Source organism: Pelodiscus sinensis, chromosome 5 (assembly GCF_049634645.1).
Source record: "Pelodiscus sinensis isolate JC-2024 chromosome 5, ASM4963464v1, whole genome shotgun sequence".
Taxonomy (NCBI): domain Eukaryota; kingdom Metazoa; phylum Chordata; order Testudines; family Trionychidae; genus Pelodiscus; species Pelodiscus sinensis.
Window position 1 is genome coordinate 91019115 of NC_134715.1, and position 60948 is coordinate 91080062.

The 60948-nt window shown below is 39.8% G+C and overlaps 1 protein-coding gene across 2 annotated transcripts; it reads left to right on the top strand.

Moving 5' to 3' along the window:
* The first annotated feature begins 22349 nt into the window (after nucleotides 1-22349).
* Nucleotides 22350-58298, top strand: BEND4 (BEN domain containing 4). 2 transcript variants are annotated; one of them, XM_075930513.1, is made up of 5 exons: nucleotides 22350-22840; nucleotides 37183-37743; nucleotides 49797-49888; nucleotides 54599-54839; nucleotides 57254-58298. In XM_075930513.1, exons 1-5 carry the CDS (start codon nucleotides 22432-22434, stop codon nucleotides 57469-57471), a joined length of 1521 nt encoding a protein of 506 aa, XP_075786628.1. In that variant the 5' UTR covers nucleotides 22350-22431; the 3' UTR covers nucleotides 57472-58298. The 2 variants fall into 2 exon arrangements, with proteins under 2 accessions (XP_075786628.1, XP_075786627.1); XM_075930512.1 differs by having other exon boundaries at nucleotides 54599-54768; nucleotides 57254-57391.
* The last annotated feature ends 2650 nt before the right edge of the window (nucleotides 58299-60948 follow it).

A 60948-nucleotide genomic window follows, 5' to 3' on the forward strand; every position in this document is an offset into this window, starting at 1 on the left:
TTAATAAGAACTCTTTGCTGCATGAAATTGCAGATTTTGTAGTCTTCAGCTCATGCAAACTCCTGCTGTTAGGATTCTTACAATCAGGTCTTACAACTGATTTTTTCCTATAAAATGTAATGTTATGGGGGGAAATTGCTTGTAAATGTTTAATGGTTTTTATCAGTTTGTACAAATGTATCTCGGTGAGCTTCTGCCTCCTTAAATACTAGTTCAATTTCTGAGATCTAGCAATGCAAACTTTCTAGTATGATAGATATAGGCTCAAGATTTGGGGGGGTCTCTCTTTCCTTTATAGGACACTGAAATGCAGTAAAATAATAGACAGATAATCCAAATAAAAATAGACTTCATTCATCTTCTTGGAATACAGTTTTGGGTCCCTTGGATTGGGAACTTCTTTTCTTCTTTGATCCAAGAGTTAGATACTATTTTTCTTAGTACAGATAGATTGAAGATATATTGACTTCCTATACGCTACTTAATTCAGTAAAGAGGTTGTTTGGATAATTAGCTAGGTATGGATTGCAGTACCCAGTACACAAGAGGCTGCAATATGAAAAGGGCATTAGAATACAAGGAGCTTCAGGGGGTAGCCGAGTTAGTCTGTTATGGATAAAAACAGCAAGCAAATAGTCTGGTAGCACTTTATAGACTATCAAAACATGTAGATGGTATGATGAGCTTTCGTGGGCACAGCTCACTTCTTTCATGGTCTGTGCTCACTAAAGCTCATGTTTTGATAGACTATAAAGTGCTACTAGACCATTAGAAGACAAGATAGAATTGAGTGTTTTAAACTTGCATTTTACTTATAGAAATTACAAGCAGACCATGGCATTTCATTCAGAATTTCACTGATGAATGCATTAGTGGATCACAGTTTGGAATCTTGGAGTACCTGCTAGTTAATATTAGATCTTCTTAATTTCAATATAAGTCCACAGTGACTGGCAGCAGATTTCCAACATTTCCATTTATATTTATAATATTCAATACATACCCTTGTATCAGTAAAATATGAAACATAATAAATACTTTAAGTAAAAAGTACTAGAATTTATTTATATATATAAATAATATTTGTGTGTACTGTATAAATGAGGAGAGCATGTATCTTGTATCACCTCGCATGTCTGAAAATGACTTTGTAAGCTAATGAAAAACAGATGATCTGAATAATTAATCCTTAATTTATTAATAATAATTAGTATTACTATTAGTATCACAGTAGTACCGTTGTATTAACTTAGATGGAAAATAGGGGCCAAAAGCTGTTCATATAACACAGTCACTATCCAATATTAAACAGTGTTAAACCAAGATATGGAAATTGGTATACAGAGACCTCGGCCTGCTTAGCACCATGGCAAACACACCATCAAGCATCTTTTAAAACTTTTTAAAGATAAAGAAAAAAAGGAAAATGGATAAAGAATTTGAAATGTAAAGTACTAAATACAGCTTTCATATTCACAACATGCTTTGTTCCCTTTTCTTTTAGCTGGAGAGAGTATTTGAAGGAACCTCTCCCCGCCCACATGATAGTCTTTTATAAACATAGAATCATAGGGTTGGAAGAGACCTCAGGAGATCATCAAGTTTATGGCCTTATTGCACTTAGTAATCTATAACCCTTGTCCAAGAGAGCTTGCACAATCTAAACAAACTAGACAGGCACAGAGTGGGAGAAAGGAATTATTATCCTCACTTCACTGGTGGGGAACTCGGACTCATTGAGCCTAATTTACACATTGTCTAGTCCTTTACACCAGTGTAAAGTGGGTGTCAAACACTGTCACATCAGAGAGCAAGTGTTTTAAATTTTCACAATGTGGCACCATATGTCTGTGTAAAAACTGAGCCCTGGTCTCGTAATTCCAAGTAATGTCTCCTAATCACAAAGTTATCCCTCCTCTTTCATTTTCCCTTCTCTTCCTTTATTAAACATCACTGGAAACCTCACATATGGACAAGTAACATTTGGAGGTTGCAAACATCAGGTACTGGAAAGAGACTCTTCTTCCCAAATGTGCAAAAATAATGTAGCATTAATCTTCAGGTGATAAAAATCAGATAGACTTTGACAAGGTGCTTCATTCAATTGTGATCTTTAGATATTGGACAGATGTAAAGATTTTGTGAGTTTGATTTGGCCACAGTTCTCCTGGTGGTGAAGTCACAAGAGTGTTACGTAGGACATCCAAAGGAGCGCCAATGAAACATTTATAAAATCCATTTATTCAGCCCTTCACATATTCTGCATGCATTACATATTTTAAAAAAAATTAAAATAAAATATTAGTGCTATTTTTGTATCCTGCTATCTATAACACTAAACCTCATTGCTACCAAGAGTCCCACTGTACAGGCCTCAAAGCCAGACAAAATGATCAGTATGACATTTTATACTATATGACATTTTATACTATACTAGTTTAGCTAAAGTATCTTTTTGTATATAACATCTAAATTATAAAAGTCCATAACCCTGCTGTCGGTCAAAGTTTTCAACAAATCTTTATGTCATTAGGAGGAGATTTTTGGATGTCTAACAGTAAAAAACACTCTGTAGGATAACCGTGTTATTTCCACTCCAATTCATCTGATGAAATGTGTTTTACCCATGAATACTCATGTTCTATATATTTTTTTAGTCTCTAAGGTGCCAAAGGACCACTTAGTTTAAAATACTGGTTTCTAGCCATGATGAATAATAAAATATCAGACCTTAAAACTGTCTCTGAAACAGTACTGGACACTGTCTGTCCTAGACTTTGGGTTACTGTAATCTGAAAAGCATATTCCAGATTTTGGGGAAAGAAACAACATTTCTTTGACAATTTTAGTTTATTTTGTGGAAATTCTTTGAAGTTAAGATAAAATTATCCCACCTAAAATGAATTAGCTGGCAGAGTACAAGTGACACAGTAAAATATGTGCAAGCAGATGAAATGTATTAGAATTGAAATTCCTTTCATGGTTATCACCACCACATATTTTATATATCCACTGTACACAAAATATCTATGTGAAAAATTCCCTGCAAAAGCTATACCAAAAGAACATTAATTTTTCTCATGGCATTAAGGTTACATGTCCTTTAACTTTGCTCCCTTGCATGTATGTTGTATGATACAACCCTAACTACTTAATCACATGCTATTTCCCAAATAATACACCATCTTTCTAAATTTTGTTTATAAATTTAGGTCCCAATCCTGCACTAGGATTCTGTCAAGGCACAAACATTTCTCTATGTGGAGCAATTTTCAGAGATGACGGGAGTAATCCTGCAAATTATTTTGAGTTCAGTATCACTGGAATTATTTATGTGCATAAAGATTACTTTTGTAAGTAAATGTTTTCTGTATGAGATCTCAATTTGGTGGGTAGAAGCAGATTCCAAGGGGACATAAACACATTTCTTTTTCTATGGCTACATGGAGTGGAGGAAGGTAGGGTAGAAGTGGGAAGAATCCTGAAATGTTTTATTATTATAGTATGGAATCAGTGTACAGAAAATATTGGCTATTAGTAATGTTCATGATTTTCTTCTACAGGGTACATAGGACAGAGTCCATGAAAGTTGTTTGTATAAACAATGTGCATATATAGTTATATTAATCCTGCTATTCATTGTACACCTTGCAAGATGAATCTTACCAAACTATATAAAAACACTATATATTAGACTGTGTAATCTGAGAAATTATATTTGATAATGTAATTATAGGCTTTATCATTAGGTATATGCATGAGGGGGAAGAGTTAATGTTGCATTTATAGGCTTAATTTTGTAATTTCCTGACTTTTAAATTCTTAACTATCTAATTTTAATGTTTTCTTAATATAATTTGTATATACAATGTCATATAGTCTATTTAGATAGATAGATAAGATTTATATTTAAATATGGAATAAATTGGTACAAAGGTTTTAGTATAGCATGAACTGCCTTACTCTTTAATGGTGAAGGCACAAGAGAGGTTACACAAGTCATCCCATAGGAGATCCAGTAAAACTTTTATACAACATTTCCTCATTGTATATTCTCTGTATCTTCTATATTTTTCAGAGAAGCTATAAAGAAATATATTTAAACATTTTAAAACTGATTTTGCAATCCTCTGCTTATAAATCCAGGCAGACTTGATTACTGCAAATTCAAGCTTTCAGGCCCTCAACAGCTGAGACATTATTTCTAAAAATGGCTTAAATAACTTTTCCAAACATAACAATGTCAGTTTTAAAAGGTCTGATAGCTCAGGACCATACACCAGGTAAAGAAAGTACCTCTTGTTACATTTCAAACAAGCATCATCATATTTTTTTTCATGCTGCTCCTCACATTTGGAGGCACTCCCCCAAAATATTTTTTAAAAACCTCTAAATTCTTAACCTCGTGCAAAAGCCTCCTCAAAATGCTCATTTGTCATGATCCCTACAAAAACGTTTGACAACAGTTACATGACTGATGTGCTGAAACCGCCACTGTTATACTGACCAATATTGTCTCATTGATTCCTTGTGCCTCAGCCCCATCTGTCTGTCTGTATCCATCTGTTGTCTCTTGTCTTATGATTAAATTGTAGGTTCATTAGGGAGGGGACTGTCTTTTTGCTCTGTATTAGTACAGTACCTGGCACAATGAGGTCCTGGTCCATAAGTAGGACTCCTAGGAACTATGATAATATGACTAACAATAAATAAACAGCGATAATCATCATTGACAATTAGCAAATAGAACAGCTGGAATCTCCATTTTCCAGGGATATATTCTCAAATCCCTTTTCTAGCTATGAGGAGCTATTAGATCATTTACCTTAGCGCTGTCTTGTGTCAAAGTGACTATTCCTCGCTTTGCACTGCAGCCTAGTGTAAAGTAGGGATTGTTTTGCAGTTGCTTAGAGGTTTGAAGTGTTAGTTGTGCTCCTGACAGAGAAGGGCTGAGTGTTGCAAAGAGATTCAGAGGTGCTAGCATATCAGGTAAGTGCTTCTCTTTATTATTCTAAGTAAATCAATAAATAATTAAAGAGTGAATGCAAATATATCATATGGGTACTGTTGTTAAGGTGAGACACAACAGACTGCTGGTAAGAAACTGGTCTTTATTTCCTGGTCAAAGACACCTGACATGCTTCAGGATTATAAAATACCTGACTCAGAACAGAAGTCAGCATCCACTCATGTCAGTAGCTGGCTACGGTTGTAGATGGCAACAATTGGCACCACTGTCTATCCAATACACAATAGCTGATACAATCGTCCAAAAATGTATTCCTCTAACAAAGTATTTGACAATAAAATGGAAAAAAGAATCAAACAGTCTAGCTAGCTAAAAGTATTACACCTGCTAGAGATCTGTGGCTACATCTAGACTACATGGCTCCGTCGACGGAGCCATATAAAATAGTTTATTCGGCATTGTCAAAGAAGCGGGGATTTAAATAATGAGGCATACCGGAGCGATCGACAAAGGCTTCCTTTGTTGACCATGCCGCGTCTAGACTGCCGTGCTATGCCGGATCAGCTGATCGTCAGCACAGCACAGTGGCCATTTTTATTTTAATGAAGCGGGGATTATTTAAATCCCCGCTTCTTTGACTATGCTGAATAAACCATTTTACATGGCTCCATCGACGGAGCCATATCGTCTAGATGTAGCCCGTCTGACTACTAGAAAAATTGATCTAATGAATAAACTATTCAATGCAAAATGGCAAAATTAAGCAAATAAATTTGTGAAATAGTATTTGAACTGTTTAATACAGGGGTGGAGGAAACCTTTTTAGGTCGGGGGGGCGCTGACCCACAGAAAAATCAGATGGGGGCCTCACACAATTAAAAAGCAAAAAAACAAAAACAAAACCACACCAATCAAACCCTCACTGATGTGGAAAGAGAAAGACACTCCCTGTATTCCCCTTGCGCACCGGAACCTACGGGGGCCCAGGCTAGTAGCTCCAGCCCCGCAGTGGAGTGGCGAGGTGGAAGAAAGGCGAGGTGGAGCACCAGCAGAGGCTCCCCAATGTTAGGGGAAAGCCCTGAGTCTCGGGAGCCACATCCAATCCCTAGAGTTTAGGTTCCCCACGCCTGGTTTAATATATATAAGCACATATTAGCCATATATATCTACTTGTTCTTTTTACAGTTTTACTGACTTTTACCATCTTGTCTATTAGAGGTTCTCAAACTGGGGGAAGGGATTCAAACAATAATCATAGAATCATAGAATCATAGGACTGGAAGGGACCTCAAGAGGTCATCGAGTCCAGCCCCCCGCCCTCAAGGCAGGACCAAGCTCCACCTACACCATCCCTGACAGATGTCTATCTAACCTGTTCTTAAATATCTCCAGAGAGGGAGATTCCACCACCTCCCTTGGCAATTTATTCCAATATTTGACCACCCTGACAGTTAGGAATTTTTTCCTAATGTCCAATCTAAACCTCCCCTGCTGCACTTTAAGCCCATTACTCCTTGTCCTGTCCTCAGAAACCAAGAGGAACAAATTTTCTCCTTCCTCCTTGTGACACCCTTTTAGATATTTGAAAACCGCTATCATGTCCCCCCTTAATCTTCTTTTTTCCAAACTAAACAAGCCCAGTTCATGAAGCCTGGCTTCATAGGTCATGTTCTCTAGACCTTTAATCATTCTTGTCGCTCTTCTCTGTACCCTTTCCAATTTCTCCACATCTTTCTTGAAATGTGGCGCCCAGAACTGGACACAGTACTCCAGCTGAGGCCTAACTAGTGCAGAGTAGAGCGGCAGAATGACTTCACGAGTTTTGCTTACAACACACCTGTTGATACAACCTAGAATCATATTTGCTTTTTTGGCAACGGCATCACACTGTTGACTCATATTCAACTTGTGGTCCACTATGACCCCTAGATCCCTTTCTGCCATGCTCCTTCCTAGACAGTCGCTTCCCATCTTGTATGTATGGAACTGATTGTTCCTTCCTAAGTGGAGCACTTTGCATTTCTCTTTATTAAACCTCATCCTGTTTACCTCTGACCATTTCTCTAACTTGCTAAGGTCATTTTGAATTATGTCCCTATCCTCCAAAGAAGTCGCAACCCCACCCAGTTTGGTATCATCCGCAAACTTAATAAGCGTACTCTCTATCCCAATATCTACATCATTGATGAAGATATTGAAAGGTACGGGTCCCAAAACAGACCCTTGAGGAACTCCACTTGTTATCCCTTTCCAGCAGGATTTAGAACCGTTAACAACAACTCTCTGACTACGGTTATCCAGCCAATTATGCACCCACCTTATCGTGGCCCTATCTAAGTTATATTTGCCTAGTTTATCAATAAGAATATCATGCGAGACCGTATCAAATGCCTTACTAAAGTCTAGGTATATGACATCCACCGCTTCTCCCTTATCCACAAGGCTCGTTATCTTATCAAAGAAAGCTATCAGATTAGTTTGGCATGACTTGTTCTTCACAAACCCATGCTGGCTATTCCCTATCACTTTATTACCTTCCAAGTGTTTGCATAGGATTTCCTTAATTACCTGCTCCATTATCTTCCCTGGGACAGACGTTAAACTGACCGGTCTGTAGTTTCCTGGGTTGTTCTTATTCCCCTTTTTATAGATGGGCACAATATTTGCCCTTTTCCAGTCTTCTGGAATCTCCCCTGTCTGCCATGATTTTTCAAAGATCATAGCTAAAGGCTCAGATACCTCCTCTATCAGCTCCTTGAGTATCCTGGGATGCATTTCATCAGGACCTGGTGACTTGCTGACATCTAACTTTCCTAAGTGACTTTTAACATAAAATATCTCCTCATAACTCCGCATCACCATCTGAAAGATCCTAGAGAAAATTCTGATCTTTGTTATATGAGTATAAATTAGGAATAATTCTAATGAAATCATTATTAGTAGATCTGTTCAAAAATAGTAATAGAAATGTAGCCGTGTTAGTCTGGTGTAGCTGAAGCAAAATACAGGACTATGTAGCACTTTAAAGACTAACAAGATGGTTTATTAGATGATGAGCTTTCATGGGCCAGACCCACTTCCTCAGATCAAGTAGTGGAAGAAAATAGTCACAAACATATATACCAAAGGATACAATTAAAAATGACTTTTTTATCCCACAAAAATGTGATGAAAACCCAATTTTTTGTCAGAATTTTGAAGTTTTAATTTAAAAAAAGAAAATTAGTCTTAAACACTTTTTTTATGAAAATTAATGTTATGGGGAGGGTTAGGGTTACTTGAAAAAACATTTGTTCAAAAAATGTTTTGCTAGAAAAATTTTGATCAGCTTTAAATGTTACACCTGACTTACACCAATACAAGTCATCCAGATTCTGATATCTTTTGCTTTGAGTAAGGGTTGCAGATAGTGGACCGTGGATAGCAGATTCCTTGTGTCATCTTAATGGTGAAAAATAATACATAGTTTTCTTTTAAAATTAAAGATACTCTAGAGCAGTGTTTCTCAAACTGTGCTTCGCGGAGCCCCAGGGCTCCACGAGACATCTCTGGGGGCTCTTGCAAGGTTGACGAACTGGAAACATCAATAGGTACAACACATACAATCAGTGGACTGCTGGGGCTCTGCATAAATTTTTACGCATGTAAAGGGCTCCAGAGCCCAAAAAGTTTGAGAACCGCTGCTCTAGAGCAAAGAAATTGTCATAGCTTCATTGACTTTGATGAACAGTCCCTCCATTTTAAAGCTTAAACCAACTGCCTTCTAGCAAAGAAACAGGTGATATTAGCAAAGTAATCAAGATAATTCCAGAGATATCAAGAGATTTTAATGATAGTATAGTAACCACAAGAATGAACCCTAAATGTTTGATAGTGTTAGAATGCTGAGGCATCCAAAAAGACTTATTACATAATGTTCTGAGTCTGCTTTTTATTTTATTAATCAGTAAAATTCTAATAAATGTCATAGTGCATAATTATAATAGTGTTGTTTCAGCATAATAGTGCATTTCCCCAGATACATTTTCTTTCCCCTGTACAGAGGGCCCAGTCTCTTTTGCAAGACTATGTACTCATCAATGAACAAATATCATTTACAACTTTTTTTAAACTTGTGAAACTTGTGATGGACATATTTATAGGCCTCTCTTTGCAAGGTGTCAATTTTTTCAGGTTAACAGCATTTGTTCTGCATTTGGAACCAGAGTAGTCTTCATGTCCGATTCCTATGCAGGTTCACATTTTTGTATTGTCAGTTTATGTTTTTCATTTATGTTGTTCAGTTCTCATGTGTGCAACAGATTTTTAGCACCTCTCCTGACTGGTTCATTCTGTGCTGTACTTCCAAGTGTACAACTAAGGTCTACAGATATTTAACCGTTTTTTTGTCTAGTGCTTTTTCTTTTCTAATGTGAAGGTAATTACTATGCTCATGAGAGTTGTTCTCCACAGGATTACCCATATTACTTTGAAGGATTATAAGAAGTCCTTTATTTCATCTCTGTGAAATATACATCTAAGAATAAGGCATTGTCATGATTTAATGTATGGTTCAAGGGTTGATTGCAATGATAGGAAAATGGGACAGTGATCTATGGGAAACAAAGGCAAGATTTTATATTCTTGAATTTCTAGCTGGTCTTTAAGGCTGAAAGAGAGATCTTTTTGGATTAAAATGTGGATACAATAAAGAAGCAGGCATAATTCCTATGCTTTCAGTGTTGGTGCTTCCCTGGATATGTATCAGACCTAGTTCTTTCCTTTCATTGTTAATTATTATTGAGGTTTCATTTTCTTATTTCAGAGTAGATTATCATCTATCTTCAGAATTAGAAGAACAATTCATATTCCTCATCTAACTAAATGAGTTGAAGGAAGCAAATTTTTCTCTCCCTTCTTCCTGGCCTTTAAACTCTGCAAACTAGTTGCAACTACTTGACAAAAACCTGACCATTTCTGCATGTGTACTGTTATGTAGAGGGTCTAAGTTGTAATGTAACATGTCACTGAAAAATATCAAAACAGCTATATGTCCTAGACTTTTTGTACTCTACTCTTTAGCAGGTTTTAATTCACATGACCATTTTTCCATGTTCCAGAACTGAACCCCTTTTATTCATCTGTGTTAATGAAAGTAATAACTTTGATTGTCATGACCAAACCTGTGGCTTAATCAACAGGCAAACCTAAGCTTCTGCAGATAAAGCTAGAGTATTAACTCACAGAGCCACTTAAACCGATGGTGATACTTTTTAAATGTTTGCTGAACATCTGAGTATAGATTCCTACTTCTATCTCTGTTATTTTTCCTTATACAAACCATCAAAATTCCAAGGGTTGAGCATGAGATGACATTTTCTCATGTTTCAACCTATGTTATGTTAGCTGTCTTTAATTAAAATGAGCTTTTCCAGGTGTTCACATTTTGATTCTGTAAAATATTAATATTTTCCTCTCATCTGATGTCAAAATCATTACTTTTTCCTATATCTCCTTTTGACTATTTTTAAATAATTCATTTATCCATTTTCCAGGCCTTAGAGAACACTGTGCTTTTCTTTTTAGACACTATGATCTTTTTAAATCTATATACTTCTCCTCAACTATCACTTTTTATTTATTCAACCTAAGAAGTCAGTTAGTTACAGTTATGTTAAAGCACACACATGTTTATCATGTCTTCCATCCGCTCAGCAATCTTAGACTAATTAGAAACAAATATAATATGCTGAAGCCAATCAGTCATTAAAAATTATTCCAATAGGTCTCTGTAATATTGAGCCAATAAGAGTTAAGCAACCAGCCAGCAGAGTGACCCAGAAGCGACTCTTAAGGACATATTAGAAGAGTATTGAAATGGTAAACAGGGCCATTATTCCCAGATAGTTATCAGTCATTTAAGTAGACTAGTGATAGAAATGTAGCCATGTTAGTCTGGGGTAGTTGAAGCAAAATGCAGGACAATGTAGCACTTTAAAGACTAACAAGATGGTTTATTAGATGATGAGCTTTCGTGGGCCAGACCCACTTCCTCAGATCAAATAGTGGAAGAAAGTAGTCACAACCATATATACCAAAGGATACAATTAAAAAAATGAACAAATATGAAAAGGACAAATCACATTGCAGAACAGAAGGGGGATGCGGGGGGGTGGGAAGGGGGAGGAAGGAAGGTAAGTGTCTGTGAATTGCTGATATTAAAGGTAGGGAGAGTGGGATGTTTGTGAGTTAATGGTATTACAGGTGATAATTGGGGAAACTGTCTTGGTAATAGACTAGAATCCTTAATATGTATGCATGTACAGATAGAGAATCAAAGGGTATGTACTAAGTATTTGTCTGTGTTTACCTATATCTTGTAAGCAGTTTAACAATGTGATCTAATTAGCTTGTACATGCTAAAATTCTGTTCCTGTCTCATAATTCTTCATTACCATATTATGTTGATTCAGAGATCAAAAGAGGATATTATCATTTAGCTGGAACTTGTGGTGTTATTATTGTCCTCATTTCTCTTTCAACCTTGTAATTCTGCATAGTAAACTATTGTGAATTGTTTTAGTAATTTTGATGGCTTGAATGTATTGTCTGAGAAAGATGCCATTGAATATAGATCAAACTGTCCACTTGCTTTCATCAAAGCCCTCATGGTGGATCAACACCTCCCTTGCTTTACCTATAAAGGAAGCCCTGCCCCTGATCCTTTTTCTCTCTCATCTGCTTAAACTTTTACAAGGAAAGAAAGACTCAAGACTGAGGTCTCAAAGAGTACATCTACACAGCAGGGATAAAGTCGAATTAAGCTTGTGCAAAATCCCCTTGCACAAAAAGAAACAGCAGAAAATATGCTAATGATGTCATGACTTATGCTAATGAGTCCCTCATAAGCATATTTTCTTCTGCAAAAACTCAACTTAACTGGGAGTTAGGTCGAATTTAACTGTATTAGGCTGATTTTCTAAACAATGAGTTCATACCACCAAACTGATCTGTCAATTTTAAGGGTTGTTAAACTCAATTCTGGTATTCCTGCTTTTCTCAAGGAGTAACATTAAATTCAACCTTGCATAGTTGATTTTAGGGTAGTACAGGTGCAGCGTTGGGAAAGTCAATGTTCTTAGCTACTGAGAGGTGTCCTACACTGGACATTCAACTCTGCTGTTCTCCAGGTGCACAGGAAAAGCCTTGGGAAAATTTGAATTTCATTTCCTGTGTAGCTAGCATGGTGAGAGACCTCAGAGCAGGCAGGCAGCACACCTGACCATAAATGCCCAGGGTTACAAATGAGGACCATCATGAAATGTACAGGAGATCCTGGACCTCATTGCTGTGTGGGGAGAAGAATCTGTTCAGGCAGAACTATGAAGCAGCAAAAATAATGCTGATCTCTATGCCAAGTTCCGAAAAGACATGGTGGAGAAAGAATACACTAGGGTTGTCCACCAGTTACACATGAAATTAAGAAGTTCAGGCAAGCGTACCAGAAGACAAAGGAGGCAAACAGATGGTCTGGCCACAAATGTGACATCACTTGAATGAGTAGCTGCATGGGATTCTAGTGGGGGACCCAACCAATTTCCTAAGTCAGGATGTGGATTCCTCCCAAAAGACTCCTCTGGCAGCCTTGGGCAGCAGTATGAAGGACAGTGTAAAGGAGGAGAATGGTCAGCAGGTTAGTGGAGTATCTAATATCACCAATTGCCAGAACCAACTTTGGAGACAACCCCCTCCTAGTTTATCTCACTGGTAGGCTCTGAAAGTGGGGAGGGCATTTTTGACATGCTACAGGTGGGTTAAGGCAATTGGGTGTGATTTGTGCTGGCTCCGGAACAGCTTGTTAACATCTCTGGAGATGGCTCCCTGCACATCTCCATGAAGCTGTCACATAGGAACTCTTTAATCTTTCTCACAAGGTTTCTTGGGGGCTTGCTTTATTCCATCCTCCATAGTAGGACACCTTACCATGCCAAGCCAGCAGTATTTGCAAAAGCAAAACAGCTAACTCCAACCTATCCCTTACCATATCTTCCACCAAACTGAGTCAGCTGTCTCCTTAAGATCTCTGTAGTATATCTGCCACATAGACATCACTTAAAAGCATAATTGTAGCCTTTTACATAACATATGCCTATTGTCTTTGGACAGACCTTCCTTTATGCTAAGAGATTAGGTTTTATGCACCACAGTTTATCTCCTGTGAAGTCTGCCCTTCACTTTTTGTTACAGCAGGAACAGTAGCAAGCCCTGCAATTTGCCCACTTGGACAGCGTGCGATTAAGTGACTGAAGAAAAATGTTGCTGCAGAAGGTGCAAGCAGAGCGTGAGGACAGAAGAGCATGCAGAGAATGTGAAGATACAGGAGAACGTCTTGAAGGTCATGGCAGAAACTATGATGTGCAAGGTGGACTCACAAGACATCCAGATGCACAGGCAGCACTCCGGCCCCTACGGAACCACATTCCCTCTTCACCAAATTCCATTGCTTCCTCTCCCAGGCATCCTAGAATGCAGGGAGAGGGACAGTGAAGGGCAGCCTCACACTCAACCCCCAAGTGTTATGCTTATAAGAAGCACACGGGACCTTTTTCTGGGGGGTCGAGGCAAAACACCAATTATTGCAAATACAGAATAGAAACGTTCATTCACGCACACATACACACATACAAAGTTACCAAGTCTTATTGGTACTGTCAGCCTAGTGGCCAATTAGACTGGGCACAAGGAAGGAAATGGGTTCTGTCGACCGAGGTCCAGTGCTCTGAAGTTGTCTTCTGAGAGCTAACCCAAAGCGTCCTGACTACACACCGCACTTTAAAGTTGTAAGTTCCAACTTTAAAAGATTGTTTTTGCAGTGTCATGCTAGAGTCATCTAATTGTTTTATCTCAAGGCTGCTTCCATTGCCATGCGTCATCGGTGACTTTGATCAATGTCCTATGAGTGACTGCAGCTGGTGTATCTCATTCACAGAATTTCTCATGGTGGTGGGAAACACACATGCAGGGCACTGCCCCAAGGTGGGGGGATCAGGGAGGTGGCTTGGCTTCCCATAAGGGGCAGGGCCCCAGAAGAAGGGGAAGCACTGCAGGTGTAGTCACTGACTGCCCATGCCTATAAAAAATTTCTTACTAACTTATAATGCCTAGAATATATTTTAATACCTAGCAGCTGGTATAAAACAAAGCTTATGTAACAAAATCTATATAACTATATAAAACAAAGCTATACAATAAAGCCTATATAACAGGGGTGGACAATAATTTTTTGCTACAGGCCACTTCAGAAATTTTTGAAACAGCCCCAGGCCACACCAGAAATGGCAGGGCCTCAAGCAGAAGGGGCAGGGCCAGAATACTTCCCTGTTTCCCCACCCACAGACCATGATTGGACTGGGGGTAGGTTAGCACGTGAAGTCTGCTCCCCACCCCTAAGGTTCCCTCTAGGTGCCCAGGTAGTGGAAGGAGACTTTGTGCACTCCCCCTTCTGCCTCCAGGCCAATCAGGGCTTGGGGGCAGGGGAGTGCATGAAGTATCCTCCTGTCCTGCCAGGAGCACCTGGTGCTTCTAAGCACCACGTGCTCCTTGCAGGGTGGGAGCTGGGCAGAGGAATCTTCACATGCTCCCTCCACCCCCAGCCAATCAGGACTTGGGGACAGGGCAGCGCATGAAGTCTTCTACCACCCTGCCAGGAGTGCATGATGATTCTAAGTGCCATGGACTCCTGGCAGGATGGGGGAAACTTTGTGCGCTTCTCCTGCACCAGGCCCTAATTGGTCTGGGGGTGGGGGAACAGCAGGGCCTCTGCAGGCTGAATCAACCCACTTGGCTGGCTGAATGTGGCCCATGGAGGCTCTTTTGTTCACCTCTGCTATATAACTACTACTACTGGTCAAGCCTACTAGGGATATGTCCTGGGACAAAAGACTGTCCTCACACCTGATTGATTGCTGCACGGGGGGATTGTAATATACAACTTTCCCTTCTCTCCCCCCACCCACTCAAAGCTTCTGCCTGAATCCTTTTCTGTCCCTGTTTTCCCTAAATTAAAAAATGCATGATTTCTCAACAACAATCGATGAATTACTTATGTCGATCAGAGAGTTAACAGGGTTTATAGACAAGCACACTTAATGAAGGGGCAATGCACAAGATGGTCATATCACTGACTGTCCATTCACAACACTGTTTTTCAAAGCCTTTCTGATTTGAAGTGCCCCTCTCTGTGCTCCCCTTATCGCCATGGTGTCTGCTTGCTCATAATCAGGGCTCGACCAAGTATTTAATCTACTCGCCCGTGGTGAGTAGTTTTCAGCCAGGCGCCCTGTTCATTTGCGGCGCACACATGTGCAATGTAGGTCTTGCACATGTGCAGTGTGGGGCTGGTGAGCGGTTTTCAAGCACTGCTCGTTCGTCAAGCACTGCTCATAATTAATGTCTAAGCAGACTGATTTAAAACTTTCCCCTTTACTCTCACAGGTATTATGGAGCATACAGAAGGAAGCCTCAACAATGGGAATGTTGCTTTTGTTGAGGTCTAACCTAGTCAGTAAACTTCACAACCTTTCCTTTAAATGTCCAAAAGCACATTCTCCCACCATCTGCACTTACTCAGCTTGTCATTGAACTACACCAAACAGCAGTCCAGGCTGCGTGTGTACAGCTTCATGAGCCACAGGAGCAAGGGGTAGGCTGGGTCTCCAAGAATCACTATTGGCATGTCAATACCTCCAAAGTTAATTTTCTGGTCTGGGAGGAAAGTTCCATCTTACAACTTTCTGAAGAGACTAGAGTTCTAAAAGGATAGTATTGATTGTTTGTCTACTTGGATCATAGCAGCCACAATTGTAGATTCCCCCACTCCCAAAACGAAGTGGGCTGTGCCCACGAAAGCTCATGATCCCATCTACATGTTTTGTTAGTCTATTAAGTGCTACCAGACCATTTGTTGTTTTTGACTGGTAAGTGTCTGGCATTGTAAGCTTCTTCAGGGCTATTCTCACTCACTTCTCAACAGTCAAAGTAGGTCTCATTTTGATATTGTTGCACTTCAGGGTGGAGAAAAGCAATTCGCAAACTGCCATGGAAGTTGCCTTATGCATGCAAAAGTTTTGCAGCCATTGCTGATCTTCCCAAAGCTGCATCACTATACAGTCCCATCAGTCTGTGCTTGTCTCATGGTACCAGAACCAGCGTTTCACTGTAACAAGCGTATTGAATACTACTAGCATCTGCCAATCACTTACCTCAAGTGCTTCACAGAAGAGTATGTTCACAGCCCCCTGAGATTCTTCCTCATTCCAGAAGACCCTGGATACACTCTAGACATACTCAAGCATATGGTACAAGATGGCTAATATAGTTGCCATAGTACTTTGTTTCTGAATGGGGTTCCATGCTTAGCCTACTATGACATGTGCATGGAAAACCAGGGGGAAAAGGGCACAAAAAGATTGTTTGCCATTGCTTTCAAGAGGGTAGGAGGGGAGTTGAGCGCATTATAGGATATTGATGACATGTACCCACAACTACCCACTAAACTATTTTCATCCCATTGGACACTGGGAGCATAACCCAGGATGCAAAGAGGTGGCAGGAACTATGGGATAGCTACCCATTGCTGTCAAAGTCAATGGTAGCCACTGGGAATGCACTATGTTGAACTATTGTGCACACTGGGGACATACACCATTGACTTTACAAAATCAGGTGCTAGAAAATTGACCTGAAATTGGACGTTATCTTTCAGTGTACACAAGGCCTCAGTTTGGCTGATGGGTCTCTGACACAGAACATGGAACAAGGTTTAAATGAGAACTGTGGTTCATGTTCTCCCTCAAAAAGCTCCTGAGTCATCTGATCAGAGTGTAACCTTGACAAATATGCACAGTATAGTCTCTCACAGTTTGAATAACCAAAGAGGCTAAAAACAGAACCATGCACTGCATAATCTCTAACCTCAGGGAACAACAAAAACAGAGAATTGTTATGTCAATCTCATTTCCTTGTTAGGCTCATTTTCATAAACACAGGCCTTTTGTTTTGAATGCCCACACTTCAAATAACATTTACCTATCAATCCCCCAATCACCTTTTCCTTTTTATCTATACTATTTTGTTTCTCTATGCAAAAACAGGAGCAGCTGAGTTGAACTTATATTAACTAACTGTGATTAAATATTTAGGGAAGCGAATTGTGGCTACTCTGCTTGCAGAATGGTTTATATTAAAAGGGAGAGTTGCCAATCTCAGTGTTCATCGGGGGCTCCAAATGTCTGAAGTAGCATTGGCATTTGGGAGCCAAATCTTGCTTAGCATTAAAATGACACCCATGAGTAAAGGAGAAAGATTTATCCCTGGCTTCAGAAGATGGAGATGAATCTCACTTGCCTTTTTGAGTGTTGTGCCTTTAAACACCTTTAAAAGAGGCGTAGTTGATCATTGATAGTCTGTATCTAATGTGGATATTTTTCTTTCTACTAACAAATATGCTCCTTGCAGTATTTTTGAGGAGGAAAGTATATACTGCAGTGTTGTCATATTTTTCCTGGTGTCTCTTTCTTTCCATCTTTTCTCTTTTTCTTAATTAAAAGCTGCTGTAATGAGGGCCTCCACATACCTGCATTCAAAATACCACTCTTGTAACCTACAGTATTCTGAATCCTTATAGTTAGCAAACAGTGGAAAACATGTTTCAGTGGTTTGGTAATAGAATACATAACCTTTCACTTCTGGGTCTGCTCCAAATGACAATGATGGAAAGTTATTATAGTGTTAAGGCTGCTTGGAAGCTTATGTAAAATGAGTTTGTTGCATCAGTTTTGTTCCTTTTGAAGAGCACTCGTCATTCCTTATGTTGTAAGAGCATCAGAGCAAGAAGCGCGTCCTCAAATGTAGCCATATTGTGTCTTGTCTTGGAAAAGGGGGCTGTGATGCAGATAGCTAACATAAATATCAACTAATAGTCCAAAGACTATATGATCATCAGATGCCATTATCTCCAATGGCTGGTGATGGAACACTAGATGGGGAGGGCTCTGAGTTACTGCAGAGACTTCTTTCCCAGATGCCTGGAAGCTGGGTCTGGCTCGGGATCTAATTATTTGGGATTGGGAAGGAATTTTCCCCCAGGTCAGAATGGCATAGACTCTGCAGATTTTCACCTTTCTCTGCAGAATGCGGCATGGGTTACTTGCAGGTTTAAACTAGTGTAAATTGTAAATTCTATGTAATTTAAAATCTTAAATCATGATTTGAAGACTTCAGTAACCCAACCAGAGGCTAGGGAGTGGAGGGGTGAGGTTTTGAGGCCTGTGGTATGTAGGAGGTCACAGTAAATGGCCATGATGGTCCCTTCTGACCTTAAAGTGTAGGAGTCCATGATGCTTAACATGAGACCACTCAAATTAAAGCTGATGGAGCAATAGTGAGCTCCAGCAGTAGCCTACACAAAATGTAGCAACCCACATCATCAATAGATTGGTACAAGCAAATCACCATTGTACTTTGATCCCACCAGTGATTCCGAGTCTGCTTCTATTGTCAATTCAAATCTTTGATCCTGAACTTCAAAGAAGGATCAGTGCAGCTATATCAGTGATTATATCTTCTATATGACGTACTAACTATGTTCCTCTGGACCCAGGCAAGTCATAAAGTTCTGGGCAAAGATCATGACAGCTGAAGGTCACTCCACTGGCTTTGGCTGTGGAAGGAGCTTTGTGAGGTTATACTAATAAACCACACGTAAGGTCCTGCATTCATCCTTCTCTTCTCTTTTGCACCATAGCCAGAGGGAAAGGGATAAAATAATGACAAAACATACAGATGTATACCCTAAGAAGAATATCCTATGTGGGAAGAGAGAAAACAGAAGGCTCCGTGAAGACAATGAAGGACCTTAGTATGCATTTCTAATATACAAAGGAAGCATTTTGATCTGACCATGATGGGCACAATAGAAAACCCAAAGATGGATTAATATAGCACATAACACTACTATTCCTTTATCTCTCTTGGCTACCTTTATTTATTTAAACCTAGCTTTTGAGTTCATTTATTGTATATTTTAACTATTGTAATGGTCTTACGTGGGTGAAAATTAGTATTAATTTATAAAATGATATAAATAGAATCACAACTGGCACTAATTGTCACCCCTCTTTTTTAATTTTAACAGTAAAACTGAGACTGGAATGGGCAATGAAGATGAATGAAAATTCTTCCATCCAGAGGTGCTCTTTCCAGATCAGAGCTGAGGCATGTTCATAAGTGTGGAGAAACTTGAACTGCAGTTACTAGTGCTATATCTGTTCTGACCTAAAGAAACCAAACACTTCATTCCCGAAGGCTCTCAGTCTAGCACATTTAAACCAACACTAATCAACTAGAAAAAATGTCTGTAAACATAATAATAATTAATAATAAACCTGTAAACTAAACAAGCTCTTCTTTGGGAGAAAAACTGAATTAAAAAACTCAGACTTGAGAGTCATTGACTGATATGTGCCAGTAGGCAACACTAGCCCACTCGTGACATCCATAATTTCACACAGCCAGGCCTGCAGACGGGGGACAGGAAATGGTGCAACTGCTCCAGGGCCCAGCAATTCTACAGAGCCTGGGGATCCTGGCCACTGCCTCTGTAGCAGTGCCCAGAGCCTCAGGTCCTTTAAATCACCACTAGCCAGAGCTAGTTTACAGGATCTTTTGAAAAAGGCTTCTGTTTTCGAAAGAACCGGGTCTAGACTGTGGTTTCACTTTTGAAATAGCGCTTTTTCGAAAGAGCACCATGACATGAATATGCAAATGAAGCATGGGAAATTCAAATCCCGGCTTCATTTGCAATGTCGAACTGTCTAATTTCCTCTGTTGAAAGAGGAATGTAGTCTAGACACACCCTACATGGTGCACTCTGGACAGCTCTAAGGGCTGGGTGGAGGGGTGACATGGCACACTCCAAGCTATGGTGATGGCTGCCTCTCCCCCGGTCCCAGCTCTTCCAGGAGCATGGAGCTGCCCTCCCCCACAGCCTGCTAGGGACCCACTATGGCTTTTGGCTCTATGCAGGAAAACCATGAGGGTGGGAAGAGGAACATGAAAATGCCCATTCAATATTGATAAATTCCTTTAATGTTAGACACTCCAGAGATGGAAAGGGAGCTGTATAAAGAGAAAAGACCATGGCTGGGCTTCCAAGAAGACAATGGTGACTCAGAAACCCTTCTGGTGGTGTTGGAAGGGAGGTTGGCAGGATTCCTACATTCTCAAGTCAGAAGGAGCTATTGTGATAATATGATCTGACCTAATGTATAATCCAGGCCATAGAACTTCCCCAAAAAATCCCTAGAGAACATCTTCTAGAAAAACATCCAGCTCCTCTTTGAAGCCTCTCCAATGAATCAACATTTTTCTTGAGAGTCGGTGGCTCAGCATATCAAGGGGGCTGGAGCTATCACCCATTACAGCCAATAGAAGGCTCACTTACATCAATTACAGTTGGATCAGGCCCTAAATGTCAACTGTCAACTTCCAAGAAGTGTGTTTAAAACATGGCTGTATTTTATACTAGGCAGAACAACAAGGCAAAGGGAAGAAGAGAGGATACTAACTATGGAGTTTATACATTTTCTATCAAATAATCACATTCATGCCCTCCTTCAAAGTGCTTCAGCACTGAAATGGTGACATTTGATATCAAAACATTTCATTTTCCTGTGGAAGATCAGTATCAGTATCTGTTGCTTCATTTCTATTATAGGAAAAAGATTAAAAATATAAAAATGTTTAAGAAAAACACTTGGTCAAACATCCCAGTCTATCAGACAATAACAAAATAGGATCGACTTTAATGCAATAAAACAGAAACAACTGTTAACTGCAGCCTTATTTAGACATTTCAGGCTGCCACAAAGAGTGGAGTGATTCTGCTAGTCCAAAAATCTATCATCTCTAGTCAAAGTCCAGTTTTAAGAAGTTTTTTCTACTTTTAAAGATGAGATTGGCTGAAGATTTTCGACTTTAAGTACTTCAGTAAGGAGGATTACTTTTCCATTTCATTGAGTACGATTTAAATAAATAAGACTGAAATGGGAGAGCCATGACCACAATAAACAGCAACAAACTTCATGTGATGACAGGATACGGATCCCTCCCTTAAATCTAAGTAAGGTGTTTTGTATTTACTCTGAAAAACCAGAGATTTTTTTGTAATGCTGATAAATTATAACAGCAGAAGCGGGAGAGGACTGGGACTGAAGGCTGAAAGGAACTGTTAATGCAAACAATGAAATTGCCCCGCAAGAAAGAACGAGCGGTTTGTTATCGTTCATTTTTCGCTAACATATCATTCGATTTCAGCTGTCTCTCTTCTCACCCAGATCCCCACCATTTCTCAGAAGTGTCTGTCTACGGCATCTCATTCTCTTCCTTTCACCAGTATTTCATTCTTTCTTAACTGTCCCTCTAACGGTTTGGGGCAGAGTGGAGATGGCAGTGATCCACCTGTCCAGCTCCTGTGAGCAGTTCGCCAAAAAGCAGAGCCAGAGAGATACTGCAAATAATGTTAAATGTGATTAATCTCTCGGGTTCCCAGAAATCTGACATGCATGAGTTACAGTGAAACCGCTTTCCTTTCGCCATGCGATGCTTTTGCATAATAAGAAAGAAAATGTCCTCTGTGCCCTAATCAGCTCTGACAGTCCCTGAACTCGCAAATACTTTTATTTATGGCATTATTTATTTCATCTCTAATACATGGGCACAGAGGCTGCTGCCATCGCGGGCTGCGCGAGGCACCCGGGGATGGGGGGTGAATGGCAATTAGACACTGAGGTAGCCTGCGAGGTGCCTGTGCGTGCAAACCTGAGCCACACGCCGCCAGTAGCGCGCCGAGAGGGGAAGGGAGCGGAGGGGCGGCGAGCGGCAGCCACAGGCGCAACCGCTGTCGCGCCCCGCCAAACTTGGCGGGCCCCCCTCGGCTCGCCTCAAAGTTCCGTTTACACGGCAGGGGCGCCCGTGGCGGGGCGAGCGGCAGCGCTGACACCCCCGCCCCTTCCCGGGGGGGCGACCCAGGGCGCTTCTCCTTCCCGCCCTGCAGCTCGCCGCGCAGCCAGAGGCGCTGCAGCCCCCCGCGCAGGGCCGGGGTCCGGCGCAGCGGAGGCGCCTGGCGAGCGCGGCCCTCGCCCACCTGCCTGGGCGCAGCTGGGGCCCCGCGGCTGGGCAGGGACAGGGGCAAGGGGCGGCCGCGCCAAGTCCCGCCCCCCTGCCCCGTTATCATTAGCGGCGGCTCCCCGAAAGCCTTGCTCTTTGCCTCCCGTCTCCCTCCAGGCATTGGCGCGGCCGCCTGTCAATCACCCCGGCCCCCCAGCGCACCGGGCTCCGCCGTGCCACAGAGACGGGCGGCGGCGGCGGCGGCGGCAGACGCAGCCCGGCGGGAAGGGGCCGGGAGCCGCCGCCGCAGCGGCGGGATGCTGATGATGATGGAGGAGGAGATGCAGGCGGCGGAGGAGGGGCCCAGCCTCCCCCGGCTCTATCGGCAGCGCAGCCCCTACAGCGTCCTCAAGACCTTCCCCAGCAGGCGGCCAGCCCTGCCCAAGCGCTACGAGAGACCCACCATGGTGGAGCTGCCCCACCTGCGGCCGGCGGGGCAGCCCTTCCCGCCCGCCGCCTCCAGCAGCAGCGAGCCGCACCACTACCCCAGCGGGCCCGCCAGAGCCGCCGCCGCCGCCGCCGCGCAGAGCCACCCGCGGACTCCCGCCCCGCCGCTGGGGCCCCAGGCAGCCTCCTCCTCCTCGGCCCGCTACGGCCAGGGCCAGCCGGGGGGCGGCGGCGGCAGCGGCGAGGGCGGCATCAGCAGCAGCCTGGAGCTGAGCGCAGGTACCAACTCTTCCCGGCAACTTCGCGCCGCACTTCGCGAGGGGCAGGCGGGGCGGGCGCCTGAGCGGAAGGGGCTCCCCCCAACGCGGACAGTCACCCTAGACCGGGGGCGGGCGCCCCTTTCCAGCACTTGCTAAGAGGGCGCGGGGGAGGGGGGGAGAGACGCTGCAGAAGGAGGCTTTAGCCTCCTACACCTGGGGGATGCTGCTCCCCTGCTCGTCTTCTCCAACCCCAGCGCCTCCCCCCCTTTCGCAGGCTGCTCCCCAGCGGGCAGGGGGAACGTGCGCTCAGCACGGGGTGAGGGGAGACGCGGTGCGAGGAGCGCTCTCTCTCCGCCCCCCTCAGTGACTTTTACAGGCAAAATGATCTCACGCTGCACAACTAAAGTTCCTGCACGCGACCCCGCCCTTGGCAAGTTAATCTTGGTATCTCGCACCTATGAAACCTGCCCGAAAGGAGAGCTCTCTGCTATAAAGCAAGGGCGGTTCCCTATTGCCCTGGTTGAGTTCAGACGTCGCAGCAAACCTTTCACACCCTGCCTCAACCTTTTGCCATGCAGGGGTTAGTTTTCAGAAGGAAGCCCTTTCATAAAAAGCTGCATCGCAGATTGCTGATGCTTTTTCTGTTAGGGCTTTCTTGAAAGCTAATCTTGATGCCTCAGAAAAGTACAGCCTCCGATTTCTACTTCTGGACTGCACATAACAATGTACAGAGAAGTGACAGGGCAGAAATCTTCCAGGTGCCTAGGACCTCAGTGGCTTGATTCAGTGAAATTTGCAAATCAGGGAAGGAAAATGGTCTTAGGCCATTTGTCATAGAAAGCAGATGATAATGGACTGATTATTAAGAAGTTGTAATTAAGAAAAAGAAAAGTAGACTTCTAGCTTCCTTGCCTTATCTTCACAGAATGAACAAAGGAACAGGAGATCAAAATAATTTTTCTCTAAAGGTGTAACATACTAAGATATTAAAAGCATATCTTTCTTCTAGTGCTGGTTTGGAGTTAAAACCCACATAGATCTTGATATGCAACCTAAATTTGGCATCAGGAAATGGGAAATTGCATCTTTAAGCAGAGTACAATCAAAAATGAATTACAATAAATCCTATATAATTGCATAGGTCATTCTCTTTAATGAGATTTTATTAACCTGACTGTCAGGCTTCTGAGTCAGGCAGATATTTTATCTTCTTCAACTGATAAAAGTGTCAGCTATAAACCACCATATAAATATTCATAAATCTACACATCTGTGGCAGCCTATCAGCATCATTCTTTTGGACATTAAAAGCATTCTAATTACTTTCTGTCTAGCAGAGCTGAAATGCTGCCTGTTATAGTATGTGCTTGGCAGGCATGATTGCTTTTGTTTGGCATCACAAATTGCAGCATCCTATTTTATATACTGATGGTCCAGAAAATATTCAGGGTCTGACTGAACAGGATGAATATTAGGAAGCACCATCTGGTTTTGATAACATTGGTTATATTAACTCATCTGTTAAATAAATCAATGATGTATCAAAAATTATTTAGAAAAATTGGATCCTGTTTTGGTATGTTGATGTTTGCCTTTGTAACAAATGTGATGACATTTCTTTACTAAACAGCATGATAGATTAGTTGTTAGAATATACAGCTGTTTTAATGCATGTTTTTTCTCCAATTTAACACATTGCTTCTTCCATCAAATCTCTACAAATAATTTTAGCATACCACAAAATAAGTTTTATCCTTTATATATAATTAGTTTGACAATTGACTACTTTGATGAACAAACCCCATAACCCATGTCATTAGATCATACCTTTTCCTATGCAAAACTATTGATGTTAAATAATTTAACAGTATTATTTCACTGCCTTATGGAACACAGTCAAACAACTACTAATAAACATGATACTTATGATTTCTCTACAGACATGGAATACTCTTTAGAAGATATGTATACTGGTAAATAAATGTACAAGGCCTTATTTACAACAAAACATTCTGTGCAGAAGTCCTATGCTTTGACAAGCAGAAGTGTGAACTTTCTGCTATATTATTGAATCATGCAAGTATATAGGGCCTGCTCCTAAATTTTGCCATTCACTTCAATTCCACCCACCCCACCCTTATACCTTAAGAACATTGTTTGCAGAGTTAAGCGCTATTGAACTGAGCTTATTGCCGGCTCACCCATGTCCCACTTTTCTTAAGCCTTACCTACACTAGCATGCACAACACTGCCTCTATAGTTTATGAGCTAATCAAAGAAAACCCAATGCAAAGCAAGAATAGGTCACAGGCGGAGCCAAATTAAGACACATGCATTATAGACCCATATGTAGAACTCTGCCTCCTGAAATGATGATTAATTATATCAAAATTTCAACTTTCATTTTTTAAAAAAGTCTCATCACTTTCTCATCACTCTGAAGAAAATTTTGAAAACATGAACTGATGTAGTGATGTCTGCCTGTTGCAGATAGCCTGAAACAATCATTTTGAGAGATGCAAGCTGGTCCACACATCTCAATGTAGTGTTAAGTCCAAGACCTACTGCCAAGACACTCCCAGCAGAGGTCTGTGCGTAGCTAAGCCTAGGGTAGAAAAAAAGTGTGTATGTACAATGAGATAGCTGACATGTAAATACACACTTTTTTCCTGTTAGACTTGACCTGTGCATCGGGAGAATAGAGCAGTGGGTCTGGTCTGGCTTATACACAAAGTAAGTTGGCTGCTGGATGTGTAGTGGGAAGGCTCACCCACAGCTTCCAAAGGGAGGACAGGGCTCCAATGTCACCTCTACTGTTCCGATCCCAAGGGAAGGGAAAGCCCCACTGCTGCTCCTAAGGGACTTGCTGCTAGGGAGTAGAGGATCCCTTCCACCCCCAGTCACCAGACCACTGCACAGGGGTAGGGCACTGTATTGTAATATATCTAGGACCTTGGATTGCCTTTATCCAGTCTTAGGCACAACTCAGTCAAATTCAAGACAATAGTACTGAAACGCTCAAATCCTTTGACTAGATCTATTTCCTCACTGTATATCAGTTTTCTTACCCCCAAATCTTTCAGCTATATAGCTATTCAGAAAACAATTTTATTCTAATTGCTTCATGATGCTTCCAAAAAATAATTACTTATGGGGAGAAATGTCAGGTAAATTCTATCCTGCAAAGTGAAAGTGTCACAGAGCTATGAAGAATCAGAAGTAGGGAGTTATACTAAAAACACTCATTCTCTCAATTACTGACTAGTTCCTCATATAAGTGGTATGTCTTCATTTGAGCCGAGAGATGAGGGTCCTAGTTCAAGTAAATACATACATGCTATCTCCGCTTGAGTTAGTGTACTAAATAGATCCATGTAGTCAGGGTAACACAAACTGCAGCTCAGGCTGGCCGTCTAAGTATGTACCTAGCTGATTCAAGTAGGTACATACTTGGGCATAAGACACCACCCAAGCTACCATGTCTACACAGTTATTTTTAGCTTACTAGTTGGAGCAGAACTTCTGCAGGTATGTCTATGGGAGCTGGGAATCAAATTCAGAGCAGGATTAAGATGCACGCATTAACAAACACAAAAAACTGACAATACCTCTGTTTCCCCATTTAAAATATTACTCTTGTGTTATAATTCATTCATATTATTTTTTTCTGAGCTGGGAAAGTGTATATTAATAATACTTGGGCACACTTACTCTAACAAGAACCATATAATAATAATCCCACTTAGTCCGGAAAGACCTGAGTGAATAGGAAGACCTTGGAGTGCGACCTGAAATTGACTACAAGGATTTTGTTGGACCAATTGAGGAAGTGAATTGCAGAGTCAAGGGTTGTCATTAAATACTGTACTGCCAGTAACCTAGTGTTCAAAATTTAGGATTCTAGAACATCCTGGCTAGTCAAAAGCCAAGATGATGCAGCTATGCATCACTATTATGCAAGCAGATTACTGCACTTTTTACTAGCTGTATTTTTTAAAGATGCTTTGTAGGTCATTTTGCTCAAATCCAGCTGAAAGGTAACAAAAGCTCTGTGGCAAGGTCCCTATCTGAGAAGACAGTTAACTCCTAGAGATATTGGTAGAAAAAGTAACATTGCTCTTACCTGAGAATCTAAGAATAGTTTAGTATTTACTAGAAACCTCAAACTCCATTAGGTCCTTACATTGCAAGTGACCATCCCTGTCCCAGGAATCTCACAATCTAAGTACTCAACAAAGACAAAAATATTTAGCATTATCCCCATTTTGTTTATGAAAAGAACTGAAGGACAGAGACACTAAGACTAGGAAGGGGATGGTTTGAAGAGATAACATGATCTTGGTAACTAATTGACCATTCATTATCAGTGAGAAATAGGTCAATGGAGGGATGATAGGAATTACTAGAGAACTTTTTGGGTGTCTGGCTGATGAGTCTTGCCCACATGCTCAGGGTTTAGCTGATCGCCATATTTGGGGTCGGGAAGGAATTTTCCTCCAGGGTAGATTGGCAGAGGCCCTGGAGGTTTTTCGCCTTCCTCTGTAGCATGGGGTACAGATCACAGCTAGAGGATTCTCTGCATCTTGGGGTCTTCAAAGTATTTGAAGGCTTCAATAGCTGAGATATAGGTGAGAGGATTATTCTGGGAGGGGTGGGTGAGATTCTGTGGCCTGCACTGTGCAGGGGGTCAGACTAGATGATCATAATGGTCCCTTCTGACCTTAAAGTCTATGAGTCTAGGAATTTCAAAATCAATATGGGATTAAGCCCCCAAACCATTAGAAACTAATGGGAACCTAATGAGAATTGGACATCCAAATTTCAAGTGGGTTTGAAAATCTTATCCTAAGCAACTTTTCTCAGGTCCCATAGGAGGTCTGTGTCAGAGCTAAAATTGCATCTGAGTCCCAATCCAATATTTTGATCCTAAGAATATCCTTACTCTACACTGAAAAAAAGCCCTAGAGTTTCCTAAATTGTGGTATGTTTACACCAGGGCTACGTCTAGACTGGCATGATTTTCTGCAAATGCTTTTAACGGAAAAGTTTTTCCGTTAAAAGCATTTGCGGAAAAGAGCGTCAAGATTGGCACGGACGCTTTTCCACAAAAGCACTGTTTGCGGAAAAGCATCCGTGCCAATCTAGACGCGGTTTTGTGCAAGAAAGCCCTGATCGCCATTTTCATGATTGAGGCTTTTTTCCGCAAAACAATAACGCGTTGTCTACACTGGCCCTCTTGCGCAAAAGCATTTGCACAAGAGGGCTTTTGCCCGAACGGGAGCAGCATAGCATTTCCACAATAACACTGACCAGTGTAGACAGCTGGCAAGTTTTTCCACAAAAGCAGCTGCTTTTGTGGAAAAACTTGCCAGTCTAGACGCAGCCCAGTAGTAAACACTTCACAAGAATATTTAAGATCAGATGTGAACCAATTAAGTTTGGGAACTTCTGGTGTAGAGTTAGCAGATATTACACCCACCATTTTCATCAAGAATTCTCATCAATCTTAGTTCCTCCGACACCTAAGCATAACTACTATCTGGTCTTGTTGATTTTTCAGACACCTCATTCTTACTGAAGCCCTTATACTGGTCATGCACTGGGCAAGTTGAGAAACCACATAGCTTGGGTCCACTAAAAACAAGATGTAGAGATGAGATACATACATGGGAAATGTAGCTGTCCTAAAATGGTATTATCCACTGTTGGTCTGTATGCATAGATTAAACAGTTCAGCTTGGAACAGTCATTCTTTTAGTGGTCTGATGATGATCTATAAGTATTTTATGTGCCTGATCTCACAAATTCTTACTCAGGAAAGTTAAATATCCAAGCTATACATATTATGTGATTTTAATCCTAGGGTAGGTCAGGACTGCACCACATGGCATGGGAAGCAAGAACTCAAATGGTACCCTTCTTCAAAATTGTGTGCAGCATGAGCTTGCTATTGCAAGCGTATTCTTCCAATAGGCAAACAAATATAAAGCAACTTGGATGTCCCCTCAGTCTAAGCACTGGCAAATGATTGACTATTTCATTACAAAACAGATCTTTCTGATGTTAAGTTGACTCATGCAATGAATGACATGGGCTCCTGGTCTGACCATTACACAATATGTAGTGTTGTCTCCTTGAGCCTTTATCTGCCATTCTGCTGTATGCTGGAAAAAGTTAGTTGTAGGTAAACTTGAAATGTCCGAGACAATAGCATTGTTTCAACTTAGTCTTGATGCTTCCATATTTATCAACAATAAAGGTCCAGAGCAGCCATCCACTGTTGAGGAGGACTAGATTAACATCAAGGAAACCACTGTAAAACTGCTGTCAAAATACTAGGTTTCCGAAAATGCAAACAAAAGGACTAGTTAAATGACAAGGACAAAAATGCCCAGGCTCTTCTTGATAAGATGCACGTGACGCACCTGGCCTGAATCAACGATAAAGAGAAAGTCTCCAGTAAATCAGTAAACATTTGAGATATACTTTCTGCCTAAGTCAAATTGTGTCAAATGAAAGAGGACTGGTGGAAATGTAAAGCAGTCAAACTTCAAGGTGCAGCTGATGGACATAATTTTAAAGCATGCTATGATGGGCTGAAGGCAGTCTATGGACTGGGTGTTGCTGGCTTTTTGCCAGTGTGCTCTGCTGATGGCAGCACTCTGATTACAGATAATGCTAAAATCTTTCACCTCTGGGTTGAACATTTTCACAATGTATTAAATCAGACATCAACTTTGACAGCAGCATTCTTGAGGAGATTCCTCAGTAAGGTAATGATTCACAGCTGGTTATACTGCCAATTCTTGATGAGATACAAAAAGATGTCAATAAGATGAAATCTGGAAAGGCACCTGGCAGTGATGTGTTCCCATCAGAGGTTTTTAAAGCTGCTGGTGACCAGCTAATGCACCGTCTCACCCATTTATCTATCACCATTTGGGAGAAAGAGAAAGTCCCCCAGGACTTCAGAGATGTCCTTATTGTACACATATACAGGAGAAAAGGTGACTGTGCATGCTATGATGACCACCAGGCCATTACACTCCTATCTATAGCTGGTGAAATCAGGCCCTCATCCTCTACCACAGGCTGTCATTACATGTCACATGGCATCATTCCTAAAAGACAGTGTGGATTGCATGCCGGCTGAGACACTGCCAACATGATGTTCACAGCCAGGCAGATCGAAGAAAAATGTAGAGAACAACATCAGGATATCTACATGATTTTCATTGACTGGAACAAGGTGTTTGACATGGTTATCAGAAACAGGCTTTGGAAGGTACTTGGGAGAATTGGCTGTCCTGAAAAATTTATCAGTATAGTTTGGTCTTTTCATGATGGAATGTTGGGTTGTATGTTGGGTGACATCAGCACCTTTTGAAGTATCAAATGGTACAAAACAAGGATGTGTCCTTGCTCCTCTCCTATTCAGTATCTACTTTTCTATTTTGCTGTTGTTTGTTTTTAAGGATTGCAGTTTGGGCATACCTATTCAGTTCCAAACTGATGGTAGCATTTTCAACCTCTGAAGACTTCAAGCTCACACCAAAATGTTCACTACAACTTTTATGACATCCTGTTTGCTGATGACTGTGCATTGTTGGTTCACTCAGTCGAGGACACACAGAAGCTTTTTGATCATTTTACTATTTCTGCTCACTGTTTTGGACTCACTGAGAGCCTCAAGAAGACAGAGGTTATGTCTCAGTCTGTGTGGAAAGATCCCAGCACTCCAGTGATAACTGCTGCTGATATACCTCCTTAAGGCTGTCAATAAGTTTTACTACCTTGGAAGCATACTCCCCTCCAGCATAAACACTGATTACGATATATTTGCTAGACTAGCCAAGGCCAGTGCTACCTTCAGAAGATTGACCAAGCACTTATGTAATGATCATGGTGTTAAACTGTTACCTCCGTATGAATTTTATCACGCAGTTGTCCTGAATATCCAACCATATGGCTCGGAGTCATGGACTTTATATCGTCATCATGTTTTGAAACTATATGTGCTGCCTTGAGAAAATTGCCAAGGTGACTTGTGGGGACAAAATTCCTAACACAGAGGTCCTTAAGGTGTGTGGTGTCATGGGTGTGGAAGCAATGCTTATGAACAGTATTACTGGATTGGTTATGTCATGAGGATGGCTGATACACAGATACCAAAGATGGTCTTCTATGGTTAGCTTGTTCACTGAAAATGCTCTATTGATTGTCCATATAAACATTATAAAGATATCCTAAAAGCCAATGTGAAGTCATGAATCTTATCTCCCAGTGACCTGGAAATCATAGCTCAGGACAGACTGTTTTGATGGCAAACTATTGTACAGACTTTCAAACATTTTGAAAGTCAATGAAACATTGTAATGAGGACATTACAAGAAAAGCATAGGACCTGAAAAGAGTGTACTACACCTACAGATGGCAGATTTTTGCTGTGACATCTGTAATCAGGATTGCCTTAGTTGCTTATCAACAGTGTCATGATTATGAGGGTTAGCCAGCAGCCTGGGGATTAAGGGTTAACTACACCTAGCCAGGTGGAGTGACCAGTAGGAATGTAAGTGGGACTTTCAAACTGAGACAAAGGAATTTGGGTTTTTTCCTTTCTTTTTTTGTCTCTCTCAGAGAGTTCTCTGCAGTTACAGAGAGGGACAAGCATGTCTCTCTCTCTCCCCAAGACACCATTCTTCATTTTCTGTAAGTAGGGTAAAGGTTAGGTAGTTTCGTTAGGCATTATTGTTTTAAGGGTTGGGTATGGGATCTGATATTTGGCACTGCTTAAGAGATGTTTGGCTTTTCTTTTTAACTAAGTTCTAGCCCATGGAGTAATTCCTCCATGAGTATATTTTGTTACGTTTCCATCTGATCCTTATGCTTGCAACAGGAATATTGTTGTAATAATAAAAGTTTTCTCTTTTCTTTTTATTAACCTCGCATCGGTTAACTGTGTGCCTGATTTTTATAATAGGGGTGAGATTTCCCAAATGATCTTTCCCCTACTCTCGTTATTAATATTTGGGTGGTGGCAGCAGAAGTTTTATTCCCAAAATCTAGGTTTTTAAGATTTTGGGGGAAGTTTTATACCAAAGCCTGGTAGATAAGGCTTTGGGGTACACTTGCTGGCCCCCACTTCTGCATTTATCATGCCAGAGTGGGGAAGGAGCCATGACATGGTGGCATAGTGGTGGGATTATTTTGAGAACCCAGGATTTTTAAAAGGACACAGGTTTTTCTTTGAGTTACAAGCTTTGCAGTTTTTCCTTTTTTTTTTTTTTCTTTCTTTTGTTTCTGTGGGGCCTCGGGGAGAGGCAGACAGAAGCTTAAGCCAGACACAGACTATCCCAAATAGTTTTGTTTTTTTATAGATTTCGGGACAACTGGATAGCTAGGGTACTTAAGGCAGAATGTCCAGCTCTAGGACAGATTCATACCCCAAGGAGAGGGCAGGAGCAATGTACAGCAGTGCTGCTCCTCCCTCACCTCTGCCTTCTCTATGGGAAGCTGCCTGTAAGGCAGTTGGTAGACCTCTAACTCAGAAAGAGGTTGAGCTTATCCTACGGATAGAGGAGAGGCGAGCACAAACTGAGCGTGAGGAGCAAGAACACCAGGCCAAGCTAGCAGCAATAGAAGCTGAGAAGGAACTCAAGGAACAAGAACACCAGGCCAGACTAGCAGAAATAAAGGCAGAGACCAGATGAATGGAAGAACCACAGAGACTGTATCCTCCCAGGAGTTCAGTGTATAATCATGGGGGGATGTGGCGTGATTATAGCATGGCTAATATGTATAATCAGGCTGATACCTTAATCCAGCCTCAGGACATGTATGAGGTTTGTGAATGGGGTGAGGGTAGCTCTGGGAAATTGTCCATGACTAGTCTGTCCTGGGAGCAAGATAAAAGTTTCTCTGAGTGTTTACCTAAGGGAGATAGTTGTGTGTCTGTGAGTGAGGCCTCTAAATATCTGCCTGGAGCCTCAGAGGAGAGGCTGGAGTCAGATTTTTGGGCAGATTTTTGGGTTCTCCTTGCCCTATTTCGGGAAAGTGACCCTTTGGAGCAGTCTGGAGTGGCTGGCCAGAGTGAAAGTTTATTTGGGGAAAAAGAAAGGAAAAAACCAAATTCCTTTGTCTCAGTTTGAAAGTCCCACCTACATTCCTACTGGTCACTCCACCTGGCTAGGTGCAGTTAACCCTTAATCCCCAGGCTGCTGGCTAACCCTCATAATCATGACAAACGGCATCATAGAAGATGAGCTCTGACGATCAATAGCTCAGTCCATACTCAGGCAAACTCTGACTGTAGTCGAAGGTAACTTTTTCAAAGTAAAGACTGGGGGATTTGGCCTAATAGAATTACATGATTAGTGAATCTTACGGTGGAGCTAAAATAACACTTGAACACCATCTTTATAATCTAATTATCCAATTTTAATTCAATGCAGTCATTTCAACAGAACACTTTTCTTGGGTAATATATAACATTAAAATCAATTAAGAATCATGTATCACTTCAATATTCATATAAAAACAAAACTTTTCACCCTAAGTGATGATAAACTTTGCGCAGTGCTTTTATTTCTAACTGCAGTCTGCAAAAGCTACAATACTGATTGAAAAACAGGACTATGTATCACTTTAAAGACTAACAGGATGGTTTATTAGATGATGAGCTTTCGTGGGCCAGACCCACTTCCTCAGATCAATATGTGGAAGAAAATTGGCACAACCATATATACCAAAGGATACAATCAAAAAAATGAACACATATAAAAAGGACAAATCAAATTTCAGAACAGAAGGGGGATGAGGGGAGGAGGAGGTAAATGTCTGTGAGCTAATGATATTAGAGGTTATAATTGGGGAAGCTATCTTTGTAACGGATAAGATAATTAATGTCTTTGTTTAGACCAAGATGTAAAGTGTCGAATTTAAGCATGAAAGTCTGGTGTAAAAAGGTCTTTGAAGCAGGATGCAGGTAATCAAGTTGTTGAGACAATGCCCTTTCTGGTTGAAATGGCAAGAAACTGTTTTTTCTTTGTGATCCTGTCTAATATCTGTTTTGTGGGCATTGATTCTTTGGCGAAGTGTCTGAGACGTTTGTCCAATGTACATAGCAGATGGAAACTTTCAGTACATGATAACAAATTATATTTCTGGATGAGCAGGAATATGTGTTCTTGATCTTATAACTCAATTGGTTAGGTCCAATAATGGTATCAGCAGGGTGAATATGTGGACAAAGCTGGCAACGGGGTTTGTTGCAAGGGAAAGTACCGGGGTGTTGGTATTAGTGTGGTTTGTCCTGTGGTTGTTGGTAAGAATCATCTTGAGGTTAGGTGGTTGTCTATAGGAGACTATATGTCTGTCTCCCAGAGCCTCTCGGAGTTTAGTATTCTGTTCCAGTATAGGTTGTAATTTATTGATAATGTGTTGGACAGTTTTAAGTTGGAGGCTATAGGTGATGACAAGTGGTGTTCTATTGTTGGTTTTCTTGGGTCTGTCTTGAAGTAGATGGTTTCTGGGTATTGGTCTGGCTCTTTCAATTTGTTTTTTTATTTCTTCGGGTGGGTAGTTGAGGTTTATAAATGCTTGGTAGAGATCCTGAAGTTTCTGGTCTCTGTCAGTGGGATTAGAGCAGATGTGGTTGTATCAAAGGGCTTGGCTATAGATGATGGATCGAATGGTGTGTTCTGGATGGAAGCTGGAGGCATGTAGGTAACTATATGAGTCGGTGGTTTTTCTGTAGTATGTGCTAAATGGGCAGACTTCTGTTTGTTTTTCCATCATAAGTAATAACAATACTTTTCATTATAGTATTTTAATTCTTTTTTGTTAACTTTGATGTTTATCATTAAAATGGATGAAAAATTTAAATATTTTCCATATTTGCTGTTACTGAGGTTTGTATTAGATCTGATACTAAATACAAGATTAAGCCTATATTCTTATTTCCTTTACATTTTGAGTGATTGTCATATTGAGTATGGTAAATATTTAGTTTTTAGTATCCTATAGATTTGATCTTTACTGATTTAATGTTCAATACAGTATTCTCCAATATTTAAATGTAAAATATCAAATATATATATTTCCTATCATAAGAAAAGTATTTGTACAGTGCTTAATCCCATTTCAGTTGTTTCATTCATTTTTTGTCCTTTTGCAACAAGGATATATAAAGAATGAGTAACTGCTTTGCCAATTGGGATCACGGTGATTAAAATGCAAACAGTAAATGCAACTTCAGGTCTGGAATTGGATTATGGGATTAAAACTGCTGTGTATTAGGACTGCAAAATTCCAATCAATATTATCCTTTGATTTTTTTTAAACTAACGGAAGTGTAGAAGGCGAAGAAATGAGGGAAAGATACCACATCTTGAGACTGTTAGTGCTTAAATATTTTGATTTGTATGTCAATCAGAATGTTCCATTTAGAAAGCTCCAGTATCACTGTTTCCATCTCTGGATTTGCTCTAAGTATTTATGTTTACATTGTAGCTGGTAGGCTATACCATATTGTTTCTAGTTCATCATTCTAAAGGTTAAAGATAGCAGTACTTACATAAGTGAGAGTTTAGTAGAGAGAGTAAATAAAATGGAATGTGATTACATACAATACCTATATACTTCAATGTATTTTGCTACTGGGTACGAGACGAGGGTTGCCAGGTGTCCGGTATTGACCCAGACAATCCAGTATTTTTGCCTCCTGTCTGGTAAAAAAAAAAATTCAGAAAATACCAGACACCTAAAATGTCTGATATTTTCAGACTTTTTCCCCTGCCAGGAGGTGAAAATACCGGACACCTGGCAACCCTATACACACTCAGCAACCAGGCCCAGCCCACAGCCCCTCTAACCTTCCCCTCCACACACACTTAGCTGGTTCTGCAGGAAAGTTGCCTTCTGGCTCTGATCAAGAAAACAAGATGGCCACCAGCAAAAAGCCTAAAGACTTTTCTTAAAGGGGCCATGCTGTTTTATGCTGGTTTTTTTTTTTGTTTGTTTTGTTTTTTGTTTTTTTTGGCTTAACTCTCGGGGTCCTTTTTTTTCCTCAACAACTTTTGACTCCTCTCCCTCCCCCCAACAGAATTTTTTCCCCAGTGTTCTTTTTTTGGGGGGGTCCGTATTTTTGGTTAAACCATCTGCCAACCCTATACGAGGCTGAATGCGTGGCACCTTCTATTATTTGAAAAGAGGGCAACTACTAAGTGTTGGTTTTATTAACTACTGGGGATTGGAGGTTTTCCTGCATTTTTAAACAAAGAAAGGGTGGTAGGAAAAAGTTACTATATGTTTTAGTCTAACCCTGCCTCTGGCCTATACAGGAGTTTGTGGGTCTCAGAAGACAGCATGTGACTGTCATTCTCATTTCCTCTGCTGAGAGATTTCTCCCCGAGCTGGATCCAGGAATTTTAGAGACCTTTATGCTGGTTTGGCCCTTTCACTTGGTGTAAAGGGGCAAGAATGGTGGAGAGCAACTTAACTCATGTTGATTCAAATGCTCTTCGGGGAGAGTTGTTTTAATCTCACTAGGAGCAAGTAGATTTTTCCACCAATAGACACAGTCTTATGTAGCCAAGAGAAGCACCATTTTTTGAACGCATGAGTGTGTGGAGGGGGCTGTCTGCTGTTTTCTTCATGCCATCTGTGTGGTGTTGGGCCCCGTCCACATATACATACAGAGAGAGAGCAGAACTTAAGGGAAGCTAACATATCTTCCTCTAAATTCAGGCGTGATTCATGTGCTTACATTTGAGTCAGTGGTATCTGAATATTCAGAGTCCAGCATGGACGAAGGAGATGCAATGTCTAAGAGAAGACCAAGCACAGCAAGGAAAAACTCATGCTTAGAAGGTTTGGTGGGAAGAAGGGAGCATAGGGAACAAAAATAAAAACATAACATGAAATCTTGAAAACAAGTAACTGTATTTAACAGTTTCTGTTTAGCTACATGACAAGCATTTATCTGACTATATATTTGTAACAAATTATATCAAATTTGTGTTTTCTTCCCCATTTTCAGGTCTTATTCACTGCTTAGTTCATAGGGATTATCATCCTAGTGCAGTCCTGATTAAATAGCAAGGTCATAGAGGTACTCCCAAAATAGAAGCAAAGTAATGATGGGTTTAATCTCAATATTACCAAAGTATTAGAGCAGAAAATGTAATTTTAATATGTTCAGAAAAACATTGTAAGATGCTCTAAATCATTAGACTAGTTGTGTGTGTGGGGGGGGGGGGGAGAAGGGGTTAGACTAGCTAGTACCATCTGACATATCCTTTCTGCTTTAGTTTGTTGTGATTCATCTTCTCTTTTTTTTCTTTTCTTTTTTTTCTGTTTCAGAGAGTCGTATGATTCTGGATGCCTTTGCCCAACAATGCAGCCGGGTTCTTAGTCTTTTAAATTGTGGTGGAAAACTACTGGACAACAATCACTCTCAGTCCATGATTTCCTGTGTAAAGCAGGAAAATACAAGTTATAATGAAAGACAAGAGCAGTGTCAGCTGGGGAAAATGGTCCATAGTCAGTCATCAGACAATTTAGATATAGAGATGCAGTATATGCAAAAGAAACAGCAAACCTCAGCCTTTCTGAGGGTTTTTACTGATTCCCTTCAAAACTATTTGCTTTCTGGGAGCTTTGCATCTCAGAACACTTCATCAGTAAATGATTTTGGCCATTTGGCAGATGTGGATCCACTGTCAACCTCTCCAGTGCACACTTTAGGTGGATGGACATCCCCAGCAACCTCTGAGTCCCATGGTCATCCATCATCATCTACACTTCCCGAGGAGGAAGAGGAAGAGGAGGGATACTGTCCCCGATGTCAAGAGCTAGAGCAGGAGGTAATTTCACTACAACAAGAAAATGAGGAACTCCGGAGAAAACTGGAAAGCATTCCAGGTAAATATTCCCAGGCCATGTAATATTTTATTTATTAATATCAAATTTACTTTATGTAATATACTGTAGCAAAGATTATAATATTAAAATAAGCTTTTAAATGGTATGTTAGGAGTTTAATTATCACTTGTCAAAACAGAGGAACCCAGTGTTAAGGCTCCAACCCTAACTCCTACGGTTATGTCAACTATTACGCTTAATTTGGTATTGTACACTATATACTGCATTATTTGTTGATAAATTTCCATATGAACTGCAATATAGTCACACATGCATTCAGGATAAAATGCAATTATAATTCAGAATTTGCTTAGTTTGGGGGCATCTAAGTCATTTCAAGTAGGTTGTCATGGTACTTTAAAATACATGCTTTCATATTGCTTGCCTCTGCTGTTATTTAAATGGCAGTTATAATATGCAAACCTATTGATTTCCTCTTTTCTTAAAAAGCATCTATTCAAAGTTCACATGTGCCAATATTTTTAACAAAGTGGATGGAAAATTTAAATTGAACTTTATCCTCTTAAAACATACCCAAACCATCAAAACTAAAACATTCCTCCCACTCTTCACACCCATCTCCAGGAAGAGCTTGGAAAAAAAAGAGTCTCTCTGTAATATGTCCTGAAAGTTGAACTTTATCAGAATACAACAAGGAGAAGGAGGCCAATGTATGTTCCACAATAGAAAATTCTTCACTGAAAACACTCTCCACTCTTTTTTAAACCTGGAGGCTATTGGCACTTGAGATCAGCTGAGGTGTTTGAGTTGTGGTATTTCATAAGAACAAAGGATGTTTCTAAAGTATCTTGAATCCAAACCCTTTAGACCTTAAATAAAGATAAAAACACCTTGAGTAATACCAGAAACAAACTGGAAGCTAGTGAAGACTAAAGCACACATGCAACATGCACTTTTTTGGACACACACAAACTAGTGGAATGCAATGTTCTGTGTTTGCTGAAGGTTTTGAAAGTTCTTCAGGTGTATTCCCATCTAGAGCAGTATGTAACAGTAATCCACCATATACATGAGAAAGGCATGGATGGCTGCATATGAGAAGGGAAAAAAAATCACAACTTGCTAGCTAACTACAAATGGAAAAAAACTTGGCCACAGCTGTTGTTTGACCATCCAGATGATGATTTGGAAGACCCCAAGTTACAAATCTGAACAAACGTGATCAAAGCAGCTTACATAGCTTTCACTGTTTCTCTAGTTCTTCGTTCAGTTGCCAGCATTGTGTCTTTCCTATCTGTCCTGATCCTCCATCAGTGAGCTCTCAGCTAGCTTGACCATTTGACCTAGAAAGGCTATACTGAGAATGCGTACTCAATGCAAACTGCAAGGAATAGGGCAAACAATTACAAAAACTGGTGGGCTATTCTGTAATTAGATTCACCAAGCCAGTAATAAAATATTTTCTATAATACCACACTGGTTACCAAAATGTCAAATATTGTCCCCTTTAAGCAGTCCAACCTTTGGCTTCTATCAAGACAGCCTTGTCTAATATAATGAGAGATTACTAAAAACTGTATTCACCATTCTTAAAATTGTGCTAATCGTAAAGGACCAGACACATTGCCTGCCACGTCAATGAATATTTTAGATCTCACCCAAATACATGTTTACAGCCAATCCTTATTAACCTAATCTAAGATTTATTAATACAAAAAGAGAAGGGAGTTGCTATAGTTAAAAGGGCAATATACATACCAGTATGAGTAAAGTTCTTGGGTCAGTTTCATAGCAGAGATGGTGAGGTTGCTGATTTGTAAAAAGTCCTTTGAGAGTCAGTTTAAAAGGTTATATTTCAATAAGCAGTCCATGTGTAGAACATGTTCAAATTCTTCCATAATAATTCCAGGATGGATCCAGACTAACCTGGAGACCTTCATTTTGAAATGTAGACTTCCCCTATCAACATTTAAGCAGATCTGAGAATTTGGAGGGAGGAGGGGAAGATTAGGCCCAAAGTGTCTTTTATACTTGAAGGTGAGCATATAGGCCTCTTCACAAAGTGATGGTTGTAGTAGAGCTTCCTTTAGATAATACATATTGTTGCTTTGAAGCTAATCTCTTTCCTGAGCATACACTGGTAACTATTTGTATTCTTTAGCATAAGGCAATTAACCATTCAGACGGTTCACTAGAGGTTTACTGTGTAGAATTATAAGGTACAAAGAGAAATGAGGACAATAATATTATAACATCGCAAGTTTTGCCTAAATGATAATATCCGCATTTGATCTCTGAATCAACATAATACAGTAATGAAGTATTGAGAGACAGGAACAGAATTTTTGCATGCATAAGCTAATTAGATCACACTGTTAAACTTCGAATTATATATATGTAATCACAGACAAAATATACTTAGTGTCTACCCTTTGATTCTCTTATCAATACATGCATACATATTAAAGTTTACTTAACATGACTGATAACTATCTTCAAGGAATGACCATTTATCATTTTAGGTTTGCTTTAGAGGTCACTCAGCCTACTGGTTGCTTAATCCTCACTGGTTTAGCATTACAACTAGTTACTAGCAAATCTGATCAGCCACACTGTCCAGGTTGAATGAAACAAAAATGTAGTACATTCCAAAGGCACTGCAACTCACACTAACAGCTTTGTATGCATTTCGGGACAGGAGGGGTGACAAAATTTAACCCTGGGGTAACCAAAATGAAAGAATCCTCACTGCAGAGCTCACAATGCCACCTCTCAGGTCATAGATTCATAGAGCATAAGACAAGAAGACCATCAGTTCATCTAGTTTGACCTGTATATTACAGAGGCTATTACATTTCATCCAGCTACCCCTGTGTTGAGCCTAATCATTTCTTGGTTTTGATAAAGCACATCTTACAGGAAGGCATCTAGTCCTGATCTGATGATGTCAAGAGACAGAATCTATCACTTCCCTTGATAGTTTGTTCCAGTGCTTAATCACCTTCACTGTTAAAAATGTGTGCCTAATTTATTTGAATGTGTGTGGCTTCAGCAGCCAGAAATTAGCTCTTGCTATGCCCTTCTTCATTAAAGAGCCCTTTAGTACCCAGTATTTTCTCCCCCTGAAGGTATTTATATCCTATAATCACTCAGTCTTCTTTTTGATAAGATAACCAGGTGGATATTTTAAATCTTTCACTGAAAGGCAGTTTCTTCAGCCCTCAAAGTATTTCTGTGGTTCTCATCTGCATCCTTCCGCTTTTTCAACATCCTTTATAAAATGTGGACACCAGCACTGGATGTACTACTCCAGTATCAGTCACACCAGGTGTATACATAGATAAAATAAGCTCCCTACATTCTTGTCTATATAGCCAAGAATTGCATTCACCCTTTTTGCCACAGTATTACACTGGAAGCTCATGTTGAGTTGCTCATCTTCTATGACCCCTAAGTTCTAGAGAGTCGTTGCTTTCCAAGATGTAGCCCCCCATTCTGCAGTTGTGACCTGCATTCCTTGTACCTAGATCTATAACTTTGAATTTGACTGTATTAAAGCACATTTTTGTTTGAATGGGACCAATTTATTCTGTGATCCAGATGAGTGTGTGACAGCCCCATTCTCACAAATATTTGGCAAATCACAAAAACATTTGTGGCTCACATCAACCATTGTTTTATATGTACTTCCAAATCATTGAAGAAAATGTTGAATAATGTCAGGTCTCGTATTGAGTCCTGCAGAAGTCACTAGAAAATGCTCTTCAATGATATTCACCATTGACAGCTACTTTTTGAGATCTTTCACTTACCAGTTCTTAATCCATTTATTTTGTGCACTGATATTTTATAAAGCCTATTTTTAACTGGAGTATTGTATGGTACTAAGTCAAATTCTCTACAAATGCTCAAGTATACTACATTGACAAAGTTACCTTTTAACAACCAAACTTGTAATTTTATCAATGATTGAAATCAGGTTTGTTTTGACAAGACCTGTTTTCCATAAAACCATGTTGACTGGCTTTAATTATAATTCCTATCCTTAGTTCTTAATTAATTAAATCCCTTTTAATTTTCTATTATTTTGTCCTATATTGATATCAGGCCAAGTTGCCAGAATCATCTGGCTTGGCCTTTTTATTTTAAAAAGTAAGGGTCATTCAAGTGCAGTTCTTTTATAGCCCTACCAGGGATAGTAGGCACATCAGAAACACCTTATCTATGCTCTATTAAAGGATACAAAAAATCTAGAATAAATGTGCATGGATAGATCATTACCATATAATCAGCAGGAGATCAACAATGAAACCAGCACTGTCTGCATAACATCTTACAAAGGCCTAAAATCAAAATGATAGGAGTCAGGGAAATCTATGGACTCGAGGTACTGCCACAGTTGCTTTGCTGCCAAGGACTACTTGAGTCCACATTGTTGCCCAAAGCTCTCCAAATTGCCAAGGAGTGAATCTGTTTTAAAAATCAACTAGAAAAGGATCTCTTATCTGTTGTCCCACATTCTGACTCACTCCAATGAGGTCCTGCCAGCATGGGGGTTAACTATCTAGTCAGAGAATCAGTGTGATATTATCCACAGACTAATTAGCACACTCACAGCTTGAGATATTCTCCTCTGTATCTGATCAGACCACTCTTGATTCATTATCCAAAACACTTCTGCTGACCAAGACTTTGCAGGTTTTATGAGAGAACCAAAGAAACTTCATCACAAGATTCAGTAGTTCTTTGTGACAGTGTCATACCATAAAAGCCCTTTGCTCCCAGCAGTGCTCCAAAATTTTTCTTTGGTATTTCATCTGTTGTAGGTAGTCTGTGTACCATGGGCACTTGTTAGGAGTAATGCAAGTGAAGAGCTGCTGTTAGGAAACAATATGTCCTATCAGATTACTGAAAGAGTGGTTTATTAACTTAGTACTTTTCACCTTCAATGATGTATGGAACTTGACTGCTGCTTTTAGCTCCAAAGGAAGATCAATACAATAAATACAAAAATTTTAAAGGAGGTTAAATGGGAAATATATGGTCTGCCCTCAAAGTGAAATGTGACTCTCCACAAATTCAACAGTCTGTTCTTTATCTTTTACAACTGTATCAGAATGATTTTCTCCCTTCAGGGAGAAAATTATGTTATGCAGGAGGTCAGACTAAATTATCACAATGGTCCCTTCTGTCCTTGGAATTCATGTACAACCTGGATCTGGGGCACAATATATATTAAGTGCTCCAGATTCAGTTCTTACATAGAGCTTCACAAATTGTGAATGCCTCACTGCTTTAATAATAATCAACATGCTGCTTCCATTCTCAGTATGACCAAAAGGGAGATGGCACTGCTAAGTGATTAAAGAAGAGGTCTGGGAGTCAGGACATCAGGGTTCTCTTCCTATCTTGCTGCATGAGCTTAGGCAAATCATTCAGGGTACGTCTAAACTACATGGCTCCGTCGACAGAGCCATGTAGATTTGTTGTTTTGGCAAAGTCAAATGAAGCTGCGATTTAAATGATCGCGGCTTCATTTAAATTTACATGGCTGCCGCGCTGAGCCGACAAACAGCTGATCAGCTGTTTGTCCGCTCAGCGCGCTAGTCTGGACGCTCCCCTGTCGACATCAAAGCCCTTTGTCGGCAGCCCCGGTAAACCTCATCCCACGAGGTTTACCGGGGCTGCCGACAAAGGGCTTTGATGTCGACAGGGGAGCGTCCAGACTAGCGCGCTGAGCGGACAAACAGCTGATCAGCTGTTTGTCGGCTCAGCACGGCAGCCATGTAAATTTAAATGAAGCCGCGATCATTTAAATCGTGGCTTCATTTGACTTTGCCTATATGTCTAATCTACATGCCTCTGACGACAGAGGCATGTAGTCTAGACACAGCCTCAGTGTGCATACATGCACATACCTGTGTGAAAGAGTGTTACTGGGCAATGAATGGGAAGAGAGTTGTCAGGAGGTAACACAGGGATAGCCATCTCCTTTGCCCAGCCACAGAAAGTACTTCAGTTATTTCTTCGTGGGGGGAGTGGAAGAAGAAATTGACAGAGGTGGGGGCTAAAAAGATAAGATGATGCGTGCAGTACCCAGATGGTGAGCAGGGTAGATTGGTCAGCCACAGAAAATATGAAAAAAAAACCAATTGATTTTTTTTTTAAAGCCTTGATATTCCCTTTGAACCACTGTCTGAGTTTCTGTTGGTGCTTTGGACATTTTAATCTGATGTCTCCTCATCTGATCAGCTTTTCAGCTTCAAAGTGTGAAGTCATCTTACAAAGCAAAACTTGAATTAAATTAATGAGTGTTTTGCAAGGAACAGTGTACCAGAATAACCTTTGAATTTGCATGCAATAGCTGCTCTCATATCTTTGCTTTGCGACTTCATAGTGCTAGTTTATTGTACCAAAACATTCTATCCCAAATACACAAATTTTTACACCATACACACCTGTTCTTATACATGCTACAGTCACTTCTGCTGCTCTGGACCATATTATCCTTACTTTTTCCATGCTTCACATTGTGTGGTAAATTTATGGAAAGTTGATGTGGGAGAATTTTTATTGCAAACCATGGAAATTAGAGCAAAATTTGTAAAATATTCTGGATCAGTCTCGCTAGAATGAAGTCCCTTTGGAGAACTGTACCTCAAATTTAGTTTCTGTGGGGGCAACTCCTAATCTTGTAGTTAAACTTATAGTAGTTACTGCTCCTCTCTACCTAGTCATCTTTTGCAGCTCAAGGTTCATTATCATTCATTAGCAATAAATATGTGTAAAGGGGCTTACTGAGACTGTCCCTGCCCTGAAAAGCCTCTCCCACAGCATCTAACCTGAGATGTAAAGGTTGAGAGAAGGAGAAAACCAGTCAGTAGGGAGAAAAAATAAGGAAAGACAAGAATGACAACATGAGCAAGGGGGTTTCAGGTGACAGGGGCCACCTAGAAAGTAACAGTAGGATATGGAGGTTTCAAATGAGGGGATGCTTTGCCAGTAGTTTTCCTGTGTGTCTCTGATAGTGTAGAGATTTTGACTGTCAATATAGGACAACTAGTCTGATCATCTATGCCCCACTTCTGCTCATGTGGATTCTCCTGCTCTGTGTTAACTTTCTAAGTGCTTTTCTCAGTGAAATGTGTACTGTTTTCTTATTCATTCATCCATCAAATTGCAAAAATACCAAATTGTCAGTAGTTTTTAAAACAAACATGCAAACCATGAATTCCTGGCAGATATACAGCCTTATTTCCCCAATACTGCTTTAACCTCTGACTTCTCTCATCACCTCTTCTCCAGCTTTACTGCACTCCATCACTTTTCTTCACAAGCTGATACATGCAACTCCAGCCATCTTTCAGCTTCTCCTCACTGCATCAGTTCTTTCCTACCTACACTATGCCTCTTTGAAACTAGGCTCCAAGATGAACATTATTCTGAGAGTGCAAGTTGTTACTGAAATAAAAGTTTGACAAAAATAATACAATGCAAGTTATTGAGGATACCTGTACAACTATATCAGGCTGAGAAGCAACTCCGCTTACATCACCAAAAATCTGTACTACTGTGTACTTTCTAAGTAGGGGTTTTATAGACATTGTTCATTCGACATTGGTTTTTTTGACATTCAATTCTCAATTCAGACATTCCCTAAAATGAAGGCTCTCTCACTTGTTCATCTTGGCCTCTGAGGATAGAAGCAGCAGCTAATGGGCTTAAACTGCAGCAAGGGAGGTTTAGGTTGGACATTAGGAAAAAGTTCCTAACTGTCAGGGTAGTCAAACACTGGAATAAATTGCCCAGGGAGTTTGTGGAATCCCCGTCTCTGGAGATATTTAAGAGTAGGTTAGATAAATGTCTACCAGGGATGGTCTAGACAGTATTTGGTCCTGCCATGAGGGTAGGAGACTGGACTCGATGACCTCTCGAGGTCCCTTCCAGTCCTAGTATTCTATGATTCTATGATTCAAGGTCCAGCAAACAGGATACCAGACACTTGCAAAATACATTCTCATCCAAAGATGGAATATAGAAGTCTCTTCATCTCTTTTAGGAGTAAGACCTAATGAAGATATTGTAGATATTGTGTTTGTGGTATTTAAAGAGAGTATCATATGATCTGAGTCATAAAATTACAATAGTGCCATATATCTTGTGAAAATGGCAGAGGAAAATGAGAAGTAGAAAGTAACAAAAACATTTAATTTGCAATGAGTATTACACTACTGAACAAGTCTTTGCCAAAAGGCAGACTTTAATACAGCTAGTTCCTTAGAATAACTGCAAAATCTTATTACTTTGATCAATGAACAGTGATGTTCCAACATCACCATATGCATGTCCTGTTTCCACAAAGCTTGTCTGCTTCTCAGTCATTCTGTGAATTTTGCTGAATATTCTAAAATACATGTTAACACCCAGTTTTCTCAATTTACATTTAGTTTCTTCAGAAATCCTTCTGCTCTTTTACTAGCTCTGGGCCATAGCCAGGAAAAAGTTTGGTATTTACCTGAGAGCTTTTTCCTTCGGGTTCTCCTGCCACCTTTATATGACTTTCTCCAAAACATTGACATTGTTCATTAAATCAAGATGGTGAATAAACAAAGTTGATCTTTTATCATCCTAATACTCAAGAAAATTAGAAATTACAACACTGCAGATGCTAGCCGAACTGCAGTGACATAAATTCATCTCAGCCCACAAGTTTACTGCAGATATTAAATCATGGCAACCAACTGTTGCTTCTATGGGGGCTTCTCTTCCACTGGCTATTATTCATAGTGGATTGTTTTTAAGGGAGGTCAGAGCTCTAGGTTATGACTTTAACTCCCAGAAACTAATTAGTCTAATTTAAGTGATTCTTTACGTTCACTGTTTTAGCAAAGAGAGTGTTCATTCTTAAAGTCATACTCTTTGAGTAATAAAAGAATGCCCAGATAACTTAAAATTGAACTATGGATGCCAAATGAAAGCTTTGAGCATTGGTGTTTCCACTGCCCTATTTGTGCTTTTGAAAGCTTAACATGTACTTTCTGAACCAGCATAACTGAAGAAGTGGACTGTGCCCACAAAAGCTCATTATATCATCTACATGTTTTGTTAATGTTTAAAGTGCTACTAGACTATTATTTGTTTTTTTAAGTTTAATCAGGGAAGTTTGACTTTGTGAACCCCATTTGGCAGTTCAGATATTGGAGAGATAAAAGGATGTTTGTCCCACAATAGCAGCAAAAGATACAGTTCTTTTAATAATGTTAACATCCAATTTGGGACTGAAAGCATTTCTACCTTTATGAAAAATGAAGAGTTTGTTTATTTATAAACATGAGCTTCAGCCAGTTTTCCTTCAGATTTCTGGCAGGTAATGGGAAAGCACCAGCATATCATTATCTGAATTTGATTAAATAGATGTAGAGCTGCATGTTATCAGCCTACTGATAACACCACAGTCCAAACAGGTTTATTGGCTGTCCGTAAGCCTTACGTATATACTAAGACCAGTGGGATGATAAATGTAATCCATTTTTGCCATTGTCTAAAAAGGTTCTCTCTTGTCTTGCCCTCCTATAGGGATTAAAGAACATGAGTCCTCCCTTTTTCCTTACCAAAGTTATGGCATCAATTCAGAATCCTTTCAGCTACTTTAGCAGCCATTAAACATGTGTGGGAACTCAACGGGAAGAATGCAAATGCGTCATACCATATCTCTTCTTCCCCTCTTTACTCTCCTAAAATAAACATCAGACAACAAATATGTTCCAAAAGATCCCCACATTGAACTTGGAAGCCTCAAGTAGATCAAATAAAATACCACAGTGCACATCAAACCCAAACAATATCCCTAACACACACATCTCCAATTTCTGTAGCGTAGGGGTATGCCTACACAGCAGCGTTATTTTGGAATAATGGACGTTATTCCAAAATAACATTATGTGCTGTCTACACAAGAAGCCCGTTATTTAGAAATACATTCAAAATAACAGGCTTCTTACTCCAACTTCCTGTCAACTTCGTTGTACAAGGATTAAGAAAGTCAGCAGAATATTGGTTTATTTTGAAATAAGTGATGTGTAGACAGTGACAAATTTTGAAATAAGCTATTTCAAAATAAGCTACACAATTTGCATAGCTTAAATTGTGTAGCTTATTTTGAGGTATGCACTACTGTGTGACGTACCCTAAGTGTCTCATCCCAGTCAGATAGTGAATCTGAATCTCATTTTCCTTTGTCAAGTAGAATAGGTCATGTTGGGAATTGACAAACAATGTGAAGAGAGATTCCCAGAAACATAATCTTATCCTTTAAAGCATCCCAGTTACCTTTTTAAAAATAGTCACTCTATATATCCTTTTCTCTTCCCTGCAATTAACCTTCCTATACACAAAAATAAACTTTCTCTGCCACTTTCTCTTCCAGATATCCAGTGCCTCATAATTCTCTCAGCTTACCACCAGACTTCTGTGTTCAGGTCTGAGATGATGAGTGGAATATTTACAGCGCATTTAAAGATCAACTACAATTTTTGTAACAGTTTTCTCTCAGCTTATCAATATGCTACAGTCTGATAGCCAGACTGGGAAGGGCATTTGGAACATTTGTTACATTAGTATTCTCATCAGCCCTTTGGAGGCTAGCTATGGTGGGAGCATTCAGCATATTACCAAAGTTGAAGACACTTCATAAAATTATTTGCATGTCAGCTAGGTGTCCTATAGTTACTCTAATTTCTTACAAACATCTTGGTAACTAGCAAGAATGGACAAATAGAAATGTCTTCATATATAAAGTTATCCACCTTTTCTTGTTCAGTTTCTTCTACAATATTGATCTGTAGTCACTACACTCTCTTCTGGGGTAATACCCTGGTGTGCTACCAGTGAGCAGGGAGATCACCAGAGAAACTGAGCTGAAAGCAGCTCACTTAAAAACCTACGTATCTCATATGACTTTATAAGATGATATGAGGATGCTAAGAAACTGAAGCTTGAATAAGTGTGCTGAGGTCTAAAACCCAGCGCAAAGTAAGTGTGTCTTTTTTTCAGAAGGTCAGAGCCCATAGGGACATCATAAATTGGGGCCAAGATTTTCAGGAATGAACAATGACATGAGAGCTTCAGTTCTGGGGTTTCTGGCTTACAATGCTTTGAAAGCATCTAATTTTCATAATATGCTGAGCACGCACTCTGAAAAATCAGGCCTCTTCTAGGTATCTCAGCTTGGACAACCAAAAATAGAGTACTAAAACACTAGCAACTTTTAAAAATCTTGTCCTGGACTGTTAGATAAAGCTACCAAGACCTCTAAGTATTTTGCCACATATAAGAACAACTCCTACAAAACTGATACATAAAAATGTTATTTATTATTATGAAAGTCAAGCATAATGCTATCAGTTTAATTCTCCCACGATGATTCGGACTCAGGAATAAAGCACTGTATTTAAAAAAAAATGCTCCAGACTTAATCAAGGATATGGCAGAATCTGCTTAAGAGAAACCAATAATTGAATCAGATCTAATTAACCCATCACCTCAGGAAAAAAGAATAGGATGGTGGTAACACTACTGAAATGGATGAATGTGTTTGATGGAGGAGGAAAGGAATGAACAAAAGAGAAGAGATAATACAATGTTTACATATTCTTAAATGTGTGCACTATGATCAGTCTGCAGTTCCAGAAACATTCCAGACTGTTTACATGTTAATACTCAATGTATGATGTAAGTCTAAGAAATGTTTTGTCCTGCATGTGCTTTAGGCTATTTACAGAGTGCAGAGATCTCTTTCACTGTCATCGATGCTGACCTAATTCAGACTTATAAGCATTATATTCTTTAAATGGAAAAACTCGTTGAGATGTAGTAAGCAGAAAACAAAATAATCCTCAGATAGGTCAACACAAAAAAAAAATATATCAACTGCTATATATTGAATGAAATGACTGCATAAGCCAAAAGGAGGGTTATTTTCCATTGTAAATAAATCTTATAGGCATTCATAACAGATCTTGCTTGACTTGAGCTTACTGTTTTACTTTGTGCTAGATGTCTAATATACAGTAATTGCACTTTGTTTCATGCAGTTCCCTGCCAGACTGTTTTAGATTATTTGAAGACTGTACTTCAGCATCACAACCAACTTATGGTACCACAGCCAACAGACCATCCAGCAGAGGTAGTATATGATGAACATAAGCCTTATATACTTACATTTGAAATTTAATTAAAAAAGAAATGTATAGGTCAATAAATCAGTAGATACGGGAAGATTATATTTACTAGTAAAATAGATAAAATCTAGCATTAAACTGTCATTTCCCATATGCCACAAGTGATTGGATTTACATAATACTAAGAATAATGGAGTAGTGCCACTACAGGCTGGACCTCCCTGGCCCACAGGACCTGACCAGTCCTGAAAGAGGGAGGTCAGTTCTGTTCCTCCGTTGACAGACTCCAGGCTTTCCCACGGTCCATCAGCTGAGGGCACCCCTTCTCCCGCCACAAAGCTCCAGCGGGGCTCCACAGCCCCAGGACTGCCAGGGTTCCACAGCACTAGGTTGGTAGGGTGGCTGCTGCTGCCTCTGCTGACCAGTGCCCTCTGGTCCAACAACAGGCATGGTCTGATGTTGTCAGAACAGAGAGTCCGGGAGAAGATCCAAAATTGTTCCATCCAGTGATGTTCACTCCTCTTCCCCATACACACTATACTTGTAATGGTTTGGTTTTTCTGATCTTTCCTCAGGCAGAGACAGATATTATAGTCAGATTTTAGATGTTTGAAATTGCAAGGTGGTTATAAGACTTCCTTTAGATCTCAAACAATCCTACATTACAGACTTTGCTCTCTAGCATTTCTAATGGATTCAAAACACAGTGATGGACATTATCAAAAAATGCTTGTCTCTGAGTTTGAGGTATGGGGGATAGTTCAAAGCAAGTGTTTTGTTACTGAAAAGTACTGCATTGAAAGCTTTGGCTACTAAGACCTCCACTTAGTCAAAGAATAAGTTTGTCTTATGTATCCACTCTAGAGCAGTTTTTCCTGATATTGCCCTATCAACATGTTTCAACTCAGAACTAGAAAGAATATGCTTGGAGAGGGGTAATAAGCCTTTTTAAAATGTCCAGAACTGAAGTTGACACCTTTCTTCCTATAAATATTTTCAAATACTTCCACCCTACTGTCTACCACCCACACAACTTAGAGGGAAGTTATTCTGAACTTCTGCCATCCAGACTTTTTCTCCCCTATACATGAAAGATACACTGCAAGAAGTGCACACTGCTCAGCTGGTCCAAACTGCTATAGCTCCTCTGAAGTCAGTCTGCATCATCTGAGAATCTGCCCCCAAGTGTGTGTGCCCCCACTTTGCTTCTCACTATATTTTATGCCAAGTGGTTTCATTTTATTGAAAGCTGCATTTATCGGCAATCGTTCACAGTAAAAATTCCAAGCTTTCCTTTTCCTTCTCTCCTTTTTTTGCTTAACTGAAGTTTTGAAGCCATTGTAAAAACTAGATGTTTTGTAACTGTCTATTGTGGACAGCTTGTTATAATGCGAGAGGATTTTGATTGAATTAAAACTTACAAAAAGTTTAAAAGTTTAATCATGTACAGATATAAACATGAATTCATTTGTACTTTGAGTCATTCCTCCAGTATACACTTGTTATATTTCTTGAGAGTGGATTTCTTTTTAGATTGGTTGTTCTTAACTACTGTCAGATGCAGAAAATGCATCTTACATTTATCAACAGTAATTAAAAAAATAATGATTAATAATGTTCTTCATAATACAATACCATTTATTTAAATATTTGGCAATTATTTACATTTTCAAATATCTTAATTTCTATTACAATATAGAATACAAAATGTTCAGTGCTCACTTTATTTTTGTTTACAAATATTTGCAATGTAAAAATACCTAAAGAAATATTTGTCATTTCCCCCATTACAAGTACACTAGTTCAATCTCTTTATCATTGAAGTTGATTTTACAAATGTAGAATTATGTAAAAAATCATTCAGTAATAAAACACTGTAAAACTTTAGAGCTTACAAGTCCATTAATTAATGCATTAATTTTTAATGTTTTTGGCAAGGAAGCATGTCTTCTGGAGTGTTGCCAAAGAATGAAAAGGCATACAAATGCTTAGCGTATCTGCCAGTAAACACGTTGGAATGTCAACTATAAAAGTGCCATGAAATACTTGTTCTCACGTTCAGGTGACATTGTAATTAAGAAGCAGGAACATTATCTCCCATATATATAAAGAAATTTGTTCATCTAAGCAATTGATTGAACAAGAAGTAAGACTGAGTGGATTTATAGGCTATAAAGTTTTATATAGTTTTGTTTTAGAGTACAGTTATGTAACAAATCTACAATTTAAGTTGAACTTTCACGATAAAGCGATGGCATTACAGTATTGTATGAGATGACTAGAAAAATACTCACTTTTGTTTGTTTTTTTACCATGCAAATATTTGTAATAAAAACAATATTAAGTGAGCACTGTACAGTTTGTATTCTGTGCTGTACTTGAAGCCAATATATTTGAAAATTTAGAAAAAATCCAATATTTAATATATTTCAGTTGGGATCCTAGTGTTTATCACAATTTTTTTTATTCACAATTAATTTTTTTTACTTAATCACTTGAATTAACTACAGTTAATCAACAGCTCTAATCAAGAGCCTTTTGCCCCAAGTGTTTTAAATACATAGGAATTGATGTACCTATGTCTGAATTAGAATATAGCCATTGTTTAACAGAGCACCTCAATATTACAGCCCCCTTTCACAGATATTGAAGAAAAATACACTAAAACACTGAAATTTCAGTGGGGGGATATGGGTAGGAATAGCTGGAATTAAGTTCAATTCAGTTGCTCAAAGTGTCATGAGCTCTTAGATGACCACATGCAATCAGAGATTTTTACACTGCAGTTAAAGACTGCACTTCCATCAGCACAATGATTTCCACTCCCTGCTAACTTTTTAGGATAACTTGTGTGTGCCTAATGAGTCCCCAATTCAGCAAAGTGCTTAATCCATACTGAAGGTGGCAGGATCACATCCAAATACTAACCATGCCAGATTTTTCTTTACTTGAGAGTGATGACAAGATGATAGTCCTAATTGGTGCTACTTGGTGTCAAAGGTCATTCTTGGAGTTTGTATGTTATGCTAGTACAAACACCCAGTATTGGTTTGTTTTCCTCCCAGCTTAATCAGAATTTGTATATATCTAATAGTTTAACAATTAAATGCCAATAGCCTAGAAACAGAGGATAACAAGCTTTATACATACAGGATTATGAGCAAGTTACTGATCAAAACTGAGGGTCACATATTCCCGTGGTCACTCAGTGGTGGAACTGGCCCATAGAGGATCACCTCAGAGTAAGGGTGATCTGGTTATACAGAACAAGCACAGGGGCTCAGTCCATTCCTCCTCCCTACTGCCAGCAGGGAGTCTCTGGGCCTGGTCTACCCCATCACAGGTACCATTAGGATGAATAAAGTGCCAAGGTTAGTTTCCAATTACCTTTGCACACTGAATCCAACCTTTGATTTTTGCAGATTAGCCATATACTATGACCCCACTGAGCTTTTGCTGAATTTCACAGATTTACTAAGCTTATAAAAAATCAAAAGTAATGGGTGTCTGATGCACAAATCCCAAAGTCATCTCCCAATAGGCTTTATAAACATGTGGGTGATGCTGGGGCGAGAGGAAAGAATTTTATACTGTATTTTAAAAAATTCACATTGTGCACTATATGTTAGTGAATAAATAGTGTTACATTAGGAGAGAGGGACCACAAGTAACACAGTAGAGTGCCCCAGATGCCACTAATTCAAAAGAGTAGCATTTCACTTAACACATTTTCTTATTGAACTCCCATTGAAAGTATTTAATGTAATAGTGCTTTTACAAAGGAGGCCTAATTTGGTGAAACAGTGCTAGATTTATAAGTTGCAATAAATGTATGCAGCTGTAAAAGTGAACGAGTCTCTAGGAAACTGTTTTTTAAATACCTTAATTACCTCTGAACGAGTCCATTAAAACTGAGATCTTGGGTTAATTAATTTGTCCTATGCTGTAGAATTTTACAGGCAACAAGAATTAAAGTAAATTTGTTTAGGTGCAGTTGACCAAAGTTGGCTTATACATGTTGTATGGGTTACAGAAATTAACATAATTAGTCCCTCTGCATCTATTTAGTATTGGAATTTTACAGTACATATAAATTATGAAGGCTAAAAGTAAGATATGTTTCCATTTGACATAGTGGCATTCGTATAAAGCTATAATTTGAATTAATGTGGCATTCATTAATAATAATGAAGATTTTAGGTTTTTTACAGTTCGGCTTTATTTTCTTTATATTTTTTCACAGTAACACAACTGCTGTCAGGTTTTAGGTGTGTTCAACAAAAAGTAATACATTTATTATAAAAATAGACTGTAAAAAGTCACTTCTGAAGTAGTGAACTGCCAGCTGCCTTAAAGAGACCCGTTTGATCACACTCTTCAAAGACATTTTTGCACATTTGAATAGATTAAGAAGGAAAGGTTATATTTAAATGTATCCCCAATCATTGGATCTCTGCAGTTTTTAGCTTACCTGTTAAAGTTCAAGATATAAATAACCACACACTGAAAAAGCATTCCTCAGACCTCACTGGGTCTTGTTATAGAAAATGCAAATGGAATTTTAAAAGTCCCCATTTTCATTGAGTAATTATTCACTTCTGTAGGAAGTTCATTGTCAGCATCTCAGCTAGTTGAAAGCATTTTTCTTTGCAACTAACATTATCTTTACTTATCTGCCTTGTAAAATAAATAATAGAAATATTTAATTTTTCCAGGGAAGCAAACAGTTGCTGAACAACTATCCTGTCTACATCACTAGTAAACAGTGGGATGAGGCTGTTAATTCTTCAAAGAAAGATGGAAGGCGGCTACTTCGATATCTCATCAGATTTGTTTTCACAACCGATGAGCTTAAGTACTCATGCGGCCTTGGGAAAAGGAAAAGGTCAGTGCAGTCAGGAGAGACAGGTCCTGAAAGACGTCCTCTGGATCCAGTAAAAGTAACATGTCTCAGAGGTACTGCATCTTTTCGCTCAGTGTCCACCATATGTGATCTCATTTCACCACATTGGCTCTGGCTCAGTATAAGCTTTCAGCTTACTGCAGCATAAATAGAGAGGTTTCTAAGACAGACGACAAAAGTAGTTAGACATATGGAAAAACTTCCATTTAAGGGGAAATTGAGGAGACTGGAATTGTTTAATTTAGAGAGGGGTCAGATAAGAGGCTTCATCATAAGGTGGTGTAGAGAAGGTAAAGCAAATAATCCTATTTATCCTCTTATACTGTAAGAATAGGGGAACATTCACAATTCATAATTAACCAGGGAACTGAATGCCTCAATATACCATTTAAGCCAGGAGCTTATTAGCCTTCAAAACAGGACTGGAAACTTCCTCTTGTGAAGGGGTATTTCATAATTGTTCACTACAGGGTTTCTTGCAAACACACTGAACAAGCTGAACTGGCAATTCCTATTTTGATTTTCTGAGATTTTAAGGCTCGTTGTCAGTCTTTATAATGGTCCACATAAAACATTTTAACTAGCTTGGTTTGAAGAACCCTTGGAATTAGTCTTGGTGTCTCCACAAATATAGTATCTATTTCATTCTTTTAATAGAACCCATCTTTCACAGCACTACATGTGCAAAAATCATTCAGAAGCAACTGACAACACAAAACCTATAAAGTTCTTACTAAGCAATGAAAAAAATAAAATAAAAGGGAAACACCAGAAGCAGAAATGGTTACATTTGAGACTGAACTTCTATCCATTTAGAGAAGTAATTAACATTGCCTGGCAGAGCAGACTTTTAATTGTGATATACTTACATAATTGCATAACTTATTTAAAGCATTACTTTGCATAAACTCAGACTAAGGCACAGTGTTTTCTGCTACACAAAAGATTCACCAGATGTTAAGCAACATAAAATGAATTATCAGAGCTTAAAGGAAGTGGGGACAATGCATTTCAGTGCAAGAGAGCGCTGCACTTAGGGTGTCAAGTTCCCTGGAAGCTAAGGACTTAAAAGTTGAAAAGAAGTGCATCAGGCTTTAATAAGATTTCTTAAATTTCAATTGGTAAATTATACATGAGCAGAAATGTAATACCAACTCTACCATCACTATACACTTCCTTAATTGCTAAGTCAGGTTTTGAACAGAGATAGGACCAGGGAGATAAGGCATTGGTGGTGCCACCTTCATATCTGCTGGCTTTAAAGGTTCTCATGTATACTTAAAGGCCAATGGGCAAGACCAAATTCTGGAACATAATTTGTTTTGAGGCACTAGACATGTAAAATAGATGTGTGTATCCATTAGTGCTCTATGGAAAAATGGCAATTCCATAAATAATTTAGAATCTTGCACAGGAAGTCAAAATGTCTGGGGTCTATTGTGCCTGTTAGATCTCTCCAGAGCAGTTTATAAATTAGTATGTCTTGAGTTGGCCTGGCAATGCAACAGTCAGCAATGCTTGGGATCCAAATGAGCCTCTCTAGCCCCTACCCATTTAAAAGCAAGGTAATGTATGTGTGTAAGGAGTGATCCTTGTCATTGCCCAGTGTTGGACTGAACCCTGGGGTAATGGCAGGAAGTAAGAACTACTTGATTTCAGAGAGCCATTTCTAACCAGCTTTACTGCCAGCACAATGGAGGACCTGTGAGTGCTAAGGAGAGTTCTTGATGAATTGGAGAGTTCTCCAGAACCATCTTTAAGTTTTTTTAAAAAAGCCCAGCATGCCTAAACTGTAGCACTGTTTCTACACATAGTAACCATTATCTTGATCAACATCCCAGTTTATGAAGCTGCATGCAAGGATAATTAAACAGCAAAGGACAGTATTGGTTGCACAGATTTATAGGAAGCAGAATGTAAAACAGAAATATGTTCCACTTTTGAAGGCATGTTACTGGAGTAGCTATGCCAAAAATCGTATGTCCCTATTTTCTAAAATATCAGATAGCTTGCAATTCATGATAACAGCATTCCCTGGCTGAAATCTGCAGATGTTAAAGTAGGCAGCAGAGGAAGATCATAAAGACCCATGAATGTAAGCACAAATACATTAAAAGTGTGTATGGATTACAGGCTTCAAATAAAATACATTTCCGATTTCATACCAACCTTTACATGCATTGCACACTATCATAAAAAATTCTCTTAATGTATTGGGGGGAGGGAGGGTTCAGCAAAGAGAAATTTCTCTGTAGCTGCACACACATTACTTATAGTGAAATAAGTGTGCCTAGAAATAAAATGGGTTCAATTGGCATTATCATGACATTTCCCATAAGATTTTATTCCTGTTTAAATAGTCACTCTAATGCTCTACTTATTACTTGCAGTGAACTCTTGCTAGTTGGGCAGTAACACTGTGTGCTACAAAAATAAGCTGTTTCGTATCACTGTCTGTTTTCTACAGAGTTCATTAGGATGCATTGTACTTCCAACCCTGATTGGTGGATGCCATCTGAAGAACAAATAAACAAGGTTTTCAGTGATGCAGTAGGACATGCTCGTCAAGGACGTGCAGTGGGGACTTTTCTTCACAATGGTAACTCATATTATGAGGGAATTGACCATCAGGGTTCACAAGAAGAAATCTTCAACAGAACTGTCCAAGAGGGATCTGTAGATTGATCTCAGTGGAGGGAATCTATACTAGAAAAAGAGCCCGTTAATTAGAAGATACTTTACTAGAAATACTTTCCTTGAAATCATTTAAGAATCCAAAGCATGTTTGAAGTCACACTGCAAACATTCCAGCTTTCCCATCCTGTCTCAGTGCTCCAGTCAACAGAGAATGATTCATTTCAAGGCCCATCTATGGGATCTCTTGGTGCCTATAAACTGCAAGCCTTTCATAGATTCTTGAAAGGAAAACTGCAATTTCAATTCATCTAATTCTAAAGATTTTTTTTTAAAGTCTCAAATTTCTAAATAAAGAAAAAGTTACTGTATTGTCTGCTGGCTGACATTGGGCCCAATTCTGAATTACTAGGCAGAACTGAACTCTGGCAGAATTCCTCATTACTATGTGTTATGCCTGAGTAAAGGGGTTTAGGATCAAACCCAGAGACTTTTGACAAAGGAAGTAGTCTTCTATTTTTACTATAAAGTAGTATAGAAAAATTATAAAAGTTATCTTAAAATGTGGAAGTTTCCATCTCAGGTTATGTACTGAAGCTCTGAATAATATTTCCTCTGTCTAGCAATACCGGGATATTAAATGTCCCTGCTAAAACAAGAGTCTTCATTGGCAACAGAATCCTTCAATTAGGAAATATCAAAACAGTAACAGGCATTTCTACACCAATAAAAATTTCTCTGTGTAATTGGTAGATACTATATTTATCTAAAATATTTAGGTAATCACTGCAGTTTTCCTAAAAATGAGATTGCTATACCATGAATTGGCATTTCAGGAGCCAGTCTCTTTATTTTGCAGCAGTATTTTATAGCTTTAAGGGTACATTTGCTTGTGCTATTGTTTGTGTTTTTTTCCTCATTGCCTGATCTGTTTCATGGCAGGTGCTGGTCCTAATGCTCAGATACTCAATGGTGCATAGAGGTAGGGATTCTGTAATAAAAGTCCAATTTATCCTTTTGGCTATTGGGCACTAAAGCACAGGTCCCGGACTGATCGAGAATTGTAAGCAAATATTTGTGATAGAAATGAAGCTGATTCACAATGGAATACAATATTGGAAGCAGATATCAAGGTAAAAATCTCAATTTACTGGAGATTTTCAGTATCAGATTTATGGTGCATTGTCACAATGGGACAGCTTTGAATAACTGATGCAATCTAGAAACATTTAACACCAAAGAACCAACACCCTCCCCCCTCATTTTTAGCCTTTTTCCGGTCCTCCTGCTTTAGGCGAGTCAGTCTTTCTCCATCACTACTGGATTCTTGAATCAGCTTTTTTTTCTGGAGATCATATTACCTGTTTAGACATATTGAACTCTTTCTGTGTGGGTGCATCTTCTCTATCTTTGATCGCCTTTACCTCTACCTCATCTTTGCCTGTTTTCCTAAGTATTTTCTACCCCATCCCTAACCAGGGGGCATGGACCTAAAGAGCATCTACTAACTAATCTCTTCACTTCTGCCCGCTATATGGGTGACTACTGGATGGGGAAATCTAGACACAACACTCTCCATAACAGCCATGAAGGGTGCCTCTGAACCAAGGTGCTCCTATAACTCCTACTGGATTGAGGATGAAGTACAGAGGCACCCTCCCATATACTAATTCCCCATGCAATAACTTCCTCATCTGTCTCCTGTTTGTCTGCCATTGTGAATGGTTTCTGCTGTATGTAGTGCCCTCCCCACTCAAGTCAGTGAGACGAAGCACATCATCAGCACAGTGCATCCATTGAGCAAGATGGATTTTCCTTGCGTCAATTAACAGGCTGTACCTGGATGGTTTTTCAGGAAACAGTCTGCTGTACGTACCTTTGTAGACACAGTCTAATACAATGTAGGCTTGCAGCCCCTCAACTTCCAATACCTCTTAATTTTATTTTTTTCTAATGTTTATAAGGGGATTTTTAAATCTTCATTTAACTTAGAATAACAAATTTAATTTCTAAAAAGTAAGTAGTAGTTTAATTACATTGGATGAGACCATGCCATCAGTTTTCAAACAGAATCCCTTACTGTGGTCAAGAGGAGGTTCTGCTCATAGATCAATGGCACAAGATGGTCCTGTTTGGAAGAAGCTCAGCATGTGTCTGTCCATCCACTGGACACACATTCTGCTATAGTAGAAGATAGTGGTCAGGCAGTGCAAGTCCTGCAGGAAAGTCTTATTGTGATGACCCTGGCCAGAACTTGGTAAAACATGTCAGCATTATACTATACGTGAGTATTTACAACCTGAGTCAGCATACTGTAAAAACAATATATGTATCATGTATTTTTGTAAACATTGTGATGGTTTATTTCAAATGCTTAATTGTATAAAATTAAAAGTGAAAACATTTCACTTTGAATAACAGAAAAAATATATCACTTCATTACCAGGTTTCTCTCAAATAATATTGTAGGAATTTTGTAACCAGGAAGCCTAGTTTTATTTTTGGTGTAAACAAAAGAGTAGTCAGGCTTCTGCCCTAAAATGCTGGTCTGACTTCACAATACTGCCCTTTCCTATTGTGCAAACTAACCAAATGTGTGGCCTGATCTATGTGTGTATGTAAAGACTGTTTCTCTTTGTACATGCGTTTTCAGAATCAAACCTATATATGCCAAAATTCTGTCTTCAATTGCATGAGTGCACTTAGCACTGAAGCAAACTGGAGTCACAGATGAGCAGAGGCCAGAATTTAGAAGTGTTTGCTTTCTCTCTATATAAAAAAAATATATATCCTGCGGGATGACAGAGTGATGTCACCAGCATTGCCCCACCCCTCAGCTCCAGGTAGTTCATCTGGTCCTTACATTGCTCTCCTACAAGAGGGGGTCATCTTAGGCTGCCGTCATCAGCCTCTGCCCCCGCCCTCTGGCCCAGCCACCTTCCACACTAACCAGCCTCTTCCCCCACAACCTGCAGACTCTTCATGCCATGCTACCATTGCAGCTGGTCAGAACAAGCCCAGAACATGCACCCCTGCCTTTCCCACTAACCAGCCTGTTCCCCCACAGCCCTACTGGCTGCAGCCCCTCCTCATGCCACTCCCAACCCCCTTACTCTCACACCCCCCAGCCAAGACCCACACCCTGCCCCCCTCACTCACTACCCAGATGAGACCATGCACCTCTAACCCCCTCACACACCATAGTACTACCACCACACACACCCCGGAAGGTTAAAGCGCCAGCACTGGCTTCCTGCAGGGGATGAGGAGGAGAAAGCCCCAAGGCTCTGCACTTGCTGCTGCTTTCCTTCCCCTTTTCCCCTTCCCCGGCTGGGGGAGCAGCAGTGCAGAGACACGCTTCAAGGAGGCTTTTCCCACTGCTGTTCGCCCAGCCAGCGGGTGGGAAAGAAGCAGCAACATCGGGGGAGCCTTGCAGCCGTCTCTATCCCCCTACAAGAAGCCAGCATTGGGGCTTCAACCTCAGGAGAGGGGGTGAGGCTGGAGCACCAGTGCAGGCTGGGGTGTGGG

Excerpts from the sequence above, each read along its gene's own strand:
- BEND4 (XM_075930513.1), top strand. The coding sequence starts at position 22,432 with ATGCTGATGATGATGGAGGAGGAGATGCAGGCGGCGGAGGAGGGGCCC. Across the intron at positions 37,744-49,796 it reads AAAACTGGAAAGCATTCCAG|TTCCCTGCCAGACTGTTTTA; the intron begins GTAAATATTCCC and ends TGTTTCATGCAG. Across the intron at positions 49,889-54,598 it reads CAACAGACCATCCAGCAGAG|GGAAGCAAACAGTTGCTGAA; the intron begins GTAGTATATGAT and ends TAATTTTTCCAG.